Source organism: Polyodon spathula, chromosome 23 (assembly GCF_017654505.1).
Source record: "Polyodon spathula isolate WHYD16114869_AA chromosome 23, ASM1765450v1, whole genome shotgun sequence".
NCBI classification, from domain to species: Eukaryota; Metazoa; Chordata; class Actinopteri; order Acipenseriformes; family Polyodontidae; genus Polyodon; species Polyodon spathula.
In genome coordinates, this window is record NC_054556.1 from 7,770,808 (window position 1) to 7,831,755 (window position 60,948).

The window sequence follows — 60,948 nt, forward strand, 5'->3', positions numbered from 1 at the left end:
TATATATAATATATATATATATATATATATATATATATATATATCTAATATAAGGGTTGCCAGCTGGCATCCAAATCTCGTCGAGTTGGCACCAGATAATGATAGCTGAATTCCAGTCTAACACTAGAATACTTCTAGTCTCTGTTGTCTTGCCAAAAGATATTATTTTTATTTTAGTAGGAAAGTTGCCATTTAATTTTGCCTGAGGACTAACATTAAAACGAAATAAGACCAATTTGTAGAGCACGAATCGCATTAATATAGTGTGTGAATGGTTGCTGTATTGTTTCATCACTGCTTTAAAACATTCAGCAGCAAGTTGCAGATCCAAAGGGACAGCTTTACTACACTATTGATGCAGTTTGCACTATTGTTCTAGAAGGAAAAATAACTGTTGATGTTCTAGCTTTGAGTCATCCACAGTATTTATTCCATTTAGAACAAGCGTGGTGCAAACTGTGTAACAGCAGCAGATTTTTTGCAACCCCTTCCATGTAAATATTTGATGTGCATGCTTATGTACATCTGCTAATGTTTCATACTTGGCTTGCAGCCATATAACTAGTTCTGGTACTTTATATTATATATCTATATATATAATATATATATATATATATATATATATATATTATATATATATATATATGCTCTTGTCAAGAACATAGACAGAGAAAAACATTTCCAATAATTGCTTGCTCTATAGCAATTGTTGCTTAGACAACCAGTGTGTTTTGAAGAGAGTCTAAAAATAGTTTTGTTAAGCCAAGGAACAATGGAGCACAGATATGTTTTGAAAGACAACGTCCAAAAAATAAAATCATAACAAATGATGGTCTTGGAATGTTTGCCTCTCTAAGTAACTAGCACGCTCATCTGAAAGATCTCTGTGCCTGGAGTTTATTCAAATATGACAAAGGCTGAGTTGTAGCCCTTTTAAAACGTTAGGTGGAACCAGCCCAGTTTTAGGTGCACAAAACACATCTTGCATTTCTTCAGTTAGCAATCATTTTAAACCTGTGTGTTCCAGTAAGACAAGCAAAATGCATGATTCCCAAGCATTCTTGTAGAGCATGCTGTCATTGTCCTTCCAGAACAACAGTCTACAGACACATCCAGTAGTGTTTCTCACAGGAGGGGTAAGTGCAGTATGACTCTATGCTTTTCACTGAACATGAAGTAACTGTAATGTTGATCCTATCAATTGCTACAGCTTCTATGTTATCTTCTCGCCTACCCAATGTACTTCATAAGAGACAGGATCAACTACAGTTAAGGAGGCTAATCTATTCATAGTGAATAGTATTGCATTTACTGGCTTCATGTCTGGGGCACATAATAATGTTATTTAGCTTCCAAAGGGGAGGTTTGTTTTTCAGGCTGATATGAGTGAGGGATTTTGGTTCATCCGTGTATGGGGATTTCACAGCAGCAGTGTATTTAAAACATTAGGAAAGTCAAGTCAAATAGATAGTTTAACGGTTGTTTACAAGAACATAAGAACATAAGAAATTTGATGCAAGAGTGGAACGTTAATATTCAGGAGAGGAAAAACCAAAAAAACCTGGCCTGGTTAGTAGGGGAAACGAAACCTCTACGAATCCGTGGCTAAACGCAACGCCCTTCCTTGAGGTCTTATTATTATGATCACAGAGAGGGTTATAGAGTATTGTTCATGACAGCATCCAGTCTATTCTTGAAGGATCCAATAGTCTCTCCTTCAGAAACTCTGTCCTTTCCTTGAAAAGGCTCCTTCTCCCCTCAGTTCTGTTCTCTGTGGCCTGTGGTGGTACCAAGGCATTGTATAATTTTAATCTAGTTCAGTTGTCTTGGCTATATAACCTAGCATTCTATTTGCCAATTTTATAGCTTCTCCCCACTGTACTTGGCTTAAGAGATTCATCCACTACTAACCCCATCCTTTTCATACACAGCTTCCTCTATTTCATTACTATTCATGCTGTACTTGCCTCTAATGTTTTTAAGACCTATGTGCAAGACCTTATATTTATTCACATTCATCTGACGTGTCAGGCTGAGCTTCGATCTTGTCTAAATCTCTTTGTATTATTACAGTTGCTGATTGGGAGATGGCTGCCCCTCCCAGTTTTGTGTCATCTGCAGATTTGCATAGTTTACTGATTATGTCTTGGTCCAAGTCATTTATATAGATCAGGAATAGCCATGGTCGCAATACTGATCCCTGTGGTATCTCATTTGGTACGTTACTCCAGTTTGATGCCAGGCCTCTAATTATAACTCTCTGCTTTCTATCTTGTTATGAATCCATGCTGCTACTTATCATTTATTCCTACTGATTTAATCATTAGGTACAGTCTTTTGTGCGGTACTTTGCCAAATGATTTTTGAAAATCTCAGTAGATGATGTCATACGCACTGTCCTTGTCCATTTTAGCAGTCACCTCCTGAAAGAAATGTAGTAAATTAGTTAAACAAGATCTACCCTTCCTAAAGCCACACTGGTTGTATCCTATAGTGTTATTATACAGTATACACTTCCATTTTGGACCTTATTGTAGTTTCTATAATTTTACATATGATTGATGTTAAACTTATAGGTCTGTAGTTTCCAGGGTCAAACTTATCTTTCTCTCTCTCTTTTTTTTTTTAATATAGGAACACAATTGCCAATTTTTCAGTCTAGTGGAATGGCTCCTTTATTTATAGATGTGTTGAGTACATAGCATTTTGGTTTAAAAATCTGTTCTCTAGTTTCCCTGAGGACTCCTGGATAGAGTCCATCAGGCCCAGGGGATTTGTTTATTTTAAGTGCTGCTAGCTCCCTCAGTACTTCATTCTCTTTTATAACAAACTGACTATGATGTTTGTGTACATTCTGTTAACTTTGGTATATTTTATAAACCTTCCTTTGTAAATAATTGTACAAAATATTGATTAAGTACATCATTTATTCACTAAATTACCACTGCTGTCATGTAATCGACTAGGAGTTTACAGAGGTAGTAGTTCTTGGAGATAAGATAGCCCTAAACCATGAAGCACCTTATACATTATTACAGCAACTTTAAAATCAATTCGGTAGCTCACTGGTAATCAATGTAAAGACCTAAGCACTGGAGTAATGTGTTGAGAATGACGAGTATGAGAAAGCAGTCTGGCAGCTGTTTTCTGAACAGCTGAAGCTTTCTGAGTTTAGTGGCAGGTAAACCAACAGACGAAGAATTGCAATAATCAAGATGAGAAATTATAAATGAATGTATCAACATCTCTGAATCCCTCACATCCAATGCAGGTTTTAATTTGGCAACATTTCCCAAATGATAAAAAGCTATTTTTATTAAACAGAATTCATATGGAAATCAAAATAAAGCGCAGAGTCCAGAGTAGCACCCAGGTTCTTTGCCCTAGTGGAAGGTAAAATGGAATTGCCATCAAAATTAATATTGATTGGATTACTTTTCGTTAAATGCATTTTAAAACCAATTAACAATACCTCAGTTTTGTCTGGGTTTATCTTCTACAGTTTGTAGGCACCCATGGTTGGATCTCAGTTAAACACTTGCAAGTGTATTTATTGCCATACCTGCCTGCGTAGGAAATGATGCATTGAATTATGTATCTTCAGCATAAACATGAAAGACCAGATTACTACTACTGCCAATGGGGGTTATGTAAGTGCTTGGGTATGTTTGAGAGTGTTTGAAAGGGGGTTGCTCTATCTCGGGCATCCTTGAAAAAGAACTGTCGCATCTTCAGTGAAAACAAGTCCATAGTCTAATCCCAACAGTATGATAACGAAAAAAATTCAAACCAATTCCCAGTAAGTGACATTTCATTATACCCTGCACAGCCCTAATAACAACTGGGAGTAAATACATAATTTTTTGTTTCAGACCTGTAAGCTTTATAGACAGTTCATTTGATTGAAAATCATTCTTTGATTGCATTATCATGCCACTCGTTACTGAACATTTGCATATCTTTCAGATTTTAACAATGCTGCAACATGAATTGCAAATGGCTTTATAAGTGAGTGATAATCTATTTGTATTATGTAATACTGCTGCATGAATAAAATTGTTTCTGGACTCAAGCAGATTATGCATTAGTATGCTTTGGCATCTCCATCACCTACAACATGCAACAGGCTTGGCATGTCACAAAAGATCTGTCAGCATTAATAACAGCATTTACGAAGAAAGACTACTGAACATGGACTGTTATGAGTAATTACAGAGAAGATGTAAGGGATATATTGAAAAGCTGAAACTTATTTCATTATATGCAATTAAATATAATAAACAATGAATAGTACGGCATTTATAACATCAAAAGAATGTTGATTACAATTGTTTACTGAAGATGCTTTGTTAATAGCTTTTATTACATTGAGTATGTCTTAATGTCATTCGTACATTTACTGTAACAAATTTTACAACTGTCAAAATGTCTGAACGTTTTCATTTAATTTTATTAATGCATATTTTAGCAACGTTTAATGTCTAATAAAGTTTAGTAGCTAAGCATGTTTCTACAATCAAAACTTATTCCTCATCTTATCTTATATTATCTTCATCACAACAAATGCAGTTGGATCTGTCAAAAACAATATCTTGCAGCTACTCCAAACTACACACCAAACCATTTTTTTATTTTAACCAATCACAAATTATAAAGTGTTCTTCCACTGCTTTAGGGTACACCTGGTACCACAAAAGTTGAATTATATAGCTGGAAGACAGAAGGCATTGTCATTTACATTAATGACAGTATGGGTTTAACACCTGTCACATAAAAACTGGGCCGTTTCTTATTGTGTGCTCCCACACCAGTAAAGTTTTATATAATACATGTTTCTCATTAATATATTTTACATAGTTGTTAAACATATATAAAGTACTAGTAAACAGTAATTGTTTCTTTGAAGACAAGCAGTTGTATATTTAAAGCTTTGAAAGGTATTTGATATTTAATCTGGCTGGAGAAGAAAGCCTTTGACAAACCTAACTATCAAAAAGGTGTTTAAAAGGAAAACTAACTACAAACAGAATTAGAAAGAGCGTGTTTATTTATTTATTTTTTATTGCAGTTTCATCCGCGAGAAGAACTTTGTTTCAGTCAGGGACTTTGTTCAAAGAGGATCACATACAAGCTTTGCATTCCTTGCTGGAACAGATTTACACTACTTTGCCAGAAATGTAAATTAGTTCTAAATGATAAAACACATTTGGACGTTTTCCAACCAGCACATCTGCTTCACACATGATTGCCAGTATAAACACCGGTAATGTTTCCTCTTCTAAAGAGACAGCTTAAAAAAAAAAAAAAAAAAACACTATCATTACAACTATTCATAATCAACAAATGAGTAAAATGGTAATGATTCAGAAAAAAAAAAAAAATCAAGAAATGATATGGAATTTATGGTGGGACACCAATACAAAGAGCTCTTAAAACGTTTTTCAATAGAAATTTGCATCCAGAGAATTAAAATGGGTGTATCATACATATTTAGACTTAAACATTAATATAATAATGCATATAGAAAGATATATTTCGTGTGATACTGGACTAACCTTTTGGAGAACACACACCTGAACCATCTATTGAAAGCTTGTACTTCAGTTCTTTGTCTGGTCCAGTAATATGATCTGACTCTGGTACTGCAGAGTTTAGCCTGAGGGTATGGAAGAGAAGAGGAAGAGGCATCTTAGAGCACACCTGATATAAACAAACATGTTTGAAGTTGCATCATAGTAAATTCACTAGAAATGCAGCATCTTTAAAACCAAGTTTAGAGTTTGTAGACTGTAACAGAAAACAAAAGGCTTGTATAAAAAGTATAAAAAGTAGAGTACCTAATTAACCTACGTCCCCCCCCTTTCATATTTTTAACACAAATTTTGTTCAAAAGCTTGGTGTTGATTACCGGAGACAGATCTTTACCAAATAAAAAAAAAAAAAAAAAAAATTAAATAAAATGTAAAAGCTATTAAATTGAAAACAGTGGCAGTAATGGGATTGTCAAGTAGTGTTGGTGCTACATTGTATTTCATCACTAACTCTACCAATTTTCAAAGAATATAGCTAAGAGAAAGTTTAAACAGGTAGCCCACGCTGTTGATTGTCTGGTACAGCTGTCAGTCAGCTTAAAGCAATGAACAGGTGCTGTGTGCTACTGACACATTGAAGTATTTGTGTCCTGGCGGTGACATACGCTGTTGAACTACATTCAGATCCAACTGCAGGTGTTGAAGAGACATCTGGTTGTTTGTAATCAGAAACAATTTCAGCATTCCTTTAAGAATTCTCTTGGTTAATTGTCCCATGAGCCCTTGGAACATGTTATATGATACATCTATTGTGCTGTTGACAAAGCAGCTTTCGACGCACCCTTTATCTGATAATCACGCTTTAAAGCTCTGAAATTTAACCAAATACCCTAATCTCAAAAAACTAGATTTGGATTTCATTCAACCATTTGTTCGTTTTCCATGGTTTTAACAGACAATTTTACAAACAAACAAATATAGCTACACCCAGTATATTTAATGAAATTCAATTAATGTGGTATACATTGTACTGATATTAAAATATTTATATTTTAAAATCTGTAAATCATGTACTATGACACAGAAATTCAATATTGTTTTCATTTAAAATTCAGCAATTCAATTTGAAATAATGAGTGAAAGTACAGGTACAAAACAGTCTTGCAAGTCATTTAAACAGCAGGTATTAATTTGTAAAAACAAGCAGAGTTGATTTTACGGTGCCCAGTCAGAACAAAAACTAGCTAACTGCTAATACAATTACAGCCCATTAGAAACTTCAAACATGGTATTCACAGTTTTGGGCAAGAGGAACTTTTATAGAGCATCTAATTGTCAGATTATTGACAAGGCGGGAGCAATTTCTGTGTTAATTAGATATATTTTGTCCATGGGTCCCCTCTGTCCTAGAGCCTAAAAACACTCCCCAGAGGGAGAACACTAAGCTGAAGGAAGGGAGTGAAGGTGCCAGGAAACTCAAACAAATGGGTTAAGTCCTGTCCTGGGGATAATATTGGCCCACTAATTGGTCCACATTTCAAACTGTTAAATGTTTTAAAATGTGATCCAGGCAATGAGTATCAGACAGTAGTAACATCACCAAACAGGGATACATACATTGTAAAGTATACTATACTTTGTGTAGTAAAATCCTTCAGAAGCTTGGGTATCTGATTGAACTAAATAGCATTTAACAGGAAAATGGATGCAGCATTCAGTAAAATCTATTGCCTATTAATTATTCAGGCGAAACTGCTGAACATTACACAGTTCACATAGTTAATGAGTGCAGTTCACTAAACAGGTGATATATAATTAAATGTTGCATTTAACTTTCTGCAAAGAGCCATTTGTTCTGCTATAATTACCTAAAATGCTAGCGTAATGTATAATACTAAAATTAGGATGATTAGAAACAATTGACATCATTTATCAAATGTAAAATCTGGATTTAAAAAAAAAAAACAAACAAAAAAAAACACGTGTACCGTTCCTGACCTACAACATATATGGGAAAAGCTTTCAGAAGCAAAAAGAAAATTCCTTCTGGTGTCGGATAAACATTTGACAGTAACAATCCTTGCTCCTGACAGCCGATGTAATAAAACTGGAAGCCAGGCATGATCTATGAATTATTTAAAACACACTTTACCAGGTTTATTCAGTCAACTGTTACTCTGATCCCTTTTCAAAAGGTAAATGTGAACACATAAAAATCATTAAAAAAACACGTTGACAGAGGAGCACAGAGACATTTGCTACCAATTACTGTTTTTAACCTATTTTGATTTCACTATTTAATAATCGTATAGAATAATCTGTAAGAAACCAGTGCAGAGATTTTTCTTTTGTGCTATTTACCGATCAAAAACTATATCATGCCCGGGGAACTCAGAAATCCAACCTTCTTATTGTTTCGTCAAACCAGTTTTGAAGGTGGTTGATATATACTGCATATATTGCATTGATTATGTATTTATTAAAGGCACTTGTGTAGGATACAAAAAATTATATTTATTCATGGAAGAGGGTGAGGACTCTTAGGTGCTGTATATATTCTTACACATCACTGACAACAACAAGGACTACCTAGCTTGGGGAACAATTAACATACTCACACACACAGGAGGAGAATACAGGTAAGACTATTCTGAGCTAAAATAGACTTCATCTTTGAATGGATACGGTCTTTATGAAAACCATACAGCTACTGTACTAAAGACCCAAGAGTACAATAAAAAGTATATGCTTAGTTTATCCCATGATGGTTGAATGTGGAAAATTCCAGGAAGGTATGGATTCACTCAGCTCAGTGGTCTATTTCATTTTCTGGCACAAATCAGAAGAAAATATAGAACAGCTGTAAAAGAAAACATTTTCTTCTGACAGGCAGAGTGGAAAAAAAGAACAGCTTTTTCAGAAAGATGTACAGTTTAAATGTATGCTGATCCATAAATCTTAAAGGCTTTTTAGTGATTGTTTGTCCCTATGGTGAGTAAGCATATAACATTCAGGAATTCAATATTATAGCAATATTTATAGCCACTTCAATCTTATTCTCATATTAGAAATGTAAATATGATGTAGATCTCAATACAACCGCAGTTAATATTGAATTAAAAAATGCAAAAAATGTAAAATTTCCCTTCCAGATGCTATAATTTCAACATTTCGACTACAAGAAGATACTTTCAATGAATACACATTATATGGAGCCTGCAGGTGGCTTAATATTATCTGGTGCAGAGGCTAAGAGGAGTTGAAACAGGGAAGAGGAAATTAATGCAGACTGTGTGTTGCCAGCTCTGTGGTTAGATCAGAGCTAGCATTGCCAGGCATTGTCGAGAATGAATCCAGCTGCATCTGCATTCAGTCTCTTTTCCAGCAAAGGTAGCTGCGGAGGCAATAAGTGTGTATTTGTACAGACGAGAACACCTTGTTGGAGACAGATGGTTCCTTAAAATACCCCATTAAATCCAGTTCGATACAAAGCCCATTGTTCTAGGTAACGAACCAGGGATAAGGAAATACATTAGAGGCCAATCTCCCTCCCCTGTTGCCATAGATACAGTACATACAGTGAATATGATTATACATGAAAAATGGACTGCATCCATTTTTATGAGGTTTGCTGATAAGCGTACTAAGCAGTACCCCTCCCATTGGGTAACTAAAATAGTACATTTCAATCACTGTGTGTGGATTTGCAGTCCATAGGTTATAAAGATTACGTGCAGAGTCCTGACATTTCTGTTCGCCACTGACACCCAGTCATCCTGGTGTGATTTGATGCAGCATCCCAGTCATATGCTTCCTCATCTGTGATACCACCCCCTGGCTCCACGAATTCAGATTGAGTCTCTGTTTCTCAGTCTAGCTTCCTTTATACAATCTGCTGCCAGCGTGGCTTTGAAACATTAAGAATTTCAATAAGTATTTTGTTTTCAAATATAAATGAGTAAGTAATTAGTAAAAGTGAAGAATTACATACCTTGTAAAAAAAAAAAAAAAAAAAAGATACTGGTATGTTTTTAATTTCTAAACCTTCAATCCACAAATCTTACTTCTCTTTTGAACGTGTTATTTTAAATCTTTGAAGAATCAGGAAAATAAGAATGCAGAGTTTGTGCATCACATTGCATATATTTAGAGATGACAAAACGCCTCTAGTGTTAGATATAGGCCTATTATAGAAAGCTTCTGACAAAGAATAAAAAAAAAGTCCTTGGGGAGGCACTGGTATTTGAACTACAGTCCCACAGGACACTTTCCTCTCTTAATGTAACATAAATAGACTGTATACCAGAATAGGTCTCGTTCCTATCACTGGGGAAATGGATTACTGAATCTGCTGCAGAATTCACGTCACTACCAATTGACCCCCTGAGCGTTACTGAGGGATACATTGATATTCACCTAGTAAACTACTAACTTAAAACAAATACTTCATGTGTAATAAAAACACATCATACTAATCACCTACAGCAACATGTCTGTGCATTCCATTTCAGTCATTTTTCAGCAGTGGTGCAGAGTACAGGCCCAGTCAATAACTGCTAAAAAGATCTGATGTTAAGTGGAACAGTATTTAAAGATAAGAACATAAGAACATAAGAACATAAGAAAGTTTACAAACGAGAGGAGGCCATTCGGCCCATCTTGCTCGTTTGGTTGTTAGTGATCCCAAAATCTCATCAAGCAGCTTCTTGAAGGATCCCAGGGTGTCAGCTTCAACAACATTACTGGGGAGTTGATTCCAGACCCTCACAATTCTCTGTGTAAAAAAGTGTCTCCTATTTTCTGTTCTGAATGCCCCTTTTTCTAAACTCCATTTGTGACCCCTGGTCCTTGTTTCTTTTTTCAGGCTGAAAAAGTCCCTTGGGTCGACCCTGTCAATACCTTTTAGAATTTTGAATGCTTGAATTAGGTCGCCACGTAGTCTTCTTTGTTCAAGACTGAACAGATTCAATTCTTTTAGCCTGTCTGCATATGACATGCCTTTTAAGCCCGGAATAATTCTGGTCGCTCTTCTTTGCACTCTTTCTAGAGCAGCAATATCTTTTTTATAGCGAGGTGACCAGAACTGCACACAATATTCAAGATGAGGTCTTACTAGTGCATTGTACAGTTTTAACATTACTTCCCTTGATTTAAATTCAACACTTTTCACAATGTATCCGAGCATCTTGTCAGCCTTTTTTATAGCTTCCCCACATTGTCTAGATGAAGACATTTCTGAGTCAACAAAAACTCCTAGGTCTTTTTCATAGGTTCCTTCTCCAATTTCAATATCTCCCATATGATATTTATAATGTACATTTTTATTTCCTGCGTGCAGTACCTTACACTTTTCTCTATTAAATGTCATTTGCCATGTGTCTGCCCAGTTCTGAATCTTGTCTAGATCATTTTGAATGACCTTTGCTGCTGCAACAGTGTTTGCCACTCCTCCTACTTTTGTGTCGTCTGCAAATTTAACAAGTTTGCTTACTATACCAGAATCTAAATCATTAATGTAGATTAGGAATAGCAGAGGACCTAATACTGATCCCTGTGGTACACCGCTGGTTACCACACTCCATTCTGAGGTTTTTCCTCTAATCAGTACTTTCTGTTTTCTACATGTTAACCACTCCCTAATCCATGTGCATGTGAGTGAGTTTAACATTGTTATCTGAGCTATTGAAATGCAAGTATATATGAGCTTTCAAAAGGTTTTGTCATTGAATTCCTATTGGTATTACTTGCAATTGTTTCAATATTCCAAACAATAATTTTTTCACGATGAGGCAAATCTATTTTCTTTTCTGTGACCAGTTTCAACAATCCCTAATATACCCTCCATTCGGTTTCCACAATATTTTTCATTATCTGCAAGTTTGATAGTTCCATTGAAATTTAAACAGTGTTCAAAACATAGCAACTATTAACTGCAACGTTCAGTCAGCCAAAAAAAAAAAAAAAAAAAAAAGCTTCATTTTACATCCTTAGCTGTGGCTGTGTGGTTTCTTTCTTGGGGATTAATGTATTATTTATCATCCCTGCACTCTTGGGTTCAAGATGGAAAAGAATGATCTTGTTGTAATATAAAAGAGACGCTTCTTTTAGTATATCTGAAGATGTTGTGGTTGAGTGTTTTGAAGTTATGGGTAAATTCCCTTTATGTGCCCACAGATGGCTTTTGAAATGCATTTCCTCTGCTGTGTGATATAGAGTCACTTCTGAATCATGAGGGTTCCAGTTATTTAATGTGCTTGAGGCAGTGAAGGGTCAAATTATTATTATTTTATTTTAAATTGACTTTACTTTGCTGGTAATTTGGGATTATAACTGGGTCTCTTGACATTTACAAGTGAGAATGTTTCCACTAAAGTGCCAATAAGAAAAGTTCCAAGACAACTTATTTTTACAAATAAGAAAAAACAAGCTGAGCTGTTGCTGTGGTAACAGTCAGAGATATTTCCCCAAATGCTCGGAGTGGATACCAATCAGTCTCTTGGTTAATTTGACAAATGACTCATGGTTTCAGAATTTAAAGATCCACAGTAATCCCATACATTGTGAGGCTTACTCTGTTGTCAGACACAGACCCACCACAGAATGAACAATTTCTGGATTCTGGATGGGATTCTCAAAATCTGTTGTGCATTATTGACCCAGTATGGTTAAAAAAATACAGCATGAGGGACTAAAAGGGACTAACCAATGATTCCTGGTCATAATTCAATTCAGTTTTGGCAGCATGGTTGCTAGGGGATTGGTTTACTCTGTACTGTCAGTCAATACTGCTGTACAGACACTAGCACTGTTGGGAGGAACAGTACAAGAATTACAGTTGTTAGCTTTTGTGATTTGTCACCAGTTTCTCATCGTTGAGTGCACATGAACAGTACATTGTAATTCAATTTTGCACTGCAAATTGCAGAATGCAATAAGAAAAAGGAAAATAAATTGCCATAGGATACATGTGTGAACGCATGTGTGCATTCTAACTGACAAACAAAAATGTCCGGATGTAAAATGAACCCTTCTAGCTCGAGAACCATGTCTGGATGTTTTGCATGGAAGAATAATAAATCAAAGAAATCTGCTTTACTACAACTGTCCATAACTTATTGGTTTCATTTTAAAATGACAGATGTGATGTCAAATTTATAGTTATGATGCTACTTCAGTTCATCGCCCAGCCTTTCCCACAACTTTGTGGGTTTGTACAGCAATTGGAGGTATTGTCTCCTATTTGAAGTGCATTGTTTCATGTCTTTTCAATGTTTTTTTTTTTTATGAAGTGAACAAAATAAGGATGCCAGAGAAAGACCAAATTAACAATTGGATTATTTGTATTGGTGTAGAAGCAAAATGGTTATTTTAATACATTACTTTAACATGGAAGTCAGTGAAATACTATCGTTTTACTAGCAATCTGTCTATGTTTAACACTTCATTCCAAAACAGTACATTAACTGTTCTGTATCAATCTCAACCTAGACTGCCCAGCTGTTTCAACATGTGATGATGTCACTCTGTTGCCATTTCTTTGCTGAGCTACTCAGACAGTGCTACACAGACACGGACTGCCTTTTCTGCTTACATGCAAACTAACGCGTGTTCAAATATAAGTTAGTAACAGGTCACAGTTAATGCTGGACTACAATTGTTCAATAACAATGACATAAGAATACTTGCAAACAAGCACTTCATATGAAAACATGAGTTAAGCAACTGTTTTTATCAACTTTAGTGTTTGCAATTACAATTAAGTACTCCAGTTCCACAAGAGAAAGGTACTGAAATTATACTCAACGGTTCCTTGAAGAAACCCCAAAAGTCTGCAGAATAAATCTTCCATTCTACTTCAGTTTTCACTTTGTTGCAGCAAATCTTCAAACCCAAATTAGGGTTTCAGTACACAGTCGGTGTGTTTCTTCTTTCTTTGAATGTTTTGCCTCAAAGGCAGACACAGTCTCTTTATGCTGTGGTTACAACTGGAAACAGAAGCTTGTATGTCAGCTGGGAATGGTTCTTTTTGACAGGTAGATAAACTGACTCGCAAGACATCTCTATTTCCCTTCAGCAGGAGTCCGAACACAGAGCTTTCTTTGACGTTCGTTTATTGCAGGGTACAGAATCTTCTTGCAGTCCAGAGGTACACAGCTTCCAAGTTCAAGTTACCAGTTCTTACAGAACTTTTCAAATAAATACATTGCCTGGTGGAATGGTTCGATCTATTTGCGATCATGTAGAGGCCCTTTGTTCTGTGTTCAGTTCAAATTCACTAAGGGATTACTACAGATCTTTAAATTTGCTCAACCACCGATACACATAGTAGTTCACCTAGTCCAGTTATACCTTTATCAAAAATAATTATTAATTCAAGGCAATTGTTCCTGCAAAATAAATCCATTCCCCTTATTACATTCCAGCATGGCTGATTCGCCACTGTGGCAATAAACTTTACAATTTCACAATGAGTATACGATGAACACATTGTCATTTAGCATCAGACTTCATTTTTTACATAAAGTATTATACAACTGTGTTATAATAAGACTGTAATGTATTACAAATTGGTATTATATTAATTGTTTACCTCATTTACCAATTCTTGGTTCTTCATATTCAAACCAGCTTTGTATTGAAAATGAGTCTGCTTAGTCTTGTACTTGTGCAATTGATTTCGCTGTGGAACAGCAGCAGGAAAATAGACATTTGCCCTTACCTTTAACTAATTTGCCATTTACTTATTACATTTCAATAAAGAAAGTGTAGTGGCCCTGTTCCTTCCTGACCTCCATTGACATATTTTCATAATAGTATACATGGTACAGTTGGATACTGCACAAGCCAAGATTTTGGTTTGCCAAAAATACTTACTTTACAGGGGAAAATACCCTTGATTTGTATGTTATTCCTGCTGCAAATGTTTATTTGGAAACTTTTTTGAAATACTGTCAACACCTTAGAATACAGTAAAGACAATGGCCTTCATTTTAACTTTCATCTACAGGTAGTATTAGCAATATATGTTATTTATGGAAAAAGGAAGAGGGAGCCGCTCCCAGCACTGCAAGTCTAATGCTGAACCGTTTAATATTTCTAAATCCAACACTACGGGGTGTTCAATAGTTATGGATGAACCTAAAACAACCTTTCATGAATGATCAGAGACAGATCTGATTGAAACCTCACCTTGGAGATTAAGCATCCGATTAACTGAAAATGCACTAGTTGGGCTACACTATAATTAGAATCCATTGTTTCAGTCTGAGATGAAGGCCTTGTGCATTCACAATACATACCAATTGCCAAAGCCCTTTACCACTATTACAAGCATTGAGTCTACCAGGCAGTTAACCAGAGCAGGTGTTAACATACCTTTGTTCACGAGCATGAAAACAGATGTATAGTAAAACCTCACAATTGAGGGCCAAAACCACAAAATTCAAAAGCATAACAGTCTGAAGTACTGTACACCTCAAGCGGCCATTACAGCAAAAAAAAAAAAATCACATCTGATTTGTGTTCCCTCCAAAACAGTATTGGAAAAAAAATGGAATAAAATAGTAATACATATATGAAAAAATATTAAATGTACCCACCTTGAATTTATAACATGTTTTTTTTTTTCTCTTTCAACAAATGGCAAGAATTCAGAATTGAAACACACATTCCTTTCTGGCCTTTTTACATAGACCAATGCAATTATTTTTCCTTAGAGACATAGCCCATACAGCCCAAACAAAGTGAGTGAGATAAATGAGGTTTATAATAAATGCAAAACCAGATGTCAGACTATGCCAGCAGCCTTCACCAGATGGGCATTGTTTTTAACAGCTCAAACATTCATCACCAAAGAGAAGACGACAAACTCAAGGAGGCCTGTTGTAAAAGCCAAGTTCTCTGTTCATTTTTATGAGTTAAGACACCAGACTCTTAGTAAAAATCTGAAGGCTTACCCCAAATATGAAAGAAAACAGTAGCTAAATATCTCCATAGCCATATACTGTAGACTACAAGTACTGAACATATTGTAACAGATCCATCCGACTACAGACTGAGATGCCAAGGCATTACATTATCACTGTACAATCAAAAGGGCAAAAGGCTAAATGAAGTGGTTTATCTGTGGCACACTCAATGAAGGCTTCATGGATATGTGAACCCTTGAAATCAAATCTTTATCAAATCTGCTGCCTGTTTTCCAATTTCAAAGCAAAATGCTTCCGTTTGTTTTCTGTACATTTTCAAATTGAAGCCTACCTACAAAAGAGCACAGATTACTAAAACACGATATATATATATATATATATATATATATATATATATATATATATATATATATATCTATAATATATTTCTATCTTTACCACAGTTTATTCTCACTGTTTAAGAAAAACTCTCAATTATCTTTCACATACAAGTAATTTGTTCTTCTCCAGATCACATTAGGAGTGGTTATGTATTCAATTTACCTCAAAAAGGACCCTCAGTTTATGAATAGTATGCATCACTTGACTTTATTCTGCGCAATTAAACACAATGGAACTGGAATGTCGATTCAGTAAGCCAGATATGATACTGCTAGTGAGATCCATTCAATCATGCTTGAATGAAATTAGAATGAATAGTCTTCATGAAGTCTTAAATGTCTACAGTCAGATTTAGCCCATGGCCATTGTCATGTGCTATAAATAAAACATCTCTATCAATCTGCTATGAGAATCACCAGTTATTTAATCAAGTTTGTCGACAAACTAAAATGAAAACAATTAGATTTCTCAGTCAGCTTACAAGCAACGATGTGTGTGTGTGTGTTCACATTCAGAGGTGTTTCTTATGTCCCTGTTTCCCATATCAAACAATCCCCAATGAACAGTCATGCTACTGCCATTGCTTTGTATTGTTTTTTTGTTTTTTTTGGTTCCAAAATTTAAATTCTAACAGATATCTTTAACAGCTATTATACAGCATGAAACTGAATAATAATAACAAGGTTTGATTTGGTATCCCTCCAGTATTATATTATAGAATATATTATAGAATATATTTTCCTATTGAATTCATATTGCGCCCCAGGAGCTAGAATGGTGCACAGAGATATCCATAAATACAGGAGAGGTGGTATAATACATTATATACATGTATTGCTTTAAGCATTAACAGCTGGACAAAGTTAAGACAAACCCCCAAGAGACGAACACCATCTGCAACATAATGAACATAATGAACATAAATTAATCACAAATAGTCTATCAAGCAGTGTGTCAGAATCAAACAGCATTGAGAGACATCTGATATGTGGAAACCTTTCAATTGCTAAAAAAATATAATTTTACAGTTCATGTTCAATGATATTATCCCACAATATTAGGGTTAATGGGAGTGATCAGCACATCTCATTGCTGGGAGATACTTATTCAATAAGCACAGCATTGTATACTTACCATACATGAACATGTTGCTTTCCTACACCTTACTCACTAAAAAAAAAAAAAAAAAAAAAAAAAAAAAAGTTAAATACAGCTCATGTAAGTTTAAATAAAGATCATAGGTGTCACTGTCTACTTGATATTCTCGTGTTTGATGTTCTGTTGCTCAAGGGCGGTTGTCAAACATCAATCTGCAGCAAAACAGACATTTCCTGTAACAGTGACTGTCGGCGATGATTTTACTATTATATGAAATAAAACGTTCAAAGCCTAGCTTTATTTTATATTTAAAGGGTTTATTTCAACCTTGGTTTATCCTGATAGCCTAAATGCATAAAGCATTACCAATTTTAACCTATTGTACACAAAACAATTTTAAATGTAAGTGTTGGAGGCAGCTGTCATTTGGCCTTCATTCACTGTGTGCTAACTGTTAGTCTTGTTAAACAAACACTTCAACCCCTAAGAAGACTTGTTCTACTGTTTACTGTGGAGCCTTCCTTAAATCTGCCTGTCTGTCTTTCTGACAGATAGAGAGGACAAGGCTACTCTTGCAAACGGGTAAAGCAATGTGCTCTTAACCTATTTCTTCTTACAGTATTTGCTGTTGGTTATTCTTCCTTTTTATATTCCAACAAATAGCTTTCAAACATTCTAGCCTGTATATGTGCATATTATGTGCCGCAGTCTAGATTCTGATGCTACAATGAAATAATTTAACATTTCTATTTACAGAAGCATTAATATCCCACATTGTCATGCTAAAAGGTATGACAACGGGTAGTTCAGTAGGAAATAAGGATGGGTCATGCCCTTTAGAGGAAAAAAAAAAAAAAAGGGAAAATCTCCATGGAAACAAAAAAGCTCTTGGTATTTCTAATAGTTGTATGCATTGTAGTAAGAAAGCTGGAGGGAAGATAATATGAGTGCTGTTCAAAAAAACACATTATGAATTGTCAGTCCAACTCAAACCATCAATGGAAACCATTGCTATTACAAGAACGTACCCCAGTCAAACTGGTCACATTTAATTAGACAGTGTGAGGTATCCTGTAAAAACTTTGTAGTAAAAACACATATAGTATATAATGCAGTTGTTTTTAGCAGAGGTGTGCTAGAATGACCAATAAACTAGAATATGTTAAGCCTCCTATGGCATTGAAAGATCTTACTAGCTTTTAATGTCTATTGTTTAAAAGTGCAAAGTTCTGTTCTTGCAAACTAATCACAAAATGTTGTATGTTTGTATGCTGAACTTGGGCTAGCAATCTGAATTCAACTAGTCAAGTTCAAGTTCAGCTCAAAAAAACAAAACAAAAAGCTGCTACTGCATTACACCAGGAAATTGTAGTGGTTAAATTGCACCAAACCTTTTCCTACCATTAAACTCAGTATGAGCTCATTATCAAGGGTGCTAGACGGTTTGTGCATTCCTTTGTCTCTTATTTGTGTCTCTGTGTGAAACTGTCTCTATGTGAAACCTTCATTTCCGGCCTCTCTCTTGCATACAGCTGGGAGACACTCAGGTACCTTAATTGGTTAAATTAATTGCTAAACAATTTTCTTGAACCATGCCAAGGTCAAATTCAATAGTTCTACTGTGGAAATGTTCAAGCACTTCCAAGATGTTTTAAATATTAATGGTTTGCAGAAACCAATTACACAATGTAGAATTATTGAGGTAGGGTCTGATTGCTTTAGGTGTGGCAAATCACTCTCAAGCTTTACAAAACAGCATAAGCATTCCTGACATTTACAGTTCTCCCTTGATACATACAAAACGTGACAGTGAGAAGAATGCATGATGACAGACATTGTTTTAAATGAACATTAAAAGCGCTCAGTTAATTAATAACAAATTCCCACTATCCCATTGATGTTCGGTATAAATATTATCAGGCAAATAACAAGATACACAATATGCTTAATGTTATTACTGTGTTTGAACTAGACAGCACTGACCTTTAGAGAACATATAGATCCAGAAACTTATATTGCCCATTGGTGAAAAAAGTTTAATTGAAGAATGGCAACCATGGTTTATAATGTGCTATCCCATTGAATATTGTCCACAAACACGAACATCCAAAAACACTAGTCTCCTACAGTATACTGCATTATTATAAGAAACTATTTATTGCATGGGAAATTGAATGCTGCATTCTGCTCTCATGTGTGGATAAATACATTTGAAATATTACATGGGTGTATTTGTTGTAATCGGTTGTTCGATGAGGCTTATTAGTGTCTCCTGTTATTGTCTTAGTTAACATAACAGGATTATCACTCCCGGGAGATTTAGAGAAACTGCTGTTAATGTGACACATCCAGCTGACTAACTTTTCTGTAAGAACATAATGAGAAATGTAAAACAAAGTTACAACAGGAAATAACTGCTCACACCCACAAACTAAAACTTTAAAGGGAAACCAGAATGGCTCATCGTGAAATTTCCAACTCAGTTATTGTATGTTACATTGAACACACGTGTCATTAACACCAGTATAAGGAATCATTGCCATCACTATTTCATCTTTTTTATTTTTTTACTCTGGTTTTCACTTCCATTGGTATTCCAAATCCTGTGACAGAAGGACGCGGTACAGTTTAGTTAAACAGACATCACAAAGGATTCAATTCACAGCCTGCCACAGAGTGATTGATTTGGTGGAAGTGGGACTCAGACCGGAAAGCGTTTTATAACTGCCTTTTTTAAAATTAAAATCTGGAAGATTAAAAGCGAAAGTCCCAATGTACCACATTTTAGGTAGCGGACTTGTCACGTATATTTAGAGACAAACAGGTCCCTGTCAAGCATAAAAACCTTGAGTCATATTTTATTTTGGAACAATAGAGATGTGTATTCTAATGACTCATCACTAATACTTCCACTGTATTTCTTGTGATCTATGAAACATAATTTTTGCAGCATTATGTTATAGCATTGATGTTATACCAGTTTCTAAAGTGATTCTAAAAGATTACTTAGTTGTTGCCTTTAAAAGGGGTTATGAGAGCTACATAGTGTCCACTTCAAATAAAGCTTTACTACAATGATAAGCTATGCTGTGATCAGTAATTCTCTGGCATTCCAGTGGAAGTATCTATTAAGATACATTTGTTAGATAAGTGGATAAGGGAGACAGACCATTACAAAATAGTTTTACTGTGAAATTGAGCAGAACAGTCTTAAGTGTTTTCATGTTATCAGGAACCATGCTTCCAGTTATTACCGTGGCTGGTAGACTACTTGTGCTTTAAACGATCCATTACATACTATTGTGCTTCACTTCAGTTACAACCGGGTGAAAAAAAAAAAAAAAAAAACTAGACACACAGAAGATTAAGCTGCACATAAGACAATAGTTTTATTCTGATATTCACATGGAAATCACACATGCCTAAAAGTAAGATAGCAGTTAAATAGAGTAAAAATGATTTTAAAATTCTGAATAACTGAATAATTTGGAATGATTATAAAACATCATAAAAAGTTTGAAAAACTATTTAAATGGCTTTCATAGCTATATCTTTAAAAAAAAAAATCCCTAAATGGTAAATGGGAATTCATGTGAAAAAAGCAAAAAAAAAAAAAAAATTACCCAAGATCTGAGATTATTCATTCTGACATTGATGGATCAGGTTAGAAGTTTAAAAAACACAGTGAAACAAAGTAGCGCCGGTAAGCAGTCAGTTAGGGCTGGATCTTAGCTGGCTTCTTGTTATTCTGAAGTGGATATGTGCAAGCATTATAACAACAAAAAAGATTCAATAAATGGCTCATGAAAGGCCCAGAGCTGTCGAGAGCAGAGAACAACCACTTCTCTATAAATTGCATCCTTGTGCTTCTTCAAAGGATTCAGCTGTTTGGTATGAATAAAAGGAGGGAAAATCTTTTCAGCACATAACACAACATATTGATCAGAGGAAGTCACTGCTGGAATGTCACCGATTTCAGTGGTAGCACAGAATCTAGTAATCCTTGACACGTGCAATTGAAAACCTCAGAGCTGACAAATCTCAGTTTGAATCTCAGCAGTCAGCCAGCCAGCCTAGATTGCTAGAAAGGCGAACAGGGAAAAGGTCTTTTCATGCAGTCAGAGCTCATCATGATGACATCTCAATGGTTAATTATCTGTCACTGACTGATGATCATCTAACTTAATTGGTTTATAGGCTGCATAAGGAATCCCAGAAGCAATTATATTGTGGTGCATCTCCATTTTATATGAATTTAATTTCTCTGTTAAGTATGTACTGTATACATTGCTCTGAAAGGTAAAAGTTCAACTACCAGGACTGACAGTTAAACATCCTAAAAGAAACAGCACATTTCTGAACGGCTTTTTTCTAGTGTTTGTACATTTATAGGAAAGGCATATCTTTCTCTTTTTTATTTAAATTTGGTAAATTAATTTGCTTCTACCATACATTTATTGCATGCCCTTACATGTTAAAAGGTAATTGAATCCCTGTGTATTCCTTCCATAAGAATAGTTGCGTCATAAGCAGCCATGACTGAACATCATCCAGTGAGTGGTTTTCTCCATTGCTAAGGGCATGCTTTATTAAAAATACATTCTTATTGCCCAGTTTACATTAATCCAGATAAGCACTAGGTCAATAAACTGTAATACGGCTGTGACTACTACGTCATAACAGCTAAAATGATACCATCTGGTATCCCTCATCTACAGGGCTGAGACTGACAAACTGAGGATTATACTATTTCCTTTGAGTTTGGTGCTCTCGGGAATGTGTTTATGTCTGGCTCAAGTGTGAGTGCAATCTTTCTCCAGTGAGTTTCTGACTCAGTAAAGGTGGTAAGAACTAACATTGTCCATTTAAATGTCTATCCCCTTCTTCGGTAAATAGTGCTATCTGGATCATCTCTCTGCGTGTATGACATGGTGAACTACTTTATAATGCTGAGCTGTTTGTTTTCCAGCTGTGGTTGCATGCTAGTATCACACTTTTGCTTGTTTCTCTCCTGTGCAACCATTGTTTTAGTTTTTGAAAATGTCTTTGGGAAGAAAGGAGCAAAACCTAAGTCCAGGTGTCAATTGGGTTTGCTCGACTTCCTCAAAACAATGCTTTCACTTCTGATTTTCTGATTGTGACACCTTGTTGTCACATTTAGTCTGTCGTGAAGTTAGCCAGTGAAATAAATCTGATGCATTGGTTAGAACTGTCAGTTCAGGTGGGTTCACATTGCAAAAAATGTCTGACTTAGATTTGGGCAGAGAAAGCTCTCAAGAAATTCTATAATAAAAAGCATATCCAGATATCTTCCATACATACTCACATCTCAATTCCCCCGGTCATTAAATAGGTGTTAATTAAATGGCCATTGTCTTAGGTGCTTTTTACCAGTTTTGAAAGCTGTAATAAAGTTAATTGGTTCAAACAGAGCCACTTTAATGGTTAACAAGAACAAAACACTTAATTTAATTACACAGACAAGATTGTATTAACAAATGGCACAAAGAATTACTGAAGTTAACATGTATAAAGGTGAAAAGTAAATTGTTGATCATATTTAGCAATTAATGTTCAATTTAATATTTGTTGCCCTCCTAACAGGTAGTAATCAAACAGCATTTAACTCAGCAACACATTGTTTTTCCCCTTGCAAGATGCTCAATTGTTTTTCTTAAACCTTGAGTAAGGAGGAAATTACGATGATCAGATCTAGAACAATTACACTAGACCATACAGGAATGTCTGGAAAGCATGTTTCAAGTGTGAAGGTTTAACACCTAGCCAGAGCCTATTACTAAGGCTACGATTTTGGCACGGTCATTGTTTTGTACCGGCGAGTTTTCAAAGGCAATTTGTGGCAAAAAAACAGAAAGGTCACCAAATAATGTAGTTTTAGCTACACCGGACACATACAAGAGCCTTTAAACAGTACACCAAAACCAATAATATAAAGATATTGCAGTTGACTACAGACAAGTTTAAATGTTACTTTAGAGTACCTGCTTTATAGCACATAATTTCTGGTTGGAGCGGAGAGTCTTTACAGAAAACAGCACACTCACAATTTTTTTTATTTTAGCGGTCTTTCATTTACATTCTTGTTCAGTTATCTCATTCTCTGATCTACAACATAGCTACACGTAAAAGCTGCATACATACGCAACCAAACAATTTACATCCATTTCCAAGATTTCACAGAATTGGCTATTATCTTATTAATGTACCCTTGGCTGTACAGTTAGTGGACAAAAAAATTGAGACACCTGGATGAATGAGGGACACCAAGTATATTGAAAGCTAGGGCTTCCACACAGGTGTGGCTCATGTGTTAATTAAGCAAATAACATCCCAGCATTCTTAGGGTCATGTATAAAAATGCTACAGTGTCTAAGGTGATGTCGGCATGGAACTCATAGATTGTGATATCCATGCATTAATTCGAAGTGCAAGGCAAAACAGGCGAGCAACTGCAGATCAATTTACTGCAAATTTAGAACTGGGGCGCAAGCAGCCAGTTTCATCAGAAACAGTCCACCAAGAACTCCACAGAGCGGGAAAACAGTCGGGTTGCAGTGCACAAACTGCTCATCACACCTGGCAATGCATGTTTGCGACTCCTGTGGGGCAAAGAGCACAGGCAATGGAAAAATGTAATATGGTCAGATGAATCCCTCCTGCAGAATTCCAGAGGCTGGCAGACTCTACGCTATGGTGCATACAGGCCGTACTGGCTGCACGTAGTGGCTCAACGCCCTATTAAGTGACTTCACATTGTTGTTTCCATTTTTTTGTCCACTAACTGTATGTTAAAAGCAACAGAAAAATTACAGTATATTCTAGTTTGGCTATAGAAAGCATTTGGGTATTATCTGTTTTTATACAAACAAAGTTAACGGTTTCACAGAAAGCTTGTAACTTTGCAATAACTAACTGAAAAAATACTCGCCTAAATGGGATCTGAGGTTATAACCTGTTTTTTTGCCATCAATATTTGGTCAGTACATTTATTCTTTATATTGTAAATTCCTATATAGGCATAATAGTGTCATGTGTTCAATTGTAAATTATGGTTAGTTGTCAGAAAATAGATGGCTATACACATGCTGTTTTCTTAATAAAATGCATCAAGAGTCCTCCAATAGAACTACCGCCTGTGTAACGTTCTTGATCTCACCAGGCACGTAAAAAAGTTTAAACTGTAAATCTGCTTTATCTTTGAACATAGGGGAAAATAAGAATCAAAACCTCATGAATTAAATAAATTTAACAATTTTATTTGTGAAAAACTACAAGCAGAATTCATAAATAGACATTTCTATTTGAAGCAGGAGAAATTATAAAGTGGCCTCTAATAACAGTCGTGCACATGCCAGTTAACATTAATATATTAACATTTTACTTGCTAGACAAACAGCAGGGCCCATTAAAAGTTCCCAAAAAACATTGAAAGACCTGGAAATTTAGACCAGCTCACAAAACCACCAATAACACTTTAGCATTTGGAGGAAAAAACAAACAAACAAAAAAAAAAAAAAAAAACAGGCTGTTGACCCTACATAATTTACAGAGCAAAAACTTCCAAAGCACTGTACAAGACATCTTTTCAGAGCAAATAAAAAATATAGCTTGTATAATACATTAACATAAAAAAATAAAAACAAGATTATGTGCTGCCAGATTTAAAAGAAGCATTCTATATATGGGTCTCCAACAAACAAAGCTTAAAAGAAATAATAAAATAATGTAACCATCTTTACACAGTAAATTAAGGTTACAAGTCATACACAAGAACAGAACTGCTTGCGCGTTAAAAACTGTTCAGCTCCATTGTCATACTCTAAATGTTGGCTTATGAACCATTTCAAGTTACATACAAGCAAAGGTTTTTTTTTTTTTTTTTTTTTTTTTTTTTTTTTTAAATATCCAGCAAATATTAAATTCAATAATTTAAGATACAATTGATACATTTTTACAAAAAGTAGATAGAGTATGGGATTTGGTAAGGCATGTGAAATGCCAGTTATGTGGATTGTGATCTGGGCTACTTTATTTCATGTCTTGCAGTGTAAATTTAAACAGTTGAGTATTTATCTTCCTGTGTACATCCTGTCATGAACATAGTTTATTTCCCATCACATCTGACCAAGCCTTGGCTTGTTCAACTGTTGTGACGACAATTTTATGGATAGAAAGATACAAAAGAAAATCATGTTGAACAACTATTTTGAATCCGTGCTTCCCCCTATGAGCATGGTTTTAAAACTACATGACACATTTATGTAATTAGCAACTACAGAGTAAATACAGGAAAGACATTACTTTCAAACAGACATTTTGTTTGGTTAGAAATTAATGACAGTTAACAAGGTTTGAAATTTAGAATAAATTTGGACAATGTTTTTGCTATCTGTGCACAAATTCAGTACAAATATTGTGTTAAAATGTGACACTTCCCCTAAGTCTCCATGGTTATATTTCACCAGTTTGGCTGTAAAGTTCTTACAGTTTATGAAGGAGGCACTACTGAAAGGCTGCTACAGAAGGTTTTGCACAAATGAACCGAGACCCAACAGCCTACAAGTAGCTGGTTATTGTACAACAAAAGATCAGCACCTTTGAAAGTAATATAGTTGGTTTAATGATTTAGGAGTCTGTTTAATTTACATGACCCTTGACAACCAGAGTACATTTTTCACTTTATATTTTTATTTATTTTTAAATTGCTAGCTGTGCAAAATATATACAGTTAAAAGTGAGATTTAGTAGGCGTTACATGTATTTTATTTTGAAGTTATCATAATGAATATTTGTATTAAGTGTTTACACTTACGTTACTAAATGAACTGGACAAGAACTGCATTTAGGTTTTTAATGGTTTTAATCCCATTTATATTTTAATTGGTTTTACATTCATTTTAAAAAACCTAGTATTTTTGTTCTGTATTTGTGCTAAACACCTATTAAATTCCTTTGGTCCTTCAATAAATAATTAGACATTTAAGTTCATCATTTAAAAAGAAAACATACTTGTATTCTTGATACAAGATGAATAAAAATGCTCCCAAAAACAAAAACAAAATAAAATCACGGCTTTTAAATGGCATAGTAAACTTAATAGTAGTAACTTAAAACTAAATGTAAATGGGACCCACGCCTTTAAGTTATTTTAGACTAAGCTAACGCAATGTTACTTCTATTCAGATATTTTTGTATCCACCTTCATTTCATTTCCAGCAGAGTTCTCAATTATGCCAAACTTAATAATCCATTCCCATATCAGATAGTTGTCCAGCTGAAACAAAGTTACTGTTTTCCACCATGGCAGATTAAGAAATTTTAGAACATAAAATGTGTGGAGTCACACAGTTTTACTCCAGAGACCTGAAAAGAAACTGGCCAACACGTGAACACGTAGATATATTTCAAAAGTTTAAAGCACGTATTTCAGTGGCTGCTCCACATACAAGGCAATTTAAATTTCAAAACAAAATGAGATCCACACAAACTGCAACAACTGCACGTCTCCTCCATCATTAGTTTTAACACATGGACTCTTCTGTTTTCTACAGAATATTCCAAGATTAGAAATTTATGCCTCCAGCTCCTCCTTTGTAAATATACAATTCCAACACAGAGGAAGAGAGAAACACACAGTGGGTGGCAAGTTGCACAGGGAACATGGACCGAAAAATGTGTTCTTCGATTGATGGATCAAACATGAAATTTGCTTCAAGAGTAAATCCCCATTGTGTTTGTCCAAATGTCTTAAAGAGTAATGTCGTGAAGACTGAGAATTGTTTTTATCCAAAGACAGGCTTATGCATCTCTTGCAAAAAATATTGTAATTTGAGCATTCATAGCCTGTTTTTTTTTGCTCAATAAGACTTTAAATAAATGGTGTTGAACACTATTAGCTTCTGGGTTTTTTTTTTTTTTTTTTTTGTAAACGGGACAGTTCGAGACATGTAACTGTTCCACGCTGGTTTTACTTCACAGTGTAGGAAGCACCAGTGTTTTAGATGTCAGATGTAAATAACTTGGTTTTAATCAAACAAACTGATTAAATAAAAAAGCATAGTTGCTAGCAGAAAAACAACCTATAAAAAAGCTGTTGAAAGGTAGGTAATCTGCAAAAGTAATAAATAAAGCCAGTAATGAAACAAGTTAAAATATATATGGGAAATTGTGCACAGTGGATTTTATAAAAAAAAAAAAAAAAAGGTAGGATCAGCCGCACATCCATTTACAAATGACTGTTAGGAAAATGATACGAAACAATGAAATACGTAAGTGTCAGGGTGCGAAATTCCTTTTTTGACCAGAATCCCACGTAAATCTGTATTCGGCTTGAACGTGTTGAGAATGGATCCAAAGAAATATCCAAATAGGTACATCCAGGAAAGGATAATAGCACATATCCAAGAAGAACACAGGTGGAAAATCTGAATTTCATACCCTGATTATTTCTGACATTTCCATGTGCAATGCTCAGTAGGATTCATCGTGTCCTGCAGACATGTGTCCTTTCGGCGTTGAGGAACGCGATGAGCCTTTGTCTGTACTTTCGGATCCTGAGCCACTCTGGTGCTGCCGTTCTGAGCCTGTGCTAGACGTCACTGTGGATGAAGACGTGGAAGAGGAACGTGTTTTTTCTTTAAAGTCTGTGATAATTACTGTGACGTTCCCCACTGTTACTGCAAGTTGCTGTGCAGTACTTCTGTCCACATTTTTCAGTTTGGGCCTGGCAGCAAGAAAAGAATTTAAATTGCAAAATTTTAATTTCCTTCTCTGTAGCAATTACAACAGACATTTCAGGCATAACAACATATCCAACAAAGTTAAACAGCTATCCTTCCACGACTAATTTATTAAATATTTTGCACAGTGTGTTTGGCTTAAGAGTTCTACTCAAAATACATTTGAAAAAAAAAAAAAAAAAAGTGTGTCCTAAAGTGCAATTTGAGTCAATTAGGTTGATGCAACAAGGGCACAGGTACATTCCAAACCATTCTGACTAGAGTTATGACTCACTCAGTTACCCTTCACTTTATAACATTTAAATTAATGAACGAAGCCACCTACATTAAATGCTATATCACTGTTGAACAGAAAAACCACAGTGTACATGTAAATGACAAGTGGTTGAAAGATAAAATCTTACTCAACCACACATGCTCATCCAAATAAAGGGCGACTTACTGCATCTGATGACAAATATACAAAATTGCTGTGAAATTAGATGGATGATGCGTGGAGATCCTAGTTTTTAAACTCACTCTATTTTAAAATGCTGTAATTAAAAGAAAGTTAGACAAACATTTGGCTAATGCCTACATCAATGTTATGTTTGCCTATTTGACTTTGTTTCTTATAGTTCTATCAAGATTTATACATAATTAAACAAATAAATACCTTGAAATGTGGGAAATGTCCGTCTTTCTTGCAGCATTTCCAGATTGTATACTGTTGACGTCACTGGGTGGGCCTTGCAGGATGTCTGCCTTGGGTCTATGAAACAGAAAAATAGTGTTATTCTTTCTGTACAGTTTATTACTGCACTTTCTGCAACATTAAATGGTAATCCTCAACAGTTCAGACCTTATACTATGGAACTATTCATTTATTTTGGTAGTTTTAAAAAAACAATTACAATATGACAGTATTTGATTTCAATTCCATAAAAGCATCCCTTGCCACAATTTATAGTATTGTTTTTTAAATTGATCTCTAAAACAGATACTAAATGAATTGCTTGTTATCTCTTTGCTATCAAGCATTTGAAACAGTTTCTGGTACAGGATGTTTTTTGGTATGTTAATATGTGAAAACAAAGCACGATCATTAGAAATACATACTTTGTCTTTTTGCTGCTAGGCTTTTTGGTCACAGCTGGGCGAATTTCTTTTTCCTTGTCAGGCCTTTCCTTCTCAAGTCTTTCTTTGTCAGGCCTTTCCTTCTCAAGTCTTTCTTTGTCAGGCCTTTCCTTCTCAAGCCTTTCTTTGTCAGGCCTTTCCTTCTCAAGCCTTTCTTTGTCAGGCAGTTCCCTCTCCGGCCGTTCCCTCTCCGGCCGTTCCCTCTCCGGCCGTTCCCTCTCCGGCCGTTCCCTCTCCGGCCGTTCAACCTTTTCTTTTTTCTCCTTTTTGGGAGGAGGAGGTGTGGCGAATTGCTGTGCAACTTGTTGTGCCACCAGTTGCGAGTTTATTCTGGGTTTCCTTTTTAAAAAAAAAAAAGAAGAAAACTTCACCCATTAGACCAGCAAAATTTCAACATGAATTTAGATTCTTTGCTTCACATCCTTATATTATCTACCCTTTTCCTAGTAAGGTACAATTCTGTTGGCAGATAACTGTACAGTACAAAGTTATACTGTAACCAAATGATATTTAGATTGCTAAACATGGTCTACAAACCATTTCCTATCAGTTTTAAAAACAAAAGGACTTTACTTCAGTCTTCAGTTACAGCATACATTAACAGTACAACTGCCACGGCAGTCATTTTGATGGTTTGAGGTTCAAATGTAAAATTTAAATTAATCTGCATGTCTGAAAGTTATGCAGTCGTCCGTTTACGACTTTTCCTAAATACATGTAAATACCCTGACTGTATTTGAAAAGCAAGATCACAAAAGATAAATTTCAATTAGACATTGCACTTCAAACCAGATCAGAGGAATTGCAAATACAGCTACTGCTAGTAGATTTCGATAGCTTCTATTGGGTGACTCATTACAGTAGACAACACTTTATTGGTATCAGGACCTTGAATACAATGACTTGGCCAAAGGATGGCTCAAGGATTGCCATCATACTGGAACATTACTGTATATTTTAGTTGAGATTCTGAAGCTACTGTACTTGTAGCTTGGGAGCTTCATCACCCATCAGCAAAACAGGTGCAACAAATCCGTCTTAAAAGTACTCTTATAAACCAGCCAAATAATCATTAAACATATCGCTCCATAGACAAGGCAAATACAATAAACTTTGGTCAGGACATAACCCAGTTAAGTTTGCAATTGTATTTAAAAAGCCAAAATACACACTTCAGATTCTTGTTGTATAGTAACAGGATTAAGCAACACTAGGCCTATGTTTACTTGATAATGCAAACCAATACAATTGAAAGTGGAATAGGGTGGCAGCAGTATTTAGCAAAGTAGTACTCGCAGCAAGAGAGAACTTTCCCAGTTGACCTGGGTCAAGTGTGCTTGAGAATTACACTATGCAGGTGAAAAGACAACAAACTCATATCGGAAGCTGTGTGGGTAGCAAGTGTCAGTTTCTACTGTACCTGGCCAGTCATACGCAATAAATGTGATTATGCAGTTATTTCAGAAAATGGTTACTTAAGCATCTACTATATGGCTGATGCAATTTCCATATGCAATTAATGCCCCACAATAACTTACTTCACTTTTTCATTACTGTGACCCTGATGAATACACACTTTTCACTTTCTGCTCACACACAAACTATAAATGGATAACACAAACAAATGACTTAAAACCTACTTGTAACACAAGTTGCACATGAACGACGTGCTCCTTTTGGGGTTCTTTACTCACGGTAGCACATTACTCATTACTAAATCAGATGTACCATCCTTATTAATAAACACACTGCTTGTACTCAGTTTCAACTGAATCACATTAAAAAATAAACATATTCCAATAAACAGATACAAAATTATGTTTTGTTTTATGGAAGTTTCCTGGTCTTAAAATATATATTTTTTAAAAGTCACTGTGATGGCACTGAGTAGCCTGTTTGTTTTGTTATTTTGATTCCGAGGTGAAGATCCCATTACAGATTTGAAAAGGCAGTCATGTTCAGTCAAAACAGTCAAATATACACCATGTTTTAATACTGCTAATTAAAAATAAAGAAATAAATAAAATTTAGGTGCCTTTACGGAAAGAATCCTAAATACAGTAACTAATAAAATAAGCCAGAGTATACACACAATTCACATACTGTACAGGGTATGGGCAAACAAAAGTAGTTGACTGGTCTGTTGAGTGGGGTCATCTTTCCTATACTGAAGCCAGTTTCACAAACCATACATGATATGTAACATATAAATCCAGTTTAATTACTCTGGCACGCTCCTGTCACTTCTTTCTCAGCAACATATGCAGAATTCATCCCTTCCTCACTGACTACCGACTGTAGCCCCCCCCTCAGCTCCCCTGCTTCCAGAGCCAGCTCCTTCTTCACCCTTGCCTGTCAGTGGTGGAACAACCTACCCACGGATATCAGGACTGCTCAGTCCCCGACCACCTTCCGACGCCTCCTCAAGACACACCTGTTCAGAGAGTATTTGTAAACCACACAACTCTCAGCTATACTGGACTGTACGACTACTTGAATCAGCTTGTACCTGCACTGAATTGCTCCATACCTTGCCGTATTCTACAACTGTTCTTAATTATAACTACTTCCTGTATCTTATATTTGACTTCTCTTATAGGTATCCGTATTCACTTTTTTTTGTAGTTGCTCTTATTTGAAATCATTCTCATCCATTTACTGTACTTACTACATGCTCATACTGGACTTTCAAATAAGCAAATATTTTTAATATAAGTTAACTGCTCTTAGTCAAACCCGTTCTTACATGTAATTAGTGATTTCTCTATTTTTTGCTCTTATTGAATTTGCTCTTTTTGCTACTGATTTTATTGTACTTTACAACTGATTTTATCTGTAATATGATACTCTGAGATATTGTGAAATGCGAATTTTGTAATGTGATACTTTATACTGTCTTTATAACAACTGTAAGTCACCCTGGATAAAGCAATCTGCTAAGAAATTAATAATAACAACAACCACCAAAAAACTTAGCTTTTGGCAAATCTGTAATAGCCAAGATGATTTCAATTATAAAATTCTATTACACTGCAAAATGACCAAATTACACACAGACAAGAATAAAACATGAGCAGCTATGCTTAGTATTACTCTGAAATCTCAAGTGTTTCCAATATATGATGGGATTTCAGCATAGAAACATGAGGGAATACATGTGCTTGGGTTTCTCTGAAAATCCTGCTCTGGAGCAGAGTGAGAATGTTTGTCGCACTTGGCAGCTTTTAGACCTCCTGTCTTCGCAGTAGGGCAGCATTCAGTTGATGAGATAATTAGTGTGGTGTCCCAGTGGCTCCGAGTCAGAACAGCTGGGGGACATGTAAAAAGGCAGCAGATAATACAAGTTGTTTAAAACAAATGCTGAAATCTCCCCTGGAAATACTCAGATACTCGTGTATAACAAAAAATGAATAAATAAATAAATAAAACATTGTTTAATTGAAAATGTTTTGTTTAATAGGGTATGGTCACATGGTACTTTGAAATATACTAATGTCACTGCATCATTTGAATGGCTTACTTTAATAATGCTTCCATTGTTGCTGTTTTTGAATGCAATTCTACATCATTTTAATGGAATGATTTAGAAGACTTAATTGTTTCAACAGTAGGTAAGCATAATGGCAATTATAAATGAAATGTGCTCAATTTGAGGGTTCACAATATTAATATCTACCAAAAAAAATCCTTCAAAACAAAATCATAAATTTTAAATAAAACAGTATGGTGAAAAGCTCAGGCAATAGTAACAGTTTATATTATACATGGTTGTGTCACTTTTTTGCACTGAATTTTAGTCAAGGCCATACACTGTATGCAAACCGGACATGGTAAAATAAAACTACACACCCTAAGCCCTCACCACCTGCAGCATTCTAAAAAGGAGAAGGCATTGAGAATCACTTGTTTCTATATACAGATAATGGAGGAGCAAGCTAGCTCCAGAACACATGCATAGCCATCTCCTGCAGGGTGGACTAAGCAAACACATAATTAGATGTGGTTTCAGCAGTGCACAACAGTACGACTGTCAAGTCAGGTTACTGAAACACCTTTTCAGTTCATTGCAGTAAATATACTACTACATGACAGACAATCAGAAACTCCTATAGAAAAGACTTCATACACAATGCAAAGTTAATTAAGAGTTAAGCTTTTCGATCTAATTAAGAGCTGAGGAAGTGCATCTAGAGCAGTGTTTTGTCATACTGCCAATTCACGCTTCCAGCAATTAATAGGAAACATCTGGCACTGGCTGGCAAGGATACTGTAAAGTAAAGGCAGACTGGATTTCAGGAGAGTATTTAAAGAACAACACTGTACTGTACACACTGGACTAAACACTGCTGCGTGATACTCAAGAATCACGTAAGTCACAGTAAATCAATTAACACTTGATTACCTTATTTAAATAGTACAAGTGCTGTAATGATTTTTGCAAAATCATTAGTTAATACCTTTTCATCAAAACAAGGCAACACTTGCTGTTTGACCTGTAATCCCTACAGTATACTTTACTATTACCCATATAACTTATAACCAGGGATCCTAGTAATCTGTTTGCTGCTAAACAACAACGCAGAAAAACAGATTTTCTATGCTGTTGAGAATTTTTTGTTTTACAATTGGAGTGAGGCAACAAGCATGCAAAGCTTTTGTTGTTTGTTTGATAACCAAATCAATATAAAGCATCAACTCTGGCAATTTTGCATTAAATTTAATAAACATACGTGTTCAATAAAACTGCTTCTGGTGTACAGAGGTCAAGGTTGAACGAGGCGCATTGTCAGTGTCACACTCATGCTGAAACGTAGCTGCTGTTTACTTCAGTATCCAGTGTGTTGTTACTACTGAACAAGCCATTTAACCCTTTCCAGTCCAACGTCGGACCCTGTCCGACATCATCAAAAAGATGTAAAGCACATGTCTTTAGTTGTTTTTTCTCCGGAAAAAGCACAGAAAACCATTCAATGGCCGAGTGAGACTGATAGAAGCCAAATGAAGCCGAAAAAAGGGGGGGGGGGGGGGGGACACACAGAGATTAGATGGGCACAAACAAAGGAGATAGCTGCTTCGCATCCAGCGCTCAAAGAATATCAGACATTTGCAGAGCTTTTTGAGATGTTATTGTAATAAAATAATGACTTGGATCGCATTATTGAGGAGTTTGGTGATAAAACGAGTGATCAGGAGAGCATTTACCAGTATGCACGTCTATAAAGAGGAATTTGAAATACAGCGAACAAGGAGTGGGGCGTAGCTGGAGATGCAGTACTGATGTCATTTTGCCATGCAATGCATTTTAAACCTGTTTTACTCTGAAAAAAAAAAAAATTAAACAGGGTGTGAGAAAATAAATTAGACCTGATGCACTGATGCAAGCGCTGAATAAAGGGACTGCAAAGGGTTAAAGATGCTGAAAACTATAAAAATCACCCCTAATGAGCAGGTTAATTAGTTTGACAATAGCCATCCAGGTGACAATGACTAATCTCAGAGATCAACAAATATGACTACTATTTTTGTATTATTACTACACAGACATATTTGTAATGTTTAAAGTAAAATGGTAAGTTTGTTTATATTATTGATTGAGGGCAATGGTGAGCTTGTAAACTTCCTTAGAATTTAAAAAGGGTTAAATATTATTCAATAGTACTTTGTGTATCGTATAATGTGACGGGGGGAAACTCAGTTTTAGCCTTTTATATTAATTGTGGAATAACTGTTTTTTTTTTTTTTTGAACCTGAGAATCTGTTTTCTCCTTACATTTTAGTGGTTAAACTCTGCTTGACGAGGAATCTGTACCGTATTTGGCAGAAATCATTCCCTCCTCCACTGAGGTTTAACAAAAGGCAAAAGACACAAAATACAATTTAAATCGGTGCGACTCACAAACCAAATGCTTTAATTTGACATGATGCAACCCATTCTGGGTTAGATTGCTTTCTCTTACAAATATTACAGTGCAATAATGGTATTAACTTGCACTATACAGCAGGTTGCTGTACAGTAGCGTAATGCTTCCTCGTTGCTGCATGTAGACATGTTGTATTGCATGATTGTGAAATGTCTTCAGAGAATTTATCAAAAAACAATTCTGTGCATGTAAACAGCGGATATTACTCTTCATGCATGAGCTTAGATTGATGTAGTAGATATCAAGCTGATCCTTCCTACAGTATCCAGTTAAACCACGATGCCAGTATATCATTCCAAGCACCTGCACTTAGTCAGTCTGTAGTCAAAAAGTTTCACATGGGTGCCAAACCAGCCTCTCATTACCCAATTCACTTAATATCCACAATCGAAAGCGAACTCCTTCATTTTCCACGGACTAGAGTGTACACAGAAGACTAATGTGCAGATTATTGTGATTTATAATGCTTTCTTTCTCCTGGCTAAATGATGTGCACTTGGCTGTGTGCCTGACCCACAACACATGTGGAATTATCAGCCAAACGCAATGTGTCATCTGCAGTGTTTCAGGCTTAAGAAAAAGCTAAAATGATTCCCGCTTAGCAACACAGCTTCAACCCTCTGAAGCTGAAGCTGCTGTATAGTAGAGCTGTGCATTGTCAATCTGATAGAAAACCTTACTATACAACTAAATTGAGACCATTCAGGTGGTGATTTGGATACTTAATTTACTGAAGTGAATTAAACAGTTATTAGATTGTGATCAACAGGATTCATCAACATGAATAGATTGGAAATAATCACATTTATGAGAAGGCTACAGTACCTTTGTGCAAGATTTCTATCAGTTCTCTACTTTTAAATGCAGAATCCCATTCACCTAAAAAATAGTTCCCCTTTGGGCAGGGTGGTAGAAAACCATAATGTTTTGCCCATGCATATAATTCTCTTTAAAAGTGCAGTATGAGATTAAATGGCACTTCTATATTTAAATAGGAGATACGCAAGGTGGCAGGCAAAGCTAGTGATCCAAATGTTATTTATGCATCTGTTGTGTCTAGGCTTGCTTCTGTTATTTTTTTTAATTTTTTTTTTATAGCAAGACACATTCTTGATCACCCATAGACAACATCACTTATTTATAACTGGGTTGGCTGAGCTTGGACGGCTCGTGCATTTTGTCATCTTTGTGCGTTTGAGTGTTTGTCATTTACCCAATTAGGCTACCCAGCTGCATATTTAGGCTAAATAAAATATTAACTTATGCATCTGACCATATAGGCTAGATTTTTTAAAGGTTACTTTCAGTTAGTACTGTATTAGGTTAAATGTTTTACAGTACATAAATCCTTTTAGTGCTATATTGAGTGTACAGTATTTGTTGCAGAACTAACTAAAACACAGAAAAACTATTCTGGGACATTGTTCCTGAATCAGCATTTCATTTTTTGCAAATGAAAAGCCACTTCACTGTAGAAAATTAGCCAGCCTTAAATTTTTTTGAATGATCATGACCTCTTCTAATAAGCTTAATGTTAAATGTGTAACAGGCTCAGCAGAAATTGCATAGTTCTCTTTAAAAGAGAAAATGTTCTACTACTCTATGAGCTTCATGAATAATACTCAAACGATGACTTATTTTTCAAATACCCCCTCAGTGATACATTTTACTGATAATATACATTAAACAATCAGGGCATGAAGCCTGCTTTACAGCTCAAATCAATATCTTCGAACACATTCGCATATGAAATCAAAACATGAATGAAAAGGCAAGTTTAAAATGACTATGGCAAACTGCATAATTCCAGGTAATAACTTTTTTCGATCAACAGCATAAGATCAAACACTTCATTTAAGAGCAGACCACAGGAAACTCCCAATTAACTGGGCTGCTTTTTCAAGTACTGTGTATTTTAGAGGACCAACAGTTACTCACTGCCAGATACACTCAATGTACAGTGCTACAGTAGGGCGGAGAAGAATCTTCAGTAGGCTTCTGTGACTGCTAAACAGTCTATACAAGTCATTCATAATAATTTCAAATTTTTTATGTTAAGTATTCAAAAATACCTAATTTTCTAATTGTAATTAGCTCCTTAATAAAATGCGTGTGCTATTAAAAAAAAAAAAAGAAAAAGCATCTTTACTGAACTAAATTATACTAGACTACAGTACTGTATGTACTACAATATATTCAAATGACAAAACCAAATATTACAAAAAACACAAGGCCAAGCTCTCTTGATTTTTAAAGTGTCAGGGCAGCCCTATAGTATATGGTAATCTGAACTCAGAATGACCTTTTTCAAATATATGTTTAACGCAAAGGGCCAGACAGTGTTATCACTAGAGTTAAAAGCCTTGCAAACTTTTAGAAGTGCAGTTTCTCTCATTTCCATCATGCTCACTCACGCAAGAAATTAATTCATGTCAGTTCTGATTCTGGGGCTATTGAGTCCCTCAACACACACTGTTCTAAATTCTTTTATGAAATTAGATGCACCTATCTTTATTCCAAGGAGAATTACAGATCACTACTGACCATTGGAATGAGGATATTCATTGGGAGTTTAACCCTTTATATACAGTACCTATATACTACTTTCCAGAGCTTTCTTCTGTTGCTTCCTCTAGCTTCAAAGTAACAATTAGTATGCTAGGAGAGAAGCCAAAGCATAAACAACTCCAGATGGGTTCAGTTTTAACCTGGTGGGGATAAAAAGGCTATTTGAAAACAGCTTATTTAACTACCCTTAGCAGGATGTCTTAAGAACAATCAAAAGAATTATCTTAACCTTTTAACCAAACAAAGGGCGACATGCTGAAAAGAAAAGGGCTTGACCCCATGAAGGTCAAATTCTCAGACACAGCTTTTGGATATCTTCTAAATCCCAGTGGAACAATACATGCTGGCCAAGACCTCTAGGTTTACAGTACATGCTCTTTGGGCCTACTGTAGACATACCACTCATTACTTAAATGAAAAAAAAAAAAAAAAGAATTATGTATTGAATGAAGATTAGGTTTTTTTTGTTTTGTTTTTTTAAATTCCAGTGCTAAATAGTCTCAAATCTGTCAACATGTACAGTATAACTCAGCTTTTAAGGCAGTTAAATTATGCTGCCACCAAAATAATGGCAGATTGGAGGGGAACCTTGTGTATGAGGAAATATTACTCGTTTTGGTGCTTTTATACATTTAAACAATTGAAATTGGCATATGTAATTTACCCAAAACATTATTATTATTATTATTATTATTATTATTATTATTATTATTATTATTATTTTTTTTATTATTAATAATAATAATAATAATAACAACACTATGTAACACAATTTTTGTTCCTGGGTAGTAAGTGTTATTTCCTAATTGCTTATGCCTCAAAAGTATAGAAAATGGCTATTATTCCCCACAAACTTTGCTTTTGTGACCAGGACAGTGATATTTTGAAATTTACCTATTTCCAATGAGAAAACGGCCTTTTCGTTCACATAAAGTCAGAAAAAAACAACATATGAATCCAAATTAACATGTATTTATACTAAAGTAATACAAAAATGACTACAAAAGATTTAGAAGTGAGTAGTTTTATGAGATTTACGATTATACTGTAAATCACTTTCACGAATCAGCTCCCAAATGTAGTCTCATGTTCTCGTTATACTGTCCTTGGTAGCGGCGTTCAAAGTCCAGTATATCCTGGTGGAAGCGCTCGCCTTGCTCCTCCGAGTACGCTCCCATGTTCTCCTTGAATTTATCAAGATGAGCGTCAAGGATATGGACTTTGAGGGACATCCTACAGCCCATTGTGCCGTAGTTCTTCACCAGAGTCACAACCAGCTCCACGTAGTTTTCGGCCTTGTGATTGCCCAGGAAGCCCCGAACCGCTGCGACAAAGCTGTTCCAAGCCGCTTTCTCCTTACTAGTGAGTTTCTTGGGGAATTCATTGCACTCCAGGATCTTCTTTATCTGTGGTCTGACGAAGACACCGGCTTTGACCTTTGCCTCAGACAGCTTAGGGAAGAAGTCTTGAAGGTACTTGAAGGCTGCCGACTCCTGATCTAGAGCTCTGACAAATTGTTTCATAAGGCACAATTTGATGTGCAGTGGTGGCATCAGCAACTTCCGGGGGTCCACCAGTGGCTCCCACTTGACGTTGTTCCTCCCCACAGAGAACATGGTCCGCTGTGGCCAGTCCCACCTGTGGTAGTGCGCCTTGGTGTCCCTGCTGTTCCAAAGGCAAAGATAGCAGGGAAACTTGGTAAAACCGCCTTGGAGACCCATCAGGAATGCCACCATTGCAGCCTCTTGATGCCATCTCAGAAAAATGCAGATATGTATCCACTTAGGCAGCTGGAACTAAACTGAACTGGTGGGCTTAAGGCCCCTGTATTTATACTACTATTTATATTACCGGAAAGTTCTAGAAGTTACTCCAAGTTTATTCAGCACTGAATCTATCTGGAATGTTCTGGAAAATAGGTAAATTTCAAAATATCACTGTCCTGGTCACAAAAGCAAAGTTTGTGGGAAGTAATAGCCATTTTCTATACTTTTGAGGCATAAGCAATTAGGAAATAACACTTACTACCCAGGAACCAAAAAAATAAATAATTGTTACACGGTGTAATAAACAACAACAACAATAATAATTCTTTATTTTTATATAGCACCTTTCATAGTGGACCACCATCGCAAAGTGCTTTACCATATGAGACTAGGGTGTGTGAAATATGCATCAGCTACAGAGTCACTTACATCTCACCCGAAAGACAGAGCACAAAGAGGTTAATTGACTTGCTCAGTCACAATGAGTGGAGAACGGGGACCTCCTGGTTATAAACCTGTTTCTTTAATCACTGGACCACATAGCATCCTACATTATTTGCATGTTTGCTCATGACTTCCCCTGATCTGAAACACAAAGTACCCCCCTTGTTACAGGTTATAACAAATCAGCTTGCAAAGAGTTAATTATTGGACAATTTGCACAACTACTAATGGAATTAGGTCAGGGTCATTCTGCAATACATAGAAGTTGTAGTGGTTTTATTTTCAACTCCAACCTCTCATGTCAGTGTTTAAACTACCAGACAATAACTACTGATAATCAGAAAACAAGAAATCTGAGTGGTGAAGGGTCTCTCAATTTCAGACCATTTAACTTACTTTTTGGAAACCTTTATCCAAACATTGTAATGAAGCCTGGATTTTGTTTGTAAAACTATGGTTTAAAAAAATCAAATAAATAAATATTTACAACAATGTGTTTCATGTTAATGTGTCAATGTATTTCCCGAACACTCAATGAAATCCATGCTAAATAGTTAAAAGCTGAAGCCTGGTGTAAAAATACATCTGGTTTAGGCACATATGCAAATGTTAAAACAAAGGAGTATTATATATGCTATACATTTCCTGCAGTACATGATGTAACTAACAGCAAAGCCCCCCCAAAAAATTATATATAGAGAACACCCCTAGGGAAGCAAGCAAAGTGTTCTTATAGCAGAAGTGTTCTCTAAGAAAGAGTTAGCCATCAGACACAATATGAATAAATAAAATGGCTTGAGCCCCATATTATTTTAATTTAATTGAAACAAATACAAGTAATTTGAGATTTATTTAAGCTACTCAAGATAAATTCATTAATCCTTCACCTAATAGTTCTACCCTTGAAATTGGAGCCTCTCATTGCTGTTATGACTTCTTACATTTCTTTAAAAAATAAAATACTAGACATCAGAAATGGGATTCCACAGCCACCTTCTATTAAGGAGGACTCCAGCACAATTTTACCAACTACACTTATTAAGGCTACTGTGGGAGCTTTTTCTCTGATAGCTTACAGGAACTGACTGAGCTAGTTCAACATAAGAGCTACTGCATGCTCTCTTGATCCTACACCTGCAAAACTATTAAAAGATGTTCTTGGTGCTATTAATACCCACATTTTAAAAATTCTAAAAGGTTAACTTTCCTCCGATATAGTTCCCTCAGCACTTAAGGTAGCTATTGGAAAAGCCTATGCTTAAGAAACACAATTTGGACCCTACAGTCCTCAATAACTATAGGCCAATCTCCAACATACCATTCTTAAATAAGGTTCTAGAGAGAGTTGCTGCAATTCAATCACAACAATTTCTAACTCTTAACAGTATATTCGAGAAGTTTCAGTTGGGTTTTCGTGCTGCATATAGCACCGAGATGGCTCTTGTCAGAGTTGTGAATGATCTGCTGATAAGCTCTGACTCTGGCTATCCATCAGTTTTAATTTTTCTAGATCCAAGTGCTGCCTTTGATACTGTAGACCATTCCATCCTACTGACTCACCCTGAAAGCATAATGGGACTGTCTGGCCTTGTCCTATCCTGGTTCAAATCTTATCTTTCTGTTTCAGTTTCTCTCTATTGGAGGAAATCAGCATTAGTATTGGAAAAAATCAGAATTAGTGGAAGCTGTCTGTGGTGTACCACAGGGCTCCATTCTATGTCCTTTGTTGTTTTTATTATATATGCTACCATTGGCTGACATTATCCGCAGACACAGAGTGAACTTCCAGTGTTACGCTGATAATACCCAACTATATTTGTTCCTAAAGCCATGAATTTCTTCTGCCTGGGTGTTATTAGCCACTCACCTTAAAGCACTGGATGCCACAGAATTTTCTAATGTTGAATTCAGATAAAACCGAGGTTATGCTAGTGGGCTCACAGAACCAACTAAAAAGAAACGTGGGATTAAATGAGCTTGACCCTTGCAGTCTCTCACCAAAACTTAAACTACAAATTATGAGATCTTTGATCCTGATCTATCATTTGAGACTCATATTCGGGAAGTTACTAAAGTATCTTTTTACCATTTGAGAAATGTGGCCAAATTTAGACCAATATTTTCTGTAACTGATGCGGCGAGACTATTGTAATGCAGTTTTTTTCTGGCATCCCAAAACGTGTGGTATCCCGCTTGCAGCTTATTCAGAACAGCGCCGCTAAAATTCTGGCTAGAAACCAGGAAAAGTGAATAAATTACCCCTGTTTTGGCCTCTACACTGGCTCACTGTGCAGTATAGAATTGATTTTAAGATTTTGCTGTTAACTTATGAGGCCCTGAATGGATTAGCACCTAGTTATTTGCAGGAGCTACTGACCCTGTATCTTCCAAACCACACTCTGAGATCACAGGATGCAGGACTGCTGGTTATTCCTAGGGTCAACAAGAGGAAGGGCTTTTTCCTGTAGAGCTCCTAAATTATGGAATTAGTTTATTAGGGAAGCTTGGGCCGTTACAATTTTCAAGTCAAGACTAAAAATGCAGTTTATAAAATGCCTCTCTTATCTTAGTGGGTTTCAGTGTCATTTTAAAATTGCTGCTTTTGTGTTGTATATACTGCTTAAATCTGTATTTAAATGGGCAGTCATATGTGTGACATGCTGTACAAATGTATTGTACAGTGCTTTGCGATACTTGTATACAAAGCGCTATATAAATGCAATAAAATAAATAAAAACACACACATGTATGAAATTAACTGAATAAGTAAAAGCAAAGCAATAGGCAAGTGTATGTTAATAAAACTAGAATAATAAAGAAACAGACAAACTAACGTTAATAAAACTAAAGCAAAAGAACATGGTTAAAAAGCTTAAAATTGCTGTGTACTATAAAATTAGTTGGTGGGTGTGTTTTGGTCTATCACAATGGCAGAGGCAAAAATAATGGGCGTTACTTAGGGTTAACTTAATGTTAATAAACTGTATACTAAATCAACACAGCACCCCTACACATTTTACAAAATGCAGCAGCAATGTACAAGAAATGCCCAACATTTAACAGAATGGTGAAGCAACTCACCAGAATGGGAAACACCAAATCACTAGGCGACTTTTGTCCGATTCAGGTTTTTTTCAAGAACTCGAACAATTTTCAACTTTGTGTAGCAAGAGAAACAGCGGCGCATTTGATAATGATGAGGTGCATATGTGGAAATCAGAATACAAAATAATTCAAAGACTTAATAAAGCAATATCCCTCAAGAGACACTCATGATGACAAGTTGCTTTTTTACAAAACAGTACTGTATCCACTGTGAACAACAAGCAATGGTTTGAAATACAGTATGTATTTCAAAAATCCATGAAAATTGATCATAACCATTGAAGAATCAGAATTTAACAACAGACAAGCAGCCTCCAGTTACAACATCATAACATGATGAATTTAGCATGGTGCCAGACTAGCTTTTACTTTGTTCTACCCCTTAAATTCTTCATATGTATCTGTCGGGGAAAAAAATCTTAAATATAAAATCTGCTATATATTACATATATATATATATATATATATATATATATATATATATATATATATATATATATATATATATATATATATATATATATATATATATATATATATATAATTTATGTATATACTATTGACAAGACTGTATGTCACCACATGTAAAAAGCAACAGCCCTTAAGTCAGAATGCCATGTCAATGCCAATACATCAGTCTAATTTAATATAGGCAAATTTTTTTTTTTTAGTGGGTCTTTTTCTGTTATAATTTACCGTAGATTTTAGTAGCTTTCCATGTAGAATGTATTATACTGGGCTATTTTTCCCATCAAGGTAAAAAACTGTTTAAGGATAAATTATGATTTTATTGCACTACTGCATTGGAAGGTTTCACTTTTTAAATGTATTAAAGTGATCCTTGTTGCAAAACATCCACGTCATAGAACCGCAGTAAAAGCACTACTTCACAGACCTCATCCTGTATTAGTATTTCACAGCAATACCTCCCCCCTTCTTGGAGTAATGATGTGCTCCATCCTCCTATCCCCAGGAGATCACTGGCTGACTGAGTCCATCACAGTGCTGCCGTCCATCAAAACACAGCCTCTCTTTTCACAATCCTAGCAAGAGAATACAGCTCTTCTGTGCACTCTCACACATGCAGGGAAAATGCCATTACATAAAATGAGCAGTAAAAATGTACATCCTCTCTCCGGTTACAATTTAGAGAGTAGCTAAAGCATACATACTCATCTAGACAGCATTGGAATTTATTCTTAATGCTTTTGAGAATAAACCCATTTCCTTTTTCTGCAAACAATCAAATGCCTCCACTCATCAGCAATCAGTGTTAATCTAAGACATCTTAGCCTGATAAGCATTCATTTGGAACTTTTAATATGCTGTAATACTTTAAACAATAGTAGCATATATGCTTTGTGCAGAGTAACCTTATGCTGTCCCTATAAACCCAAGACAATTTAAACCAGAGAAAGTGTTATGTTAATATAAACATAGCTGCATGTAGATTACGTAGAAGCCAGACAGTTCTTTGAATGTAAGATTCATTTGAAACAAAAGATAGGTATGAAGGTATTCAAGTCCCAAGTCTTGCCCATATCTGTAGACAGGTATGACACATTTAAAACAGATCAATCATTATGTATGTGTCACCAAGGATTACAGGACCACAAACCTTTTAGGTTTGGGAGTCTGGAGATTGTCATGTTAGGCATCTCAATAAAATTACTTCTAACATTAAGTCAGGGCTTAATAACAGTGCAAAAAAAATGCAGCCTATATATAATTAACATTTTGACTTTACATTATAATGTCAGCTGACACAAAGTAACTTCTTTACTCCCCCTCTGCTCCAACGTATGGAGACTGTCGATGGCAAAGGAAGCTGCTGCTGAAAACCATGGACCGCTATATGAAACTGATTAGCGTGGTCAGCATCAAGTACAGTTAGGAAGAACAGGACTTACATGCCTATCATCCAGTATTGGTCGCCTATACTAAATGCTTCCCACCACTGCTGTAAATTGTTTGTAAGTTGTAATTAAGTTTTTGCAGCTTGTGAATTTTAATGTTCATGCCACAGAGGTTCTCCCTCACAATACAATTACACAGAGATACTTTAAGTACATTAAGATTTTCATATGACCTTTGCTTCCAGGTATGACTCAACTGAACAAAACAAGTACAAATATTATGAAGTGAAACCAGTACAAATCTGAAAGTTACTCTGTATAATCACTAGGGCTGCTCCAATCAACAGATTAAATCGAGCCGATTAATCAACTGATGAATTGATCGCAGATTCATTTTTTCACAATTTAAAATCGAGCAGAATTTTTAAAAAAAATGTCATGTTATAAAATGTCACATATCCGTCCTGATCCGAGTTTCAACGTCAGTTATGTGGACAGCGCCAATGCAAAAGGCTACAGCAAGTGTGTTTACAACTTAAAATAAAAAGACAGATGTCTCTCTTCACTGCTGGAAAGGGCGTTAATAGGAATAAAATAGCACACGATTTCAGAATTGGTAAGAGTGACGGGTGATGTCATTCTTTGACAGTAAACAACGAAACGCTCCAGCGCATTATGTAAGCACTTGTACAGTTGTGTGCAATTTAACTTCTGTGTTATACTTTAAAGTTTTAGACTTAAATTTGAGCAAATGAAAACAACCTGAGATTGATTGTTTTTTACGTTTGATTTATTGTAAACCCGCAATGCACTTGTAAATTACCCAACAATAATGCAAATCTGTAGTGCACTAATAGGCCAACTGAGTTTATTTCTAAACAGTGGGTTTACATTTAAATTAGCGATCTTTTCAATGCTGAAACGGGAGTTACTAGGAATAAAATAGCATAAGATTTCGGAATTGCAATGCGCCGCTGTAACAGATAAAAAAAAAAGCTGCATCAGAGATAGTATACGTGACTACTGTATGGTATACATTTATATACCGTATATAAACAAAGTTTGCATTGGATGCCGATAGTTTCTTTGGATACAAACAAGAAAATGCTCCAACGCATTAACGTAAGCGCACAACGCAACGTCTGTGTTCCACTTGTATTCTATTAATGTCTAGTATTTTTCATTTATTTATTTATTTATTTATTTATTAAGTATTACTGTGTATGACTCGCTTTAAGACACTTACCTTTATTTTAACATATGCATCGATTAACCTATAATGCCCATAAATTATCCGATCAAATATGTTAATCGAGTGACAGCCCTAATAGTAATGCCTCATGTTTATACCTAGATGGAGTGAGGTAACTGGAAGCAAGTCATTAAACTGTTAAGCCCACTTACGCCAATTCTCCATCTGCTAATGCCAGAATTACAGTAAACAAACTTTTTTATATATCAGCTGTTTTGCTTCAGTCATTTATGAAAAAAAAAAAAAAGAAAATCTCATAGATTCTGCAAGGCGATAAGACTTTCTGAAGTGTTTCCCCTCCCCACACATGTGCGTCAGCCAACAGTCATAACACAACCACACATGAAACAATTCATACATGGGAATTATTAAATTAGGTTATAAATTACTCAGAGCACCTCCCACATAGAATGATGCGCACCAACTCCCTTAATGCCATTCATAAATGTATCGCAAAATGGCCAATTGTTTACTGATGTAATATTCTGCTATACTATTCCATTAGCTTAGCCAGGTGAAAATGTGTAAAACCAACTGCAATACCTGAACACAATATTTACGTAAGAATATTAAACAGCCTTTATATATTAAAAAGACCTTTTAAAATGGTTGAACCTACAGTGATACTACAAATTCCTTACAACAGGTTCCCAAGTTAGCGTTATTTATTTGAACAGTATTTGAAACTTTTTTTTTTGTTTTTGTCTTTAATTCTGTAACTTAGGTACAGTAGAATATTGCCTATTCAAATTCTAAACTGGCCAAGTTTTATTCTCCATTTGACAAATCAATATATAATATGCCACGCAGATATAACTTACAGTTGACTTGTATACAATTCAAAAGTTATTTATAAAAAATACATTTTAAAAAAGCATTAATATTAAGTTAATGTATCAGTGAAGAACTTATGAATGTGGGTCTCCCTCTACAGTATGAATCAGAACCTTGTATTAGCACTCATTGAACACACATCTGTCTTATGGGGGAAAAACAAAACACTGCATTACTCTAGACCTTGTTTCATTATAAAGAGGGTCTAATCTTACACGAATTACCCAAACAATTAGTAGTGAAAAATACATTATTCTTGTAATGTATGTTAATTAAGAAACAATCATATATAATGTTACTTTCACATTCATAAAAGGGTACTGTGATGTTTGCTATGACCAGTAATTACTGTCCAAGGCCTTTTCCTAAGAAAAACAAATATCTTTAATATGCCTATACCATGCATAAGTCATTGATCAATGTTATTAAAAGCTGAACCTGCTCTGACTGGTACCCACCCCACAGATAGCCAGGAGGAATAGGTTCAAATGTCTGCAACTCAGTTGTTCCTCTTGGTCATTGTGCTAGCTGATTTATTTATTTATTTATTTTTTTAACATTATAAAAAATAGTATATATTTTACATTTGTTTCAAATCTTAACATTCACTCCTTACCTATTGCCAATGTCACCCACTTAAGATACTTATCAAAATGTACTGTATTTTATCAGTCTAAAAACTAAACCTTGCCACAACAGAAATGCATTACAAAATATATAAACAAGCTGCATTATTCAGCAATCCTAAATTCCATGATTTATTTATTTATTTAAAACATTCAACTCTGGGATTTAAGAAGAGATTTAAAATTCTACAATAAACGTTGATAGGATGGGCAAAACACCTTTTTTTAAAATAAATAAATAAATAAATAAAAACCTGACTATTGATCATTGCGTAAAACAACCCAGCAACTATAAGTATGCATTCAAATTACACTAGCTAAAGTATTAACCACACTAACAAAACATACATGTACACTAATATGCTGGTACTGTAGAGGTGCCAGCAATCTCATAAATCAACAAGTCAAAGATCACATAGCAGACTTGAATACGTTGTATAAATATAATTTAATTACAAACGTTTATTTTTAAACCATAGCTTACAATTAATGTATTTTCGTATACTGTAAAAAAACACAACACAACAACAACAAAAAACATACCTAGTGGATGTGCCTTTTCTGACATCACAGATGCTGCATTTGAAGGCTTCAGCGCTGTTCCTAAAGGTGCAGACACTACAATCCCAAAATCCGTCGTCTGCCGCAGGTTTGGCTTGTCTTTTTGGCCTTGGGAATTTAACAAAATACCGGGTAAATAAAAAGCACTCCTGGACATGAAACTCAGTAACACTGGACTTTTATCAACATATTAAATTAATAAACTCATGTCAAAAAAAAAAAAAAACAATAAACTACATATACACATATCTCATCCATGTTCTCCCTTTGTCGATTTAAATCGAACCCGAAAACGACCTTCCGCGACTGTGTTTTAATTAACCTGTACTGTAAACCCATTTCAGTTAACGAATACCAGGCGTATCCCTTGCAAATTTCCCTTTGTCTGAAAGTGACTAGAGAGTAGAGAGAATGAGCCCAGCCGCCATAGCTGCACTATAGAGATTAGCACTGGCACAGAAAAAAAAACAGAAAGGGAGAGACAATCCTTGAGAAAACATCCGAAAATCGACACATTACCGGCATGAAATTAACTCAAAACCCGCATAAAACGACAAATGACCGTCTGAGCTAAAAGGTTTAGTACCTTGTTGGGCTTTTCTTGTCGCCCATGATCAGGAATTTGTCTTCCAAAAGAAGAAAAGGGTTTCGTTGCTAACAGTGTGTAGAGTATCCAGTTAGTGCTGCTGCTGAGGCTGCCTGCCAGTCTCACATTCACTGACCGACTCGAGCAGGGCAAGGCTCCTGCGCACCGCGTGACTATCAACCGACCAATCACCGGCCGCCTCGGTTTAAAAGTCTGGTAAGAATATGAGAAAAGGTAACCTAGATTTGCAAAAGGTGTGGGGTCAATTGCACCACGAAAAATGTGTTTGAGGGTGTTTGGGGGTGTTTGGGGGGTTTGGATGAGCAACCTAACTGATTAGCAACTGCAGTGCTGTCGTGAAGAATAAAGCAGAGGCACTGGTAGTAAATGGGTATTAGTTGGCTACAGTTGGTTTGCTAGGCAGTTCAAAGTTTGGTCCCTCTCAATGTTATACTGTATGCATATTTTCAGAGACTTCTCCCTGTTCCATTTTTCTTTTCTGACAGTTAAAATAACTCAAGATAGAGTTAGTTTATTTACAGTAACACTTTATCCAAGATATACTAATTTTGTTTTCTCTCCTTAATACTGTATACTTATTTCTGCATAACATGATTTCCTTATGAATGCAAACCTTCATATATTTTATTACCTCTTATGAAGAAATACATAAACACACATACCCAGTTTATCTGCCTGCACACTTTAGTTTTCATTTAAGAAACAGCTTTGATTAAGCTAACATCTCATGGCAGAGAAATACTGTAGCAATGTTTTTAGTAAGATTAGACGCCTGCATATAATAATAATAATAATAATAATAATAATAATAATAAATAATAATAATAATAATAATAATAATACAAGTTACAAGATCAACAGACACACAAGATGGTTAAAGTGTTTTCCAAGTTTGGTCAATCAATTTTTGTGTATACCCAACAGTGTCACATGCCTCTCACATATGTAAATATGTAACCTATATTAATGCATGGGCTGTTGTTTACTATAGCTGTGTTCCGCAAACTGGAGCATGCATTTGCAAACATTCCTTCAGAATAGTGTATTTGCTTTTTCGGTGACAGTATTGATACTTGTTGTCCTCCTATATTATGCTGGAACAGAAGTGCATTCATATTAAGGTTAGCAATTGTTTTTAATACACTGTATTAAATCCATAACCAAAAGGTTAAGAGACAGATTAAACAGGTCTGGGTGGGTTTTTCCACTTTGGCATTACAGTGGAAAGTAGAAATTTAAGAAACCAATTTGATAGCATTTTCGTTGACTAAACCTATTTATTTTTCTTTTTTTTCCCGAAAGGTTATACTATTTTACCTCATGTGTGTTTTGTACCTGTTTAAATAAATAACTATTAGCATTAGTAACATTATTAATGATAAGAAGAGGTAAGCAAATTGATTTTAAAATCTTGCTTACCACTATTTGCATAATGTTAAGGGTGAATGTATAAAGAAAGATCAGGCACTGCAATATAAATTAAGAGGTGTTAAGATTGTAGTAACACATAAGCAAATGTGTTATATAGTAGATATTTAGCATAGAGACATGATCAGTATAATATTATACCCTGAAGTGAATATGAATCTATTTATCCCTCTTACTGCAGACATTGAAAACTATAACTTCTGTGGTGTTGCTGTAAAATGTTATTAGCATTCCTTAAAATAGCATTTATAAAATATCTGGTTTTGTTCCAGAGCTACAGAGCTTAAATATGTCATTAAAAACCTCTTACATCACTGCTGCTGGTAGTAACAGCAGCACCCTTATTTGGCTGATTGAGTGTACATATTAGGAATACAAATAGAGTGTACTGTATATTTAATTGAGATAATTTGGGGTAAATAGAATGCAGGATACAATAATACATGCCATGGAAAGAAACGTCATCTGTAATTGTATCTACTCTGGTTCATCATGTTTGAAAACAGCTTGATTTATTCTTAAAAGAAGCAACAAAAGAGAAAACAATATACATGAATCACAGACTAATACAAAGTTAGAGTTTACGTCTATCAGCTAAGATAAAGACTGGGCAGATTACAAGCCACAAATAATAGTTTGGAACAGACAGCACACAAGAGGAACCAAGAAACAGTTCACAAGAACAATTGTTTTCTGTAGAGCTCATTTACATTAACAACAATAACTTTGATGATGTTACATTGAAAGATAATAGCACTGGATATTGATAAGAGATTTTGAAAGCTCGAAGAATCCTACCCAATACAATACGACATACACTGTGCAGTGTACACTATTGGTCAAAAGTTTTAGAACACCCCCATTTTTCCAGTTTTTATTGAAATTTAAGCTGTTCTAGTCCAGTGAATAACCTGAAATGGTACAAAGGTAAGCGGTAAACTGCCAGAGGTTTAAAAAAAAGTTTAGGTTTCCAAAAACTGAAAAATAATGTACATTTCAGAGTTATCCAAAAAGTCCTTTTTCAGGGAACAAGTAATGGGTTAACAACTTACAGCTGTTCTGCAGCAATGGAAGTAAATTAAGCCTTGAAAGTTGATGCTAACAATTCCTACAGGTGTCCCAACTTTTGTTGATTACTTACAAACCCTCTGTCTGTATAAAAGCAGTGTTGGAACAGACTGTGTTACTACACCCTCTTAAGCATTATTTGGACAGTATTGTACTGCAGGAAGTAGTATATTGCTATCATAACGGCGAGAAAAAGGCAATTAACAAAGGAAGACAGAGAGACCATTATAACCCTTAAAAGTGTAGGTCTTTCCTTTAGAGAAATTGCAAAGAAAGCCAAGGTGTCAGTGAGTACAGTTTCCTACACCATCAAAAGGCACTTTGACAGGAAGAGGTCTGGCAGACCCAAAGCCACAACAGAATCAGAAGACAAGTTTCTGAGAGTCAACAACTTGCGTGATAGGTGGCTCACAGGACAACAGCTTCAAGCACAGCTTAACATTGGTTGAAGTAAGCAAGTCTCAGTTTCAACTGTGAGAGAAGAGAAGACTTCGAGCTGCAGGTTTGACAGGTCGAGTGGCAATAAGAAAGCCATTGCTAAGATGGCAAAATAAGAAAAAGAGACTTGCCTGGGCCATGAAGCACTGCCAGTGGACTACTGAAGACTGGAAGAAGGTCTTATGGACCGATGAATCAAAATTTGAAATCTTCGGTTCATCACGCAGGGTTTTTGTATGCAGTCGAGTAGGCGAAAGGATGGTTCCTCGGTGTGTGACACCAACTGTCAGAGGAAGTGTGATGGTCTGTGGCTCTTTTGCTGGATCCAGAGTCAGCGGCTTGCATAGAGTGAGTGGCACCCTGAACCAAAACGGCTACCACAGCATTTTGCAGTGCCATGCAGTACTCTCTGCTATATGCCTAGTTGGTCAGGGGGTCATTCTACAGCAAGATAATGACCCAAAACATACCTCCATTCTATGTCAGAACTACCTTAGAAGAAAAGAACAAGATGGTGGGCTTCAAATCATGGAATGGCCAGCACAGTCTCCAGACTTAAACCCCATTGAGCTGGTTTGGGATGAACTGGACAGAGGGGCGAAAGCAAAGCAACCTACAAGTGCAACACATTTGTGGGAACTTCTGCAACAGTGTTGGGAAGAACTTTCGACCAATATTTGATTTCCAGTATGTTCGGCTGTTAAATCTGCAAAAGATGGTGACATTGATGAGTCAAAAATTTAGATTACATTTTGTTAAACAAAACAATTCCATGATTTCTTTTTTATCTCCAATTGTTTATTTGTTCTATGCTTTAATTTCAAAGTACATTGAGACATTAAACTGCGTAAATTTCAATAAAAACTGGAAAAATGGAGGTGTTCTAAAACTTTTGACTGGTAGTATAGTGTTAAATGTGTTGTCCATGAAAACGATCCACCTAGTATTAAATAAACCAGGGTAAAATTTCAGCAGAAATATTATATAAAGGAAAGTTCCTAATATATAGGAGAACAAAGAAGTGTATTTAGCATGGGGGGGGGGGGGCAGGTATTAAAGCACTCAATATTGGACAGCATTTAAATCTTGATTAATCACAATCCTGTCTGAATCATTTGAAGTTAATTGTCTAACAGCAGTCTGTGCTACACTGAATCATCCTAGCTCTGTTGGATCTAAGTGATTTTAAAAGAAGCAATTACACAGGGAACCATAATCATGAATGTTTTGTGTGTGCATTAGCAAGGGTGTGCTCTCATATGAAGACAAGTGGGACAAAAAGATTATAGCTCTTATTGTTGGAAGTTGTTGAAAACAGACAGCAAGTTTCAACGCATCTCTTTATGAATACACTGCAGGTTATAAAAACAAAATGAATGATTTGCTAAAACGCAATTTTTTTTATGAACTTATTTTTTTAAATAACACTTTATATTGAAATATGGCTGTATACCCTAGCTTTACAACACATAATCTTAGTACACTGACCATATGATATTCTTCAACCATAATGTCACCTACCCTTTCAGCTAGTGCATTTCCAAAAGTGGATCTTATTCAATGGAACTCCATGCAACCAAAAGCATTTAAGTAGACAATTAAAAGACCCATGTAAAGAAGCACAGGATGCCAAAATAATTAATAACAGTTTAAGAAGACAGAATAAACGATTAAAGTTCCTCTTTTCCCTATTGCAAGAAGTGTATATAGTCAATACAAGATGTAACTTGGTTTACAACGCCGTAGCCTGATAGTCTAAAAAAAAGAAAAGCTTTAAAATTAAAATTGTGCACTGAGAATTTGTCCCCTATTTGCAGTCACCTGCAAAAATAATCTTGTTTGGATAACTAGAATTGTTTAAAATGTAGAATGCTTTTTTGACAGAAAAAAATAGTGTTAAACCTTTTATTTGTGTAAGTACTTCAGATGCAAAAAATATATACCTAATTAAATATTTGAATGATGACTATGAAAGCCTATTAACATAATACTAGACATATTCCCACAAATCTTCATGTCTAATAACTGGTATGGTAATCAGCTTAACACTAACAAGCTGGCAAACAGAAATCACCAAGGTAGCTTGGTCTCTTTGGAGTTCCATTGACAGCTACTCGACAGGAAAAATATCTCAACATTTGGGAAGAATTCGTATTTTACAAAGTATTTGAATGACAAGCTCACACTTCTACATTTTTTTGGCAATTTGCACTGAAGAGGAAAGTTAAGTTGTTAAAAACTACATCCTAAAGCTCCAAGCTCTTTTCGTATGCTAGGTGATTTTCTGTTCAAAAAAATATAGGGCAATATCAAGACTACACATTATTCATCTTTTAGCTGCTTCCATAAGAAAATAAATATTCCTATTAACACTGGCAGTTTTTTGTTTTACCTTTTCTGATTTAAATCCTAGAGGTTAAGTATAGGAAGAATAAATCCTGTGTATGGAAGGGGAGCTAGTAAACCAAAAAGACAAAAACAGCAGAAGCTCTTAGGTTGGTAGCAAAGTGTAGAATGTACTCATTTTGATTTTGTCACGTATTAACCAATAAGACAAATTAGACTGCCTGCATATTTAATCAAAAGCATTCATGCTCTGGGACCCCCTTTGGCTGTTATGATGGCTTTAATTCATCAAGGCACTGACTCCACAATATTATGTAGGGTGATAAGCCGTAATGCAGTCCATTCTTTCATTACTGTCACATATGCAGCCTCCCATTAATCCTCAGTGAAACTGAGGTTTCGCAGAAGAGAACTAGTGTTGTATGTAGAGAAATCAGTCCGGAACAGCATTATCTCCATGGATGACAGTGTTACCCTCCTGGATAAACCCACTGCCAAAACTGAACATAAATGGTACTATACTATATACAATATAGTTAAATCTGGTGATAACAATCACACGTATTGATGGACCTTGGACAGCCATTGTAAGCCAGTTTGACAGTAATTCAGATTTCAAATGTCAGTCCAAGTTCTAGAAGAACAAGACCCCACACGATCATGGACAAACTTGTGTTACATGCAGGTGGAGTCACACACTCTCTGGGGAGGGGGAAACTTGATTCATTGGACCTCATTAACCATTGTTTAGGATTCCATTATGAATGTTCCCAGCACCATAGAATAGTCAGCAATGACATCCCAATAGCCACTCACTTATTCCCATTGAATTTTCTTCCCTGTGGAAAGTTTTGGTCGAAAAGATTTGTAGACAATGCTGTTTAACTGGACTGTCTTTGTTTCTGCTAAAGTATGCCTGTGCCACTAATACAAGGTTTATCCCATCACAGAATGATCATTTCTTCTGAGCACCATTTGTCTTTGTGATGGCGGCCCCTCCCCCCTCCTTCCACCGATTTTTTACACAAAAAAAGGAAGACAAACAGCTGGGATGTGCCTGTCACTCTTTCTGCTTCTGCTACCAAAACACACCCAAGCTGCAATCTCACTATCATTAAGTTTTCCTCTTAGACATTCGACACTTGTACGTGGTTCTTGTGTGGCTTTTTTGCAAGCCACATGTCACCTGATCAAGTCACTTGATGTGCATCAGCCTTCACAATCAGACCAAATAAAGCCTTGGGGCAAATCAATGGGGTGTCCTAACTCAAGGTCCAGTGACTCTGTAACTAATGAGATTGAACTGACATTGTTACATGTCTTCCATAATCCCAGTAGGGTTTTACACACAAAACTGTCTTTGAATAACTGCTATACCATTCTTTTATTAAAGCTCAGATGTGATGAACATTATTTAAGTCTCCTTAAATTCATACAAATATCACCTTTGCCAGATAAGAGCTTTAAAAACAAGGAACAGATTTTAAGTGGTTAAGGGAAACAAGAACCAGATGTGTGCGTGTTTTTTTTTTTTTTTTAACCACTCCAATTCGTTTTCATTTCCTTTTTTTTTTTTTTTTTTTAAAAAGAAGACTGTAATGGGTAATTGCAGTCGTGGTGTTGAGTGTCTATGGTTTTGACCAACTCACATAATAAAATAAATCATTATTTGGTCCCTTCTTTAATTGTATATTAAACTCCTCTGAATTTTTATTACCATTTTTACAAGTCTCAAGGGATATTAGTCATATTCCTGGCAGGATAAATTATTTATTGAGTTTCACTTTCACTTTCTAAGAAACAAATATTGATACCTTGCATTGATCTTGTGTGATTGTATGTCTCTTTGTTGTATTTGTCATCTTAATAAATGTTTTGACTTTCAGTGTCTTCAATTAAACTATGCACAGCAGTTTGCATTCTTCCTTTTAAAGCAGGTACTTGTGTGTATTTGCACCTCAAATAAAGCTGAATGCAACTAGTTCTGATGAGTGCAGCATGGGAAGACAATGTTCAGGTTGTTTACACATCCCCATTAACCCCCCTCCCCCAGGCACACCCATGCCTCCAGGCGACATGATTAAGACAGCCTGGCTTTCTATTTTGCATAACGAAGCTTGTATCCTTGTAAACTGAATAAGGACAGACCCTTTTCCATGGGTTTAACAGAGGTCAGGTCCCCTGGGAATGACGTGGCTAGGGAGCAGTGTCTGAATACCTTCAAACTGAGCACAAGCATGCAGATTTGTCAGCCAGTTAGCTCCATATATATTCCTGCATGCTTCACTTGCTGACCATTGAAACACAAGGGCCAACAAAAAAATTGGCTAGAAACCAGAAGCAGCTAAAAAACTGGCCATAGGGGACAGATGAGGAGGAGCACCAAAAAGCTTGCCAAGTCTTCAGGAGCTGAGATTACTCCTCAAGGACTTGGCAGAGTTCAAGCAGCGTGCAACATTTGCAGTCAGCTTGACCAGTCGTTTACTCAACAGTGGGGTGCTTCTGTAACAACAGAGCAGAGATTTACTACATGTATGTTAGAAACCACAAGCATAATCCTTAGGGTTGCTGTGAAAGCACAACACTGAAATTTGAAAGGATGGGAGACCTTTAAAACAAGAGTCAGGCAGAGTGATTAGTCAGGTGAAGACCTGGAGAGGAATTTCAACATTCTGTCAAAAGAAGCAAAGTTGTTGTTACAGGAAGTAAGAGAATAGACTATTTTTACAGAGAGAGACAGATAATAGTTTTGAGTTAATATACAGTATAAATGTTCTTTATTCTTGAGCATGAGGTTTTAAACTGTTTTGCTAATTAGGTGTGTCTCTGTCTAATGGGAGTTAATTTGCATTTTAAGAGCCAGCAGAGATGTTAGATTGCTGTTCCATGTTCTGCGTTTTTATGTTGCGAAAGAGCAGCTGTTCATTATGACAAATAACGATTTCCTAATACCTGAAATACAATCTGTGGTAAATGGTATATTCCGTATAGGACAAACTGCCAAAGGCAATGGCTGTTTCTTAAAGTCTTGTGGAATAATGCTGTTTCTTATATTTAGTAAAATAACGTATTTGTTCTCTAACAATTCACATTTAATCGTAAATACCTATAGCTTTGATCCAGAATCTGAGCAGCAAGGTTTGTTTGTTAGTCTGCAGAGCATTGACAATCCGGTTTGCTTAGGTAATAGAATAAATAGGTCAGGGGTGTTCAGTTTATTGAATGGGACCTACATAGCAATTACTGTGTGCCTAGGCTCAGTGTACTATAAATTACTGCCTTAAGGGATACCTTTTCAATCTTGAAAAGATCACGCTTACAGAGAGTGTTGTCTTGTACCAGATGTTACCGTCCAGTACAGTACCACTATGCTGTACTTATTGGTAAGGATAATATAGTCTGTTTGTGTGTCAGACAATGCACAACCCTTTCCCTCCAGATAAGTTTGTATAAACCATCGACTGTATTACATAACTTTAAAAAACATCATATCTACTGCTCAAAACTAAAATGCTACCAATAGACTCACAGCAGTAATCTGGACCCATACCAGAATTCAAAGGGGGATACCTGTGAAAATAAATAACCAAATATAAAACACCAACGTCCAAACACAACAGAGATCAAGACCGAATTGCATGTACAAAAGTAGACCAAGCAGACTTAAATAAAAAGAAGGAGGTAACGGCACTAGTCTGAAGGCAGCACATTACAGAACACAAATTCCTTCAAGTTTAGGAAGGGTGGAGATGCTGACCTTAGAAAGCTTTCTTGCTGCTATTTTAAACCCCCTTGGATTGCATTAAGAAAGTTTTAAAATGCCAAGGGCACAACACTTTTATATCTCCGTCAGCTGGTGCAACTTGAAAGAATGTGATTCAAAATCAAGGGGGACACAGGATCTCGGGTGGGATGCTGAATCAAGGGGTCGTCCCGAATCTGCATAGTGAGGCACAAACAGTAAGCTGTGGTAGGGATAGTGGTTTTGTTTGGGATCACTCAAATTTGTTGTAAAATTACGCAAGGAATTGTTTTTCTAATTGATATACCTTACATTGGCATGAGTTACAGTACAGTAATTAACTTAGCATAGTAGCTTTTGGAGCCCACGTTTTGTTTACGAACACGAAAGGCTGTAAATTATTACTGTATGTATTTTTTTTCATTCACGTTTTGCAGACACGTAACATGAAAAAGGCTTGAGATAGTTGAACAGCTTCAGAACCGGAAGTTAATTAAGGTCAGCAAGCAATTCTTAAGGTTGTTTAGAGTTTTTTAAGGGTATAGAAAAGCAATTGGCACTGAATCCCTGCTTGTAGATTACATACTGTATATAACCTTTTACTGTTGTTATTGTGTCAGGACTACAATGTAATTAATATTCAAATTAAGTAAGAAGGCTAAACTATGCACTAATTATATATTATATATATATATATATATATATATATATATATATATATATATATATATATATATATATACACACATAAAAACAAACAATAAAGATGATAGTATAACACACAAACCAGATTTAGTATTAAAATTCGTATTGTTGACAGGATTTTCATTGGGTGGATTTTCTTTGATTGGCTTCCAGAGCAAAATTAGAAATAACAGCTGTTTTGCAGCACATACTGCACATATGTTGTTTGTTCAGGTGGTTAACCATCAATGCAATCATTTCTGAGGAATTACAAGACCACCGCAACTGTTTACAGGTTGCAATATAACTAAAACTGAGCATCCAATTAAGCAATTATCAACTTGGTTTGAACAAGGCCTGGAGGAAACACCAATTCAATAATCAAGGACATAAGAATGAGGCCCTGGACTGGAATTAACTAAAAGTGCCATAGGTTAGTACCACTTTTCTAGACATAAATATATCTGGCACTTTTACATTCTTCGGTGTATAGCATGAACAAAAGAAAAACAACATTTCAGTGTCCTTCTTGGTTATAGAAGAGTTCTTTATCAACATCCACCAACTCATTTTGCAGTCAGTACAGGATTGCATGCAACTCTGAGAGCAGGTGCTAACAAAGGTCAGGCAGACTGAGTCATGTCAAATTATCAAGCCATAAACTTTACATTCACTTCTAAATACACCAAAATTAAAAGGCAGCTTTTAATGAATTTGCCCTTGTAACAAAGGCTGTTAGTAAAAATTCCAGGTAGCATCTCATCAAGCTCGATTATTCTATAAACTGGTTGATCATCAGCTGCTCAACAAAATCAAACCAGTTTGAACTGCAATTCTGTCAAGCCCAACTAGGAATGTGGGCGTAAAGGAATTGATAACAAGACCCTATCCACAGTGGCTTTTCTTTTTTGATAGTGACCATTGCAAATAGATACGTATAGAAAAAAAACATTCTAATCCCATGTGACCCGGTCACTCAGAACAAAGAATCAAGGATATCAGCAAAGGAAATACTGTAGAACCTGCCAGCATATCGGTAAAGTATGTGTTATATTTACCAGTAGTCCATTTATTTGTAAGATCTTTAACCTTTTTTTTTTTTTTTTTTTTTTTTTTTTAACTGAGCCTGATTTCAAAGATGTAACTCCTAACGCTTCCAGAAATGAACTGTGTTTTGGTTTTTTTTGTCTCACTATGGCTAGGCTGTTTCGACTAGCAAGAGAACATTTATTTATTGTATCCAATTCAACTTAATGAAACTTTAAAAACTGCCCATTAAAATGTCACTTCTGGAGTGCTATATTGATCACTGTCACTTTGGAATGGGTAGTGAACAAGTTAACTAATTTACCTCAACAAAAAAGGCAGCATTTTTAATAGCTCTTCGCTGCATGTGTTCAGTTCAAAAGCTGTTCTAGAATCCCTTCAGAGGTCCAGCAGTTTCTGTTATCTCATCTTGTGTTATACAAGTACACACATCAGAGAGATGTGTGCCTTGTCTGTAGAGCACATCTATGCATTTCTTTTCATATTTCCCAGCAGTGCAAGGGCTCAGTAGAACTGTTATGCTGAGTTTCAAAGAGGTTCTTCTGCTGTGTCTGTCTCACCTCCAACAAGATCAATCCAGCTGTGTAGTGAACAGGCATGAGGGCCTGAGAAAAAATATGATGAGGAAATTTTAATATAGATATTTAAAAACTTAGTAGGAGAGCACCCCCATCTGCTACACTTCCTTTAAGGATGGCCCATTAAAATTTGGATCAAATTCGATTAATGAAGTAATTGCATACAACACAGTGACAAGAGGGTTTTGTTTTTTTTTCTTCAAATTAGCATAAATTAGAAGGTTGAATCCAGCCAGGCACATGTCCATCCTAAAGACCTAGTCTTTATTTCAGTTTGAACGGCATCTACAGGAGGATGGGTTACAAACTCGGAAGGCGCAGAACAGATATCTACAACACATGTGAAAGAGCCCTATAACAAATTTGGCAAAACCTGGAGTAGATTTATTGTTCAGGTGTCTGCATGGATAAAGGGTCAAAATAAATATGGACCAGGTTTACTATATATATATATATATATATATATATATATATATATATATATATATATATATATATATATATATATAGATAAAAGGAAAATCCTGTAGACTACTAATTTTGAGCGTTTGTAAATTGAAATATGAGCTACTTGCTGTCAAACTGTTGTTAATCAAATGCTAACAAAGCTTTCCATTTTTTTTTACATGATTTATAATAACACACAATTTTTATTTGAAAGATAAAGCTGGGGTGGTATTGGCAGCATATAAGGCTTCTCTGTGTGCAGTGACAATGAAGAAGTTTCCATGCTCTTACCATGATGTACATGAGAGATGCTGACAAACTGCTGCCAATCACAATGATAAAGATCATGTTGTAAACAGTAGCAGGACACGACACACATGTCAAATCTGTCAGCTGGGTCTCCAAGGAAGGTTATAGTTTTGAACCTGAGTAATGCTGCGGGTTTCACATCTAAAGAGCTCTCAGGAGTAATGATAAGGATGGCAGACAGAGCTTATTGAAAGGATAACTGTCTCAGACTCTCCACAACCTCCTTACTCTGTTGTGGACGTGCTGCCTTCCCTGAGCACTGACACATGATTAGAAGACACAACGCTTTCTGTCAGCCAGGCTGTGCATCATTCTCTGACAAGTTGAGCACCGTTCTCCTTCTCACTGAGTAGTAAAACATTAAGAATTAGAGCAGAAGTATGAATATTGGATTCTGATGAGCAAAAATATTAAGTAAAGGCTAGTGAAAGAATAGAAGAAAATGACCTTTGCAGTGGCTATTTCAACATGTACTTGAAACTTGCAAACCCTACCCGGTCAGTGGT

The 60,948-nt window shown here is 35.7% G+C and overlaps 1 protein-coding gene across 1 annotated transcript; it reads right to left on the reverse strand.

The window, feature by feature from the left end:
- Positions 1-23,694: 23,694 nt before the first annotated feature.
- Positions 23,695-48,448, reverse strand: LOC121298481 (RING1 and YY1-binding protein B-like). Its single transcript, XM_041225613.1, has 5 exons — positions 48,335-48,448; positions 47,731-47,856; positions 28,798-29,154; positions 28,355-28,450; positions 23,695-27,683 (listed from the first exon to the last, which is right to left on the reverse strand). The coding sequence occupies exons 1-5, from the start codon at positions 48,358-48,360 to the stop codon at positions 27,431-27,433; spliced, it is 858 nt and encodes a 285-aa protein (XP_041081547.1). The 5' UTR covers positions 48,361-48,448; the 3' UTR covers positions 23,695-27,430.
- Positions 48,449-60,948: the final 12,500 nt, after the last annotated feature.

Coding starts and splice junctions, on each gene's coding strand:
- LOC121298481 (XM_041225613.1), bottom strand. CDS start 48,360: ATGGGCGACAAGAAAAGCCCAACAAG. Junction 29,155..47,730: donor AGAAAAGGCACATCCACTAG/GTATGTTTTTTG, acceptor TTTTTTAAAAAG/GAAACCCAGAATAAACTCGC. Junction 27,684..28,354: donor GACATTTCCCACATTTCAAG/GTATTTATTTGT, acceptor TCTTGCTGCCAG/GCCCAAACTGAAAAATGTGG.